The 72,089-nt window shown below is 42.6% G+C and overlaps 1 protein-coding gene across 1 annotated transcript; it reads right to left on the bottom strand.

Moving 5' to 3' along the window:
• Positions 1-17,909: 17,909 nt before the first annotated feature.
• On the bottom strand, positions 17,910-71,624 carry LOC127657715 (forkhead box protein O1-like). Its single transcript, XM_052146559.1, has 2 exons — positions 70,713-71,624; positions 17,910-21,112 (listed from the first exon to the last, which is right to left on the bottom strand). The coding sequence occupies exons 1-2, from the start codon at positions 71,124-71,126 to the stop codon at positions 19,682-19,684; spliced, it is 1,845 nt and encodes a 614-aa protein (XP_052002519.1). The 5' UTR covers positions 71,127-71,624; the 3' UTR covers positions 17,910-19,681.
• Positions 71,625-72,089: the final 465 nt, after the last annotated feature.

Genomic DNA, 72,089 nt, shown 5'->3' with positions numbered 1-72,089 from the left:
GGCGCAAATACGGGAGTTCATTCAGGATTTTTCTGAGGAGCCGGAAATGATCCGGCCACAACAGGGGCTCGGCTCAGCGACGTGGCAAGGGGGACACAACGTCTCGTTCCCTCCATCGGGGAACTGAGGTTACATACGTAACCTAGACGTTCCCCTTCTGTCGCTCTCTTACGTTGTGTCAGAGAACGACACTAGGGGTCCGCTTAAAAAGCGCCATGCGCTGAGCCGTGTACGTGATCCGCTGATACAGGAGCGAGCAGGTATTCCTACGTGCAGAACGACCAACTGTATCAGGCCGCACGTACCCTTCCCCAATGCCCCATTTAAGCCATCAGGATTCCTTATCGTTACCCTGGAGGGGGGAACAAGGTGACGGCCGCCAACATGGGAACGGGCCAGCCTGGCTGGGCCTCTTTTCTCTCTATGTTTCTCGCATAGAGCAACTACGGCCGGGGCCCTTACACGCATTGAGGGAAGGGGGTCTTAGCCCTTATTAGGGCGGAGAAGACCCTGCGGAGGCCACACCTACCCGGAGGGGAGGCAAATTTGAGTGGCAAATACATCGCATGGCCTATACTTAGGTCTTATGCGGAACAGTAGTGCAGTGGTAGATCCAGCCTCGCAGAGGGGGGAAGCATACAGCACGGCACCCGAGGCAGCTGTAACTGCCTAAGGGAAACACGGAGTCAACTCTCGTGAGGGGACAGAACCGTGGTTTTACATACAGGGGAGTCCGAACAGGAGGCCTTACCTGTGGGGCCCCTATACCAGTACAGGGTAGCTAGTGGTACCCGCAGTGGTTTGGGTCGGCGAAGTTCCTCCAGCAGAACTGCGACCCGCGAGGGCTAGGGAGGAGCCAACCAGTGTCCCAAGCCTGGGATCTCCTGGGAAGAAGGCGCACTGTTTCCCCTGGTTAGGGGAAGGGCGCTGGGTGCAAGCGATCCACCCGGTCAGATCGTCGGCGTGCCACCGAGTTCTACGGGCTCGGTACCTGAGAGAACACGGGACGAAACTGACTCAACTCGGAGATTGTAGAATCTCGCGAAAGTGTTAGGTGTTGCCCAGCCGGCAGCTCTACAAATGTCTGCTAGGGCAGTGCCCCTAGCCAGTACCCATGAGGACGCGACACTCCTTGTGGAGTGGGCTCGGACCCGCAAAGGGGGGGGCACGGCCTGGGTGTGATAAGCCAGGGAAATGGCGTTGACAACCCAGTGGGCGAGTCTCTGCTTGGAGACAGCATTCCCTTTCTGCTGTCCCCCAAAGCAGACGAAGAGCTGCTCAGAGCGTCTGGCTTGCTCTGTGTGCGGTCCAGGTAAATACGTAAGGCACGTACTGGACACAGCAGTGAAAGGGCTGGGTCTGCCTCCTCCCGGGGCAGCGCTTGCAGGTTCACCACCTGAACCCTGAAGGGTGTGGTAGGAACCTTGGGCACGTAGCCCGGTCGCGGTCTTAGGATCACGAAGTGTCTGCCGGACCGAACTCCAGGCAGGCGTCGCTAACAGAGAACGCATGCAGGTCCCCGACCCTCTTGATGGAAGTGAGCGCGATCAGCAGGGCGGTCTTGAGAGAGAGGGCCCTGAGTCCAACTGAGTCAAGCGGCTCGAAGGGGGGTCTCCGGAGTCCCATCAGGACGACCGAGAGATCCCAGGAGGGAAATAGGTTAGGCCGGGAGGGAATCATCCTCCGGGCACCTTTTAGGAACCTGACGATTAAGTCGTGCTTGCCAAGAGACTTGCCGTCTACCGTGTCATGGTGGGCCGCGATAGCAGCTGACATACACCTTGAGGGTGGAGGGGACAGCCTCCTCTCCAGCCTCTCCTGAAGAAACACGAGCACTGACCTAACTGCGCACTTCTGCGGGTCTTCGGCTCGGGAAGAACACCAGTTCGCGAACAGACGCCACTTCAGGGCGTAAAGATGCCTGGTCGAAGGGGCTCTGGCTTGGTTAATAGTGTCTATGACGGCTAAAGGTAGGCCGGCTAGACCCTCCGCGTCCCGTCCAGGGACCAGACGTGGAGTTTCCAGAGGTCTGGGCGCGGGTGCCAGAGCGTGCCCCGTCCCTGAGAAAGAAGGTCCTTCCTCAGGGGAATTCGCCAGGGAGGGGCTGTCATAAGGAGCGTGAGATCCGAAAACCACGTCCGGTTGGGCCAGTAGGGGGCCACCAGAGTGACTTGCTCCTTGTCCTCCCTGACCTTGCATAGCACCTGTGCAAGAAGGCTCACTGGGGGAAAAGCGTACTTGCGCAGCCCCACGGGCCAGCTGTGTGCCAGAGCATCTGTCCCCAGGGGAGCCTCTATGAGGGCATACCAGAGTGGACAGTGGGAGGTTTCCTGGGAGGCGAACAGGTCTACCTGGGCCTTGCCGAACCTGTCCCAAATCAGCTGGACCAATTGGGGGTGGAGCCTCCACTCTCCGCCAGGCAAGGTTTGTCTTGACAGCGCGTCCGCTATCACATTGAGGTTGCCGGGGATGTGAGTGGCGCGCAGCGACTCCAGTCTGCAGACTCCAGACTCCAATGCTGAAGTGGTCTCATATGCATCAACCCCAGTGGCGCGACCGCCGCGGAGGATGCCATATGCCCCAGGAGCTGTTGGAAATGTTTCAATGGGACCACGGTGCCTGGCTTGAAGGAAGCGAGGCATTTCAGCACTGACTGAGCACGCTCGTTGGAGAGACGTGCTGTCATTGAGACTGAGTCTAACTCCAAACCGAGAAAAGAGATGCTCTGGACTGGGGTGAGCTTGCTCTTCTCCCAGTTGACCTGAAGCCCCAAGCGGCCGTGGTGCTCGAGCACCTGGTCTCTGTGTGCGCATAGTAATTCCTGCGAGGGGCCAGAATGAGCCAATCGTCGAGGTAATTGAGTATGCGTATGCCCGCTCCTCGTAGCGGGGCAAGAGCCGCCTCAGCGACCTTCGTGAAGACGCGAGGGGACAGAGACAGGCCGAAGGGGAGGACCTTGTACTGATACGCCTGGCCGTCGAACGCGAACCGTAGAAAGGGTCGGTGCCGAGGGCGAATTGAGACGTGAAAGTACGCGTCCTTCAGGTCTACCGCTGCGAACCAATCTAGATGCCGAACGCCAGATAGGATTTGTTTCTGGGTGAGCATTTTGAACGGGAGTTTGGACAGGGTCCGATTGAAAACTCGCAGGTCCAAGATCGGTCGTATGCCGCCGCCTTTCTTGGGTACAACGAAGTAAGGGCTGTAGAAACCCTTCTTCGTTTCGGTTGGAGGGACAGGCTCTATCGCGTCCTTGATTAGAAGGGAGGCGATTTCCTCGCGCAGGGAGAGGGCATGTTCGCCGTGCACTGCGGAGGAACGAACGCCCAGGAAGGGGGGCGGAGACCTGGCAAACTGAATTGCGTAACTGAGTCGAATGGTCCGGTGCAGCCAGCGTGACGAGCTGGGCAGTGAAAGCCATGCCTCTAAGCTCCGTGCTAGGGGCACCAAAGGGACGAGTATTTTAGACGTACCCGGCGGGGCTTCGCAGCGGTGCGGAACAGGTAACGCGGCGTCGTGAGGCGCTGTGGCGTCCCGAGGCTCTGGTGCTGAGAATAAACTCAAAGCACTTACCTTGTTCCGCGCACCCGGCAGGGGGCGGGTTCGTGACTGAGGAGGAGGTCTGCTGGCGTCCTCTGGACTCGTCTGAACCGGCCGTCCGGGGAACAGTCGTGGGCTGAGGGCGGGGACACCGCGTCCAGGAAGCCAGGACTGTCGAGGCCTGAAAGCAGAGTGCCGTGAGAACGGCATTTTGCGGGCCAGGTGACCCAGAGACAACAAGGAAATAGCTCTATAGTGTGTAAAGAATTTAACAAAAAATAAATTCTCCTTCCGGCCCTCCACCGGGGGACGGAGTGGTCTTACCAGCTCCGGAGCTGTTGTCTCGGTCTCTGGGTCGGTCATCTCAGGGGTGCCTGGGAGCCTTCTGGGTCCACAAGGGGGCCCGTGAGACGATGGGCGTCCAACTTCTGCGGGGAGCTCGACGCTGGGGCTGAGAGCTGGGCCCACTCACTTGTTAGTTGAGGCGGAGCACCACTTTCTTTCTTCCTTGAAAGCCGCAGGAGGGCGCCCTTGGCGAGCAGACAGGGCATGGCCCCTGGCGGCAGATTTGCGTCAGGGCAGGATGTGTGAAAAATAGCCCTCGTCTGTTTCTTCACCACTGAGGACTGCCTTTTTGGGCGAAGTCGTCACGCGGCGTCGCCGAATGGACGGAACTGGAAGACGGGGGCGTTTGAGAAAGCGTGCTTCGTCTGCCTCCTGTACTGCCTGTCCATCGTTGTGTTTCTGGACCACGGAGTGTGCATCGCCTGTTTGAGTGTAGTTCCTGCCGCACGTCAAAAACAGGACTACCCAAGTGCAAATTTTGAAGTGCCCTGGCCCGGTGGACTTGCAGGAGGGGGCCATGGCGTGCAGGGGGGAGCGGTCAGGGACCGTTCTACCACCGAGGGTAGCGAGAGCGGAGGAGCGAGGAAGCTGGGCTTGCTCAGCTCGTCATGCACATCCGGGAAGGGTCCCAGGGGGGCGCGGCTGTGAGCGGCGCACATGCCCGCGGAACCAATTACCCGGGGAAGCATAGCGGACCTTCGTGCGTCAGGCTCAGACTGGGCGGGGACCCGAAGGTGGCGGCCCAGGCGAGTTATCCGCCTCCGGCGCCGCTGTTACGCTCTCCGATGCAGCGGTGATGTCATCATCCAATGCCAGGGAGCTCGAGGGACCGGACGGCAGGCCGTTAAGCCGGCCGCACTAATCCAGAGCTCGCGGGAAGCCGGCAAGCGTGCCGGGGAGGCGGGAGGTTTCGAGGGGATTTACCCGGCGAAAGCGTCCCGTTATTCTCCCCAGATCGTTCTTCATCGCCCGCGGCGCCTGCCTCAATCCCGTAGGAAGGAGGCGAGGCGCGGAGGGCGGCTGAAGTGGCTCTCTCTCACTACAAGAGAAAGCAGGGATCGCAACGCTGCCGCGGTTATGTTCTCGCACTGAAAACATAACCCATTGGAGAGAATGCTCATCCCGAGCTCGGACGGAAACAAGCAAGCGTGCGGGGGAGGCGGGGGGTTTCGAGGGGGTTCACCCGACGAAAACGGAGCCCGTCATTGCCCCCAGATCGTTTTCATCGCCCGCGGCGCCTGCCTCAATCCCGTAGGAAGGAGGCGAGGCGCGGCTGAAGCGGTTTTTTCTCACTACAAGAAAAAGCCTACGACCGCAATGCTGTCATGGTTATGCACTCGCACTGAGAACATAGACCATTCATAAAAACGCTGCCTGCGTGTAATCGCAACCCAGGAATGCAAGGCAGTTTTTATGACCGTCAGAGGTGGGGAGAATCACCGCATCCAGAAACTACACAGAGGCGGAAAACCGTCTTTAAAAAGACGCGTCCTGAGAAGGACGTTCAACGCCGCTGTGTTTTGCTCTTTTAGAGGAAATTACTCTTTTAAATAAAATCACTCTTTTATGAATGAAAGACTCGTGAGAGATCTTTCTTATCTGCAACTGTCGATGCGCTCAGGGGCAGGAAGTGCACAGCCGTGCAAACAGGAGAAAGCCGCTGTTGTGCGCCGTAGAATCCAACAGCATGCAGCAGAGGATAGCAGGAACTCGGTGTGTAATACGCAGCAGTCTGCAAACACGACCATCGGCTCCGAAGAAATTTTTCTGAATGAACTCCCGTATTTGCGCCGCTTAAATACCCGTATGTCCGGGGGCGGGACATGCAAATACTGGCTGCCAACTCTCATTGGCCTTTTTTCATAGTACAGAGGTGAATATCGGCGCTCAAGAGAGACCCCTAGTGTCGTTCTCTGACACAACGTAAGAGAGCGACAGAAGGGGAAAGTATATTACTTTAAATCAATATCAAGCGATTAAACAGCTTCTTTTACTCATCTTATTTGGATTTTACTCATAGAAAGTGGTATGTAGTCATTCATAAATCATTTGAATGTTGCATTAGTTATTGTTTTATATGTAGTCTGTTGACAGGACAGTGTGCGTCCTTATATTTAAATGCTCTCCCCCAGTGGTGTGGCTGGTGTTTGAATGTACACAAACAGATTCTGTTTGCTTAGCACTTTCAAACTTTCTAGCTCAGAGCGAAGAATAAAGAAGAGTTTCGCTGTGAGTGTATTGAGGTCTTAAAGGGGAATTGTCACGTGTATGTGTTTATGTTCACATTTTGGATTGTCTTTTATTTTGAAGTTTACTTACTAGTTCCTGTCTTATGTCATGTGATTAAGCCGATTGTGCCTTGTGATCTTGTTTAATGTGTTTCCTTAGTCTTGTCTTGTTATTGGTTCTTGTTTATTAATCTTGTCAACTTGTGATCAGTTCTGTATTTTCATTGGTTGTCTTGATATGATGTTCTCCCTAGTCTGATTATTTATAGCCCTCATGTTTGCCTCTGTCAAGTATTGTGATTGTTAATCTGTTAAAGTTGTGGTCATGATCTGTTTTCTCTTAGTCAAGCCTAGTAAACAAATTTCCTCCCTTGCCAGTAGGTGGCGATATGCCCGAAGAATGGAAGTCGCAAAAGAAGAAGAAAGTGGAGATTTAGAGTAAAAAAAGACTTGAATATTGATCTGTTTCTCACCCACACCTATCATATAACTTCTGAAGATATGAAATTAACCACTGGAGTCTTATGGATTACTTAAAGGATGCCAGTATATGCTTTTTGGAGCTTCAGAGTTCTGGCTACCATTAACTTGCATTGTATGGACCTCCAGAAAAAAGAAAGTCATGCACATCTGTGATGGCCTGAGGGTGAGTAAATGATGAGAGAATTTAAATTTTTTGGATGAACTATCCCTTTAATTACCTCCACTGTTTTTAATACGTCCACTGTGGATAACAAGATGTTTCAGCACCAGGGAAAGCAGCACTCCAGTCACATGTTTGGTGGTGTTTGGTGTTAGCCACAGAATGAGCAAAATAATTTCTCTCAGACAGAGACTACACTGGACCAACTGACATCCCACAACAGCCATGTTTGAGTTCCTGTATGTGTCAATGCCTCCACAGCTGCACTCAACCACTACTGCACCCAACCACTACTGCACCAGGTTAAAGGTATTGACTCTGAAGTTAAGTACACTCCCTGCAGAGATCAACACTTGGATTGAGTTTTGGATTACAGTTAAATACATTTTGCGACATAATAAACATTGTAACATGCCTGTTACAATGTTTATTATGTATAGTGTCACATATACATCAGTACTAAGGCAGCAGTATGAGCGAGTGAAGCTCAAATAAATCTCTAGAGAGTGCAGGAATAGAGAGAGAGACTGAGAGAGAGCTGCTATTGATCTTTGCATTCATCTATACTCAATTAGTCACAGTGCATGTGTTCGTGTGTGATTTCTCCCATTCTGAAAAAAAACCTGTCTCATTTAGGACTGAAACCCTGGTTCCCTGAATGGAGGGAACAAGACACTGCGTCAGGAGCTAACACTATGGGAGCTCCTCCCAGGAGTGACGACCTCTGAGGCCCTTACAATCACGCCAATCTATTGCAAAATAGATGGCGATTGATGCTCCACCCCATGTCATCACAGGCATATACACCGGAGCACAACGCCATTTCATCATGATTTTTCAACTGAAGGGAGGAGAGCACATCTCTTGGTCACTTTACAGCGACAAAATCAGCAGTGCGGCGAGCAAACGCAACGTTTCATTCCCTCTTTTAAGGGTGCCATGGTTACGGTCATAACCAGACCATTCTCTTTCATCAGTTGAAGATATTATGGAAATCATAAATCACAATGCCATGCTACTGATTGTGCTTGTACACTTGCAACTGCTTTTTAGCTGTTTGGAATCGCTTGGTGAAAGCGCTCATGGTGCCACCGAAGAGGCCTGCTGCAACACCATCTCTCCTCTCTCCTCCTCTGGCTCTGGAGGGAGTGTAATGAGATGTCTGCCGCCTCAGTCTATACTGCATCTCTCAGTTCAGGCCACTGACAGCAGTGGAGCACAATCACTTCGCAGGAATTAGTCGGGCAGGGCAGGTCTCTCGCTCTCTTTCTCTGTGTGTGTGTTCTGGGCTAAAAAGTGTTGTGAAAAGAGTGTGTAAACAGTGCTTAAGGACACACTATGTCATAAAAGATGTATTTGGAAAACCCCCATAAAAGTATCCATAAAAGTATCCATACAACCACTTTTACTAGAAATACACAACATTTAGTAATGTCATAAAATGTCGATGTATCGATTAGTGAACAACATTATTTTCTCGATACTTTTTTGAGGCATCGATATATTAACATTAGCATCATTTAAATTGGAAGCCTAATTTTTGGAAGCCTAATTTTTGTGATTTCCAATTCACTGTAAGTTGGCCTTCTGTTTAATCATGGCCAACCATGTTAAAAAAAATTATACATTATAAATTGTGAATCTATGATTATCATTGTCCTATGTCTGCCAAACATGTTGAGTGATCCAAATAACATCTGCAGGCTGAAACTGAACTTTTGGTTGGATTTTAGGAGTGAATGCACTTAGCTGTTATGGCTTGTCTTGTTTTGTCATGGTATGTCTTGTCCCTGTTCTTTCGCTTTACTCTGTCGCCCTCTGCTGGTCTTCTTAGGTTACTTTTCCTTTCCCTTTTCTCTTCCTCCAGCTGTTCCTCATCTCCCCTGAATACTTCGTTAATTCTCTTCCCACCTGTTCCCGTTTCCCTCTGATTAGTTCTCTACTTCTTTCTCTGCTCTTGCTGCTTTCTTTGTCTGATTCTCACTAGAGTTTCTCACGCAAGAAGCAAGCTACTGTCTCGTTTGTCTCTGTCCGAGTACTGTCCTGTAGGCATCTGCCTGGCAACGCTATCTGTTCTCTGCTAATCTACCCATTATTTGTATTCTGTCCAGCTCGCCTGACTCTGCGAGAAGAGCTGGAAACCACTAGTGTTCCCCTCGACCCTAGTCTACCCTTGGGAGACCAGCAGCCTGTCGCCGCTCACTACTACCCCTGACTGCTGCATAAAGACGCCCTCTGAAACATTCTGTGAAGTTTCTGTTTGTCATCGCCCTCCCTGCGGGTTGTTTATGTTATCCGTTTCCTCTCAAGGAGAAGATTTGTGTTTTTCATTATTGCTTCCCTGAACTGTCATTAAAGACTTGATTTATGTTATATCGCTTTTGGGTCCTCACTTACCTGCACAACATTAGCTGCATAGAAAGTTATAAGATGCTCTCTTGCTCCCTATTTAGTGAATGACTTAACCTCCAGTGTGCTGTCTGTCTTCACTGGTCTCAAAACAGTTTGAAATGCACCTTACCAAACTCCATATAAAGCCTCTGAAAGCGAAAATTTTCAGCTTTTGAATGCACCCATTGATTCTTAATGTGAACTAGCCCTATAGTCCACATCCGTTGTCATTGTGTTTAATAACGTACTGTTTTGTGTTAAATAAATTACATTTTCCAAATTACATATAGGAATAAACTCTAGTCAGACTCTAGTCTTTTGACTAAAAAAAGTTTCAATGTAAAAACTTAATGAGGTTTCTTCCCAGATGTAGTTTTTTGTTGTTTGTGAAAGACAAACTCTGCTGAGATCGGCGCCATGTTGTTTTGTCACATGAATCAGTGCGTTGACAGTTTAACCCTTTACTGACAGCCAAGACAGTGTTCTGAACTGTGATCAGTCAGTTGAAGACAAAGTGAAGACAAAACACACAGTCCATGCGTGAAGATGCGGGGTCAGATGATGTTAAGTTGCATTTTTTTGTCCTATTTGGAGCTCAACAGTGGGAATCACTACCATCTTTCTTTGAATGGGGTCAGTAAACCTCTGAGATTCTGCGAAACATCCTCATTTGTGTTTCCGCAGGAGATAGTACTATGGGTTTCGAACAACATGAGGGTTAGTAAATGATGAGAACATTTACATTTTTGGTAAAGAGTTCAGAAACTCTGCTTGTGAACAGCACTGTGATTTTCCTTGTAACTGTCTGCTCGCTGCTCATCAGTTAAACCAAACCGTGTGTGCGTGACAGTCAATACTCATCTATAGGCTGTTGAGTAAGCCTGCAGTTCAACTGCTTGAAAGTGGACAGTGTCTGATTTAAAGCTTATTATCTTCTTTTTTATCAGAATCAGTCTTTCAGGGGCTTCTCTTCTAGTCTACCAGCACTGATCGTAAACACTCAAATGTGATTAAGGGAAATTGCCATTCTAGATGATTAAAGAATAAGAGAAACATGAGAGGAGAAACCACGACGGGTTGAGAAAGAGAGAATGAGAAGAAGTACCACAAAGTACTATGGTATTACCCATACCATTATCCAACATTATCCATCCCAGACTCATTGAACCATTTCTTTATGGACCTTTCTTTGTGCTCAGAGCCTGGAACAGAAAATATTTTATTTTATGCACCTGTTAGTAATGGGTACAGTAGCTGAAATTGGCAAATCTGTTACTATTAAAAGGGAGTTTCCGAGAGTTCGGGGACAGTCGGATGGAGTAGACGTGTTTGTGTCTTTCCCCCGCACTTTGTAATTTTCTTGACCATTTGAGCCCCCTTATGCGTTTATTTAAATTTTAATTTGATTGTACTGAGGAAACTTGTATAACTTAGTTTCAATATGACCACCAAATCGACCAAGCAAAACAGGAAAGACCCTAAATAAGACCTCGCTGACGATGCTACCAACGAGCTTAGTATGGCGGCGATAGCTAAGCTTTTAGATCAACACCGGCAAGCTCTATCAGCGGAATTCAAGTCGAGTATTTCTTTACTCGAGTCAAAGATAGACAGTGTTCAAACTTCGGTTTCTGACCATACCCACAAGATTGATGCACTGGAGGCTAACGCTAACGTCTTGGATGAACGCATGCTTGCGCTGGAAGCATCATGTGCCGCTCTATCTGATAGTAATGCCAAGTTGCTAGCAAAGGTCACTGATCTTGAGTCCCGTAGCCGCCGCAACAACATTCGAATAGTTGGCTTACCAGAATCGATTGAGGGCCCTCGTCCATCGGCCTTCTTTTCACAACTCCTGTTGGTCGTCATAGGGAAGGATATTCTTTCCTCGCCGCCGGAGATAGACAGGGCCCATAGGGCTCTCATCAGTAAACCTGCAGCTGGAGGAAAGCCGAGGGCTGTCATCATTCGGCTTCACCGTTATCAGCAGAAAGAGTTGGTTGTTCGCGAGGCTTGAGCTAAAAGAGGCAAGCTCATGTTCCAGGGTAGCCCGATCGCCATATATGAGGACTACGCACCTGAAGTTATGATACAACGATCTAAATATCGGAGTGTGATGACGGACCTCTACAACCTGGGACCAACCCTGCTTTTCCCAGCGAAGCTCTCCATCAGGACCAAAGATGGGGACAGGAGGTCGTTTTCCTCGGTGGCAGAGGCTGAAGAATACGTGGCAAATATTCGGGTTGGCCCATCTGCGTAACTCCGCTGTTGTATCATTCACCCAGACTATCTGATAGCCAGCTGCTCGTAAATATGGTGTGTATATCTTTATCATATCCGCGATGCAATAAAGATGCCCTACGGACACTTACATTTATACTGTTTCCAACGCTCACGGAATGCCTCGAGTGTTTTGGTTATTAGTTTGACAGCTGGTCATTTACCGCGATGGACCTCTATTTTGGTAATACCATCGTTTATTTATATTTAGTGACTGTTCACATGTTCAGTTGATATAAAGGCTTGTTTGTTTAGCATTGCATGGTTCCTTGTAATGTTTAATATTTTTTCTATTGAAGGGATATGCCCTTTTTGCGCCTTTTTTTGCACGAGCGCCCTCCTCAGTCACTAATCAGCAAGGTATAAGACAGCCTGTTGACACATTTATGTTAAATAGGGTATAAATGAGGACATAAGGTCACTATTTATCCTTTTTTCTTTTTTTTTCTTCAGTACATTTCCTTTATTTTATCTTTTATTTTTTATTATTATAATTATTTTTTTTTTGTGTATTTGTGCATTTTAACTTTTCTGGGGCTCACCTATTGTTAACTAGGGGAGCAAGACAATGTAAGATTGAAGGGTTACTAGATGTTGAGTCTGAGTGCTCAGTCAAGTTTATTCAGTTATGGGGGGGTGGTTTATTCTTATGTATTTTTTTTATTTTTATTTCTTTCTCTCTCTCTGCATTCTTCCATCTTCTTTTGTGCTTCCTCTTTTTCCTTTCTTTGGATCCAGAGTCTATTCTATCAGATCGTTATCACAAAAAACTCTGTAAAATGGCTAATAATCCTACAATGACAGGCCACGGACTGCGACTAATCACTTGGAATGTCAAGGGAATGAATAACCGTATTAAGGCTGGTAAGGTTCTATTGAATTTACAACATCTTAAGTCCGACATAATGTTTCTGCAAGAAACACATCTGCGAACTGCTGACATGCTCCGAATCAAGAGGGCTTGGATGGGCCACTTGTATCACTCTAAATTCTCCCAAAGATCTCGTGGGGCTGCCATTATTATTCATAAGAATGTCATGTTTGAGCTGCCAATACCATATCTGACCCCAATGGCCGTTTCGTTGTGGTCACGGGTAAGCTTCGTAATGTACCAGTTGTCTTAGTTTCTATTTATGCCCCTAATTGGGATAATGATGAATTCTTTGTTAAGTTTTTTTCAAGTCTCCCAAATGTGGATGATCACCACATAATTATCAGAGGTGTCTTCAATTTGGTCCAAGTCGTTTCGCTTGATAGGTCTTCCTCTAAACAGTCTGGTTTATCTAAGTCAGCGAACGTAGTATTAAATTATGCCTCCCAGCTGGGACTCACTGACCCCTGGAGATTTAAGAATCCTCAAGACAAAGCTTTCTCATACTTTTCGCACGTGCATCACACCTTCTCTAGAATTGAATTTTTCTTTCTGTTAAACTGTATTAATGCATGTACATATCACACAGTAGTGATTTCTGACCACGCCCCCCGTTTCAATTGATATTGCTTTATTCCCCGATAGATTTTCACCCTCCTTTTGGAGATTTGACTCTTCTAGATTATCAGATGATACATTTAAGGATTTTATTGCCTCGCAGATTCATATTTATTTTGAACTCAATCAAACCCCAGATGTCAGTAGTCTTACTCTTTGGGAAGCCTTTAAGGCTTTCATCCGTGGCCAGGTTATTTCCTTCATTTCCCAATTGAGGAAGGCCGAAATGTCTAGACTATTAACTATTGTTGAAGATCTGCATAAATTGGACGTGATCCTTGCTGCCTCTCCTTCCCCCTCCTGTTATACTAAACGGCTACAGTTACATGCAGAATATGATCTTTTAATGACAAATACAATAGTGAGACAACTTAGACAAAGTAGACAACAGTTCTTTGAACATGGTGACAAAGCGGGGAAGCTCTTGGCTCACCAAGTTCGTAGGGTCAGCGCTTCAAGATGGATTTCAAGAGTTAGGTCCCCAGCAGGTGAACTCATATCAGATCAAGTTGGGATCAATTCTATCTTTTCTGAATACTATGCTACGTTGTATACCTCAGAGAACTCACCAAATGCTTCAGCAAGCTTTGATCTTCTCAATTTATTAACCTTCCCTAAAATTGATGGAAGTCTTGCTGGAAGTTTGGGTGATCCAATCTCTGAGCTAGAAATACAAGAGGCCATTAAATCTATCCAATCTGGAAAGTCCCCTGGCCCAAATCTTTTGCCTCCTTGTTAACGCCTACCTTGACAAGGCTATACAATGATTCTTTTACAACAGGCCGCCTCCCCTCAACCCTATCCGAGGCTTCTATTTCTCTGCTCCTTAAAAAAGATAAGGACCCCACTTCCTGTGGTAGTTATAGGCCAATATCACTCCTAAATGTTGATTTTAAAATTTTAGCCAAAGTTTTATGTTCTCGGCTTCAGGTGGTGCTGCCGACCTTAATCTCTCATGATCAGACAGGTTTCACTCCAGGAAGACATTCTTTTTTTAATACCAGGAAGCTTCTTAATATTCTTTTCTCCCCCTCATCTGATTCTCCGGAAATCGTCCTTTCTTTAGATGCTGAAAAAGCCTTTGATAGGGTAGAATGGGTTTATCTTTTTTTTGTTTTGAAGAAATTTGGATATGATTCCAATTTTATCTCTTGGATTCGGCTTCTTTATTCATCCCCTGTCGCCTCTGTGCTCACTAATGGCTTGCGGTCACCTCTCTTTTCTCTTCACCGTGGGACACGTCAGGGTTGCCCTCTTTCCCCTTTACTCTTTAATCTTGCTATAGAGCCTCTTGCTATCTGGCTTCGTAGCCACAACGATTTTGACGGAATTTCGCGTTATGGTCTAGTTCATAAACTTTCTCTTTATGCTGACGATCTCTTATTGTACATTTCTAATCCTGCCTCTTCCTTGCCTATTATTTTGATACATTTGGCCACATATCTGGTTACAAGATAAATTAGCAAAAAAGCGAACTTTTTTTTTGTTAATGCTCAGGCCTGCAAGCTCTCATACTCTCTTTTTTCCTTCAAGATTGCACTAGGTGGATTCCAATATCTTGGGATTTTTTTCACTACTTCTTATAATAATTTATTTGTTAAGAATTTTCAACCACTTGTGGATAAAACCAATTTAGACCTGTCTAGATGGACCTTGCTTTCTTTATCTCTTGTCGGTCGCATTAATCTTGTTAAAATGGTTATTTTGCCCAAATTCCTTTATCTTTTTCAACATATTCCAATTTGCATTAATAAGTCATTTTTTACTAAATTTGATGGCACTTTGCGTCCCTTTTTATGGGAAAACGAACCGGCACGTCTCAAAAAAATCAGTTCTTCAACTTCCTAAGTCTAAAGGAGGCCTGGCACTTCCTAACTTCCAACATTATTACTGGGCTTGTAATATCAACCAGATTCTCTACTGGAATAGCCCTGTCCACGCTGAAACCTGCCCTTCTTGGGCAAACATAGAGGTTGCATCATCAAAAGGAACGTTATATTCTGTTATTTGCTCTCAGCTTCCTTTAGCCATTACCAAAATCTCAACTAATCCAGTTGTCACAAGCTCTATCAAAATCTGGGTCCAATTCAGGAAACATTTCGGTTTGCATAGAGCTTCTATCTATACACCCATTTTAAATAGTTACCTTTTTGCCCCATCTTGCTCTGACCCTGCATTCCACACCTGGGCAGTCAATGGCCTTATTACGCTTAAGGACCTGTATGTAGATGAAGTCTTTATATCTTTCTCACTTTTGTCTACTAAATACAATCTGCCCAGTAGTCATTTGTTTCGTTTTTTTCAGGTTAGACACTTTGTTCAAAAGTTGTTTCCCTACTTCCCCAATCGCCCGCCTGAATGCCTCCTTGATCAATTTCTCACCTTAAATGCAGGCCAGAAACATTTTATTTCAGTTATTTATAACCTAATAAGTACTCTTAACGTTGACCCTACTGTTTCCCATAAAGTGTCTTGGGAGCAGGACTTAGGAGTTGTTATTACTGATGAACAATGGAGTGGCATTTTGAAACTTGTTCACTCCTCATCAATATGTTCTAGACATGGTCTATTGCAATGTAAGGTGCTCCACAGAGCTCATCTTACTAATGCCCGATTGGCCAAATTTTTTCCAGATAAGAGTGATGCCTGTAACCGCTGTAAGCGTCCTCCTGCTGACCACCTTCATATGTTTTGGAGCTGCCCCCAGCTAGCAGATTTTTGGTCCAATGTTTTTGATACGCTTAAAAATGCTCTTAACATAGACCTGGATCCCAACCCACTGACAGCCCTTTTCGGCATTTCCTTGAGACCTGACTTAACTGCTTCATCTCGCCGGGTTATTGCTTTTACTACAGTTTTAGCCAGACGAGCCATTCTTCTTAAATGGAAACATGTTGCCCCCCCAACATACGATAGGTGGATCCAAGACATTTTTTGCTGTTTAAGACTCGAGAAGTTGAGATGTTTACTTTCTGGATCCCTCAAATCTTTTCATAAGACTTGGAAACCTTTCTTAGATTATATTAAAGATTTACCCTGTTCTTCTTATGCTAATGGGGAGGCATTATAATTCAATCCTAGCAACAACTAATAGATAAGAGGAAAGATTAATATCGGAGAGAGAAATTTGTTATGAATACTATTTCTAACTTATTATTACTAATAGAATTATTATTTTTTTTTTCTTCCTTTAATTATTTTATTTAGATTAACCCCTACCTGGAATGTAGGGTGCGTGTTATTGGTTCTATTTTGATTGGAAGTTTGGATGGAGGGTTGGGAACAGGAACTTAACTTGAGACAATCAGTTTCTTTTGGGTTTTTTGTTTCTTTGTTTTTTTTTTGTTTTTTTCTTTCTGTACTTTTTCCGGTCTACTTTCTGTGTGATTTATAAAATGTACAGTTATGTTTTGTATTGTTAATTACCAATAAAAAAAGATTGGAAATAAAAGGGGGTTTCCATATACTTTTGGCAAAGTGTAGCTGCCTGTGTAGACAGTAGAGAGCACGACAGCTTGCTAGGTTTTGGAAGAGAATGCTTGTAGTATGTACTGTACAATCAAACAATGTCAAACAATATACTGTGTGCTGAACCCAGGGACTGTCCTCTCTCTCTCTCTCTCTCTCTCTCTCTCTCTCTCTCTCAATGGCTGTTGGTTCCAGATGACAGAGAGTAAGACTAAACTGCACACTGGATAATAGGACACTATCCTTCTCACTAACTCACAGCATTCCACTGCAGTGCTCATTAACCTGTTTACCTTCACCAGCCTCACTTTAGACACTTTGTTCTGAAACACAAAGGGTGATGTTTATCAGAATCTCCATGGTGCTCTTTCCATACATTAAAAGCAAATGGAGGCAGTTAAGCGTCAAAAAGGGCAAAGTGTCAGAAAAGCAATATGACTCCATACGACTAGTGAACTGAATTCCAAGTTGTCTGAATCCATACAATAGCTTTGTGTTAGGAATAGATCGAAGTTTATGTAATTAGCTTGACCTCCCCTGGTCACTGTATGCCTTCATTGGATGTAAAAGAGCAGTTCTGCTAAATTTCTTTATTGTGTGGTTTGAAACGACATGAAGGTGAATAAATTATGACAGAATTTACATTTTCGGGTGAACCAAAATATAGTACATACAGTATTATAAGATATTGCAACCTAAAAGACAGACCCAATTTGATTATCTTCCCATGCTTCTAAATGATAACATTACTTGCATGCTTCAGACTAGTACACTGTAGGATAAACAACCAGAAGTTTTTTTTTTCATATCTACAGAATGTCTCTCGGCATGCCCCATTTTCCTACAAATCCAAGTCTTTCTACCTCCTCACTAGTGAGGCACTGGCAGATTTGAGTCAATTAAAAACACACATCTCTGGCAAAAAGGGAGGGACTGAATCTCCCTAGTGAGTAGACAATATGGCTGTACAGAGAGGAGTGCTCCATCTGTGACTTGCTTAGATGGGAGTATGATAGCTGTGACTAAACTCCAGCTTCACAGGAGATAACAAGCCTTATTAGATGCCCAGCACCCCACCCCATCTCTCTCTCTGTCTCTCTCACACACACACACACACAATTGTTTTTATATCATTGTGGGGACTCTCCATAGACTTCCATGCATTTTATGGATTTTATACAGACCTAACGATAATTTCTATCCCCTAACCCTCACAGAAATATTTTTGAATTTTTACATAAAAAAATAAATGAATGATACATAGTTTAGTATGTTTAGTAAGCCATTTCCCTCATGGGGACCGCTGGCTGGGCCTCATTAGGTAGGTGATCATGTTTTACTATCCTTCTGGGGACATTTGGTCCCTTCAATGTAGTATAAACATGTACACACACACACACACACCTACCTGAGCATTTTAATGTTCCTGATGTGGGTTATTATTACATAACACAGAGTAAAAATTAAGAACAGAGTAGACCGGATATAACAATTTGTAATATATTCTTATTTATTTAGTCACCAAATGATGAGAAACATTCTCTAAACAAAATAACTAAAAAGGAATGAAATCGAGAAACTTCTCAACTTCACATTAATTCTTAAAAACTATCATACAATATTTTTAATATATAGATTTTATTTGTACAAAATAAGAGCCAGAGCACAGTAAGAAAACATGATTTAATTCCAAACACAGAAATCAATGGAAAGACAGACACAAAGACTCAAAAAGAGTCTCTCTGATACATGACTTTCATTGACTGTCTTAATTTCTCATTTTTATAGTTTATAGTAGAACTGAGCAATCTCACTTTTTCTGTATATGTAAGCATAAGTGTAGTTCTAGCAGGAATATCTCTCAGGCATCTCATCCAATCACAATGTAGCCTCTGCTTTATAAGCCTGCCAGCTGCCTCCCATTGTTCACATACTTCTGTGATTACACCCCCTATCCCACACCATCTCCACCAGTTTACATCCTGTCCTGGGCAGGGGTAAGCTCTGCTCCCCTGCCGTCATCACTCCGGAAGGATCTGACGGTTCTAGCAAGCATCGGAGTGCTGAACCGAAGACGGAGCTTACACCAAATTATATAAGTATCCTTTCGTTCACATTTATTCCAACAATCTTGAGTCTTTCTTTTACAGCATTCAGTATGAGCTATTTAGAGTGACACTTAAGTTAAAAATACAGTCAAAGAATAAACCAACAGGAGATGGTCTGTGTGTGTGGAAGTAGATATTAACTGACACAAAATGTTGCCACAACACCTTAGCAGAAGAATGGTGTCTAGAAATGGGAATATGTTTGATGGAGTGAGATGCACTTGACCTGTTGGCATAATGGCAGACCCATTACACTCCAATATGCTTTACTCAAGGAGCAAAAGAGAAGAGCATGGGGGTGGAGGGGTTGTAAGTTTAGGGTGAATTTAGCAAGTTACTGAGTCCCACTAAGAACAAAGGATATACTATACATTTCTTATGGCTCGCAGTTACTGAGAAAATTAAAACCTGATAACTTCATTAGGAATATCAAAAGGTCAGATGTCTGATGAGCTGGCAGCTGTAGGTGATCTTTTTTATAATGCATTAACAATTTCATTTGGGTGTCCCTACGTGTTATTTGCTGCCCTCTTTCCCAGCACCCCCTGCTGTGCAAGATTATAAATATGGATTTTCTCAATGCATTTAAAGTGCTCAAAGTTCAGAGTTAGATTTTGACTGAAGAACAAAATAAATGTTGAGCAACATAGCATAGATTGTCATCACAATTCAGTCAGTGAGATTAAATGGGGTTGACACAGGGAAAATTGGGACAAAGAGAAACTGTAAAAGACAGATCAGGTTTAAATGCATGGACACACAACATAGACACATAAGCAGGCAGAAACAGAACTCAAAAGGCAGTTTTTTTTACAAACTAGATTTTCATCTTGATTTGATGAGTGTCAGCACAGTGCATTCATTTTGAATATGGGTGGGGTGTCGAAACCCCACATCTGTTGAAAATTACAGCTGTGCTGGTTCCCAGCATGAGAAGCTGGTGTCCCTACCAAGCTTTTTATCTGGCCTAACCAGAAAGCCTGCCTTGGTTAACCAGTTTCAAAAGAATGTTGGTCGATCAGCATTTTTTGTTGGTACACAACATTGCTGATCCAGCAGATAGACCAGAATAAAACCAGCATAAACCTGCTAGAAACTGCCGACAATTCATACTGGTCTAAACTGGTCTTTTCAGCAGGAACTATACCTCTACTAATATTTAAGTAATATTCCAGGGAGGTGGTGTTTATCCGGGCACCCAGCTCTGTTTGTTGTGGTTCTGCTCTGTAACTCTGAATCTTAAGCCCATGCCCATTCCCTGTATCAATGAGGAGTCCAAATTGCAGTCATTATCCCCTCCTGAGTCCAGAATGTCATGGAGGAGGATGGACTCCAAGTCACAGTCTAGGCTGCTGTGGAACATGTCCAGGTCAGCTGGCAGCCACTCTTGAGGGTAGATCTGATGAGGGTGGTGGTAGTGGAACCTTTCCTCTGCCTCCTGAGGTTGGTGGTATGGTCTTTCAGGCATACTGTGCTTATGTGGATTGGTGTAAATATCAGGGTGGGGGTGTGGATACGGGGCTGTTTCAAGGTGGCAGGTGTCCTGTGGGATTCCCTGCATGCCTGCAGGGCTTGGGTGGAGTGTGGTCGATGCTGGGAAATGTGCGTGGTCTTGGGGGCTGTATTGGTAAGGAGCTTTATGCATGTATAACTGCATGTGTTCATCACTGGGTTGAGAGTGTACTACTGCATGGTGATGGTCTTCGCTCAAGCTTTGAATGATGTTGTAGATGTGAGATGTTTTAGAGGAAGGGTCATGAGCAGGAGTGTTATTGTAACCATGCTGGCTACTGCTGGATCCTACCAGATTGCCTTGAGCAACCATCATGGTGTGGACCAAATTCACCTTCCCAAGCATCATGTCCTTGACACTGAATTGGGGTCCTCTGGTCAACAGACTCTGCAAGGTGCTGGTACTTGTGTAGGCCTGCATACTACTATAAAAGCTGGTGCTCTCTTCAAAGGTCTGCATGGAGGAATGGTGGTGAATCATGCCCACACTTGTTTGGCCATAAGCTGAGTCACAGTTGGAGCCCTGTGTTTTTACATCACTGTTGTAGTGGTAGGAAAGGTGTTGATCATCTGGTGGCTGGTGCGATTGGTAGCTGTTGGTCCTGAGATCTGCATTGCAGTGGGATTCAGGTGAGTGGGCACTGGTGGGACTGGGGTAGAGGTGTGGAGATGTGGAGCAAGATAACCTTCCCTCCTCAGGCTCTCCTATTTCCCCCTCCGCTATGATGAGTGACAGGCAACCACTAAGAGTTGAAACTGAAGAGCTGGCGTGTGAATGGAGATCCGTCCAGGAGTCATAGTCCTCCCTAACCACTGGCCCACCTGTACCAGATGTTATAGTAGGACTGCAATGCTCTAGAGAGCTACAGAATCCCACCGGTGCCTCTGCACCCTGCTCAACTTTCCCAGCATCCCTCTTAAGGCTCACTCGCCTTTTGTTTTTCAAGTACTTGGTGCTGTTGTCCATGGAGACGGTTCGGCGGCGTTGGGCCTTTCCCAACTTGCCTCCCTCAGGATTCAGCATCCACCAGGAACTCTTGCCTGTTCCCTCGTTCTGAACACGAATGAAGCATGTGTGCAGGGACAGATTGTGGCGAATGGAGTTCTAGAATAAAGACAGGAAAAAGGAAAAATAACTCAATGTTAAAACAGTATTCTTTTGACAGAAAATCCATTAATTCTAAATATTCACCTTAACTCGATTGAGATACTTTGGCATGACCTCGAGAGCACTTCGCATCAGACATTCCAAGAATATTGCTGAATTTAAGTAATCTTGTCAAGAGAAATGGTGCAAAATTACTCCTGATTGTTGTGCAGGTCTGAACAGCAATTACAGGAACATTTGGTGGAGGTTATGTCTGCCAAAAGAGGGGTCAACCAGTTATTAATTCCACAGGTTCAAATGCTTTTTCTGCCCTGCACTGTTTACACTGTGAACTATTTGAATCTGAAAATGTTTCAATAAAGACATAAACAGAAGGTAAATAGTTATTTAAGTAAATTAGATTTCCCATGTGTGCATTGGATTGCAGTGGAAATCCATACACTTTGGGACAGCATTTGTCGCTGAAGGAATAATCGCCAATGTTAGGCAGTAGCATTGAAGTAGCAAAGCTTTTTGCCTAACTACAGTACTTTTCTCAGTAGCATGGTAAGTTGCTATTTTTAAAACCATGTAGCTTTTCAGTAGCTAAGCTGATTTATTGAAGTAATGCAATCAGATACTGCACTGTTACATTTTCCCTCACAATATTTTAGCACTCAAGTCATGTGGTTTTCTCTATTAGCTTTTTATAATCAGAATTAGTAATGTTCGATTTGAGAAAGAACCACTCTCGAGTAAGTTATTTTCAATATATCGGTCACACTGGTTAGCAACATGGTCTGAATCAGTTCGTGAATTGGTCTGAATCAGTTGGAGCAGTAAAACAATAACAGCTTGATCCTAGGGATGTCAATTTCGCGAAATTTTCATATTCAATTGTCATGGAAATAACAATCAATTAATCAATTCATTTTTTATGTTAATACCTCAAAAAGCACATGGAGGAGTCCAAATAATATGTGCATGTAGCTTACTTTAAATATAATTTAAATAAATATACTTAAGAAATGCGAGTATTGGTATTTTCCTCATGTATTTTCAGTTCAGTGTATTTTATACTTTTAGGCTGTGTTTAATTTGTAAATTGTTAATTTACTGTTAAGTATTACTGTTAATAATAACTTGTATATATGATTCAAGATCATTAAAACTGAACATTGTGGATCTTGGGATGCACCTGGGAGTGTACCTGCATGCTCTCCCAGGTAAGCACTGACATAATTGTACTTTAACACACTATCATAATGCTAATCATAATGCTAATTTATTGAGAAAGGCTCCCTAATTACATTGAGCCACCTCTGTCTTTACAAGAAGCTTAATCGATTAAATTATTAATGATGATTAATCGATCAGACAATGATCATTAACATCTCTACTTGATACATTTTGTAAGTAGCTTTCTCAACACTGGTAATTGCTTACAAAGACTGATTGTTAAAGCAAGACTTGTAGTAAAGTTGTAAAGCATTTTTGAAGTTTTAAAAACATTTAGCCAAAATCAAGACATTTTCCATTCTTTGTGAATATCAATTGAACAAATGACCATGCATGTCAGGTTTGACATCCTGTTTATTTTAATCATGAATACAAAACTGTGCGGTTAGCACATATGATCGGACACATTACGCTGTGGTGCATACGTGGAAAATACAAATTTGAATCTGACTTGCTTCATTTGCTTAATCAGCTACTCAAACTTCTTTCCATCACAGAGACCTGTATTATGTGGCTGCAGTCAAACAGAGTAAATTTGAGATGCCCATTTGCTAACACAGCTAGAAACTGACAATAGATGCTAATCCCATTCTCTCCTGGATATCCCAAATAATTATTTTGGGTAATCCCAAATAATACAAGAATAAACCTGATGCTAAATTGGGTAAATAACCCCCAGCCTAGGCAAAGATTGCACTGATTAGAGTCACTACCATCTGACACTGACAACCGTGATTTTGTGTTGACTAATTAATAAGGGTTAAAAGGCTGTTCAATTATGACATATGTTGTTCATTAAGACAAAATGGATACAGAGGTGAATCTCAGACATCATTCAGTGTCTCTCTCATGCATTTTATGTCTTGTACACTTTCTTACAGCCCAATATGTTCCTGTCCAGTAGCGAAGAGTCGCTTGGTAAGGTAAATGAAAGATAAGAAAAGAGAAGAAAAGCTGTGTCAAAGACTATAAATTCAACATCTCCACTTTCTGCTGCTCAACTAAAACCCTTCCAGGGACTTTTAACTGACCATGAACTGCACAACTGTATATTAACCATAACAACATCTAAAATTTAAGAGCTGAATTCTTGCATTTTGTCATCGATGAAAGGGCAGGTTACCATAGTCTCAGTGATTAAACATGTTTGGGTTGCCTTCCTTCTTACAATTAAGTAGGTTGCCATAGCTAGGTCAGTTGGATTTCCCATGGTACACTATCAGATCTCTCTTCTACAGTTCTGTTCGCTACTGATTGCTGATGCATCTTTGTTTCTGATCCTTTCTTTACTCTAAGGAATGTATCCCAAAGGTACTTACAAGCACTATGAGACCCAACAATCATGACACCATTTGCCTTTGATCTGTCTGGTCTAACCATACCCAACCTGCTTCTTTGTATATGCTGGAACTCTTTACATTGACTTGTTCACAAACCATCTACACCTATCCCAACCCACCATGCTACCCACTAACCATTTCAAACATGCACAGATAATAGACCTCATAGAAATGAATACTCATTCATTTGACTTGAAACACTATTTTAAGTACTATACTCTTACTCTGTTGAGCATTTATTTTACCAGGTTTGTCAGAAGAGGACTGATATACTCCTCAAGTCATGACTTTTATAGTTTCTTTTGCATAGTTTTTTTTTCTTGCCATTGTCGCCATATGCTCACTTACTGAGGGTTTCAATCATGCGATCTTGTAAAGCTCTGAGCTAATCTCTGCTTGTCATTATGATATTTTTTACCAATTTTCCAATAAAACATGTATGGGACAGAAGAAACATATGACAAATGTGAGCCACGGTATGGCATGGTGTGGCACAATGTTCTGGCCAGCCCCACTGATTTGCACAACATGGTATAGGAGTAAGACTCAACTATAGTACTAATATGGCTGTAAAAAGAGGGGAGGATCCCTTTAAGCTCTCATGTCAAATAAAGAAGATAATAAAGCAATGTGGTTTAGATCAAATTGTATAAATTGGGTACCAAATGCACACAATACAACCACATAAAGCCTACAAACCTTGTAAAATTCCTTGTCAGAATTGCATGGAACCATAATATCATATAATAATTCAGAGTCTGTTTAAAGTGTAATGGAAGTGCCGGATGATTCTTGGCTGACAGTTTGTTTATTGTGAGCGGATTGTGTTTCCCGCAGGAGCTGTGGCGAGTGAGGCTGTGCATGGGTATGGGTGCTAGCCAGCATGGAATAGTTAGTTATAAATAGTGTCACCAGATTTGCAGAGCATCTGAGAGGCAGATAGGAGATCGGAAAATCCAGAGCCCTGTGCCAGTTTGGCTCGACCTTATCTGCAGAACAGGCATGGGTTTGTCCTGGGATCCCCCTGTCAACAGCCCACCCATAATCTGTCTAGAACACGTTACAATCATGTCATGAGGATCTCTTAGGAAAATTATCTCCAGAAATCTCCTCTCATTCCAACCATGGATAAATCATATAGCAGGTGCACAAGTGGCACACCCGCACAAACAACAACACAACTCGTGTCACATTTTCCATGATGACTGCCATATGCTAGGGTAAAATAATTTGTATTCACAATAATTAGTATGTAAAGTTAACACAAACATTTGTTCAGTAGATACTGAAATGTTCAATATCAACATATTTACAGCATCTAAAACTTAGGATACAATCAGGCCCGCATTAATGCAAAGGCTTACAAGCTGAAAGATGTTGGGAGTTGTTGGGGGGGTGGGATATGTGAATGCGGTCAGAGGAAGAAAGTGAGATAAACAAGGAGAGGGTGTGCAACAGCGAAAGCCTGATCTTCAATGCAGGTGGAGGTGGATTTTATTATATCGCAACCCTCATCCCCTTTAAACAAATGCAATGCACTTTGCATAATCTCATTCACAGCAATAAGAATCTAATTTCCTGTTTTCTAAAGGTCACTGCACATCTCTAATCACATTATAATACATTCACACTGTACAATTCAATTCCACCAAAAAATAGCAAAAGAAAATGAGATGCATGTTCGCCATGCAAGATATACTGAATCATATTTTTAATCGTTCTTCGGAATGTGATATTGCTATATTGAAGCATGTAAACATCCATTTGTAGACATGCCAACATGGTGCTGTGTGTGCCGTACTCTGCATGTCAATGCAAAGATCACTGCATGTTTAGCACATACTGAGAACATGCAAGTGATGACACAGTCAGAGTGTTTTAAGGTCAGCTTACATTAATAAATAAAGTTAAAATGCTTTAAAGCCATATTCAGGCCTGGACACACATGTATGACATGCCCCTGTCATGCTATGGTGAGTAGTAACTAATACACACACATATGCACACTTGGCACACTGTACTAAGCGACTGGTTGCTAAGGAGACCCATGGGAAAGGGAGGGTTTTTGTTGCCATAGCAGCCATTTTTTCCTACCAACTAGTTTCCCTTCCCCATGGAAGTGACACAGGTGAGTTTAGGTTGGGGGAGGGGCTAGGATTTACTCAAGAGGAATGCAAGAGGCAAAAACAATGGAATTTGGATAGATCACTAAAAAGAAAATATTTTGAAACACACTGCTCATTAAAGTCACTCATTAATAAAAATTTAATGGAGGCAGATAGTGCTGTAATATATATTAATAAAAGATCAGTTTAGTGTTGTACAATATCAGAGTTAAATGTTCTCCTAAACAGATGAGGTTTTAAAGGTTAATTCTCTATTTAGTTTTATATCAACACAACTGACATAGGCATAATTTATGAGTGGGACATATCCCTATCACTTTTGCCTTCGCCAATTTTGTCCCCACCATTTTTTGAAATACTATTTTGTCAGGTAAGTGTCTAATGCAGAAGAAACATCTCCAGTTCTTCAGCAGGAGTTTCCATTTTGTTCGTGTGTATTATTATAAGTGGAATTCCAGTACTGGAGTATGTTTTAACGAGTGCTCTTAGCGGCTGTTATCAGTGGTGTTCAGTGACAGCAGGCAACAATGTAATTCGTGCACACGCTCCGCTGTTAAGCAGCTTGCGCTCCTTTCCAGTTCAATTGCAAAGAAAAATGCAAACAGATGTGCACCATGGGTGTAAGGTGGGGAATGCTTAGCTTACCCCTGGCTATGGGACACGGGCATGTGTATATTAATACAATAATACAATTCTGATTGCAACTCAGGGATAGGGCTGAAACGATTAGTCGACTTTATCGACAACGTCGACAATAAAAAATCTTCTTTGTCAAATAGTAATTTGATCTCATTTAATGTAACATGAGATCATATGAAACTAAAGATGGTGCACGAGAGGAGCACTGTAGATCGTGCTTGATTGAGGAAAAAGACAGGTCACAGTCCAGACACACTCCAAACTTTCCAAACATCTTCAAGTGTTCTTTTTAAGCAAAACTTGCATGCTCGCATCTTATAGGAAACACCCCGCCATTACATCTTTAATGCATACTTTATTAAAGTTAAAATAATAAAGGAAGCAGGTCATGTAAATAAGAACAAACTCTGAAACTGGTATTTCTGTGTGCTGTCAGCATCTCTTCTATGAGTCGCGTGAAGTGACATTTTGAGTGAGTTTGATTAATATATTGATATAATTTTCGTCTTGTTTAATAATATGGTGCATTAAGCACTGCTGCAGGTTATAAAAAAAATACATTCTCCCCTGCAGAATGTGCATTTTTTTTGTGTCAGATTAGTATAATATCTTTTTATCTGCTATGGTCAGTTGTGCAGTCCACCAATAACATTAGAGCGGCGGCAGCAGTAGGAACGCCCACCAGCGACCAGTGTTGGGTGTAAAGCGTTACAATGTAACATGTTATTGTAATCTGATTACATTTTATGGTAACACAGTAATGTAACATGTTACTTAACAAAATTAAGTAATCTGATTACAGTTACAGACATGAATATAAACAATAATTTTATTTAAGTACAATGCATTTTAAAATGTTTTATGTTCCTATGTTGGTAATTTTATGTGTGTTGCTGTGTCAGCTAATGAGCATGCGCTCAAACAAACCACCATGGCATTGAGGTGATAGAAGATGACTGAGCTGTGTTACTATGGACGCAGCGGAGTTCAAATTGAAAACGAAAGCATTTCAAGTTTTCATTCGCTTACAATCAATCTCAGCGACCTTTGTGTCAGCAAGCTCCCAGCACTGGCTGAAGCATGCAAGGCTGGGCCGCCGACAAATCCTCCTTAAATATCCATGCTCTGCCCCATCCTTGCGCGTCTCCCTCGGGTGTCCCTATGCAGCTGCCATGGGAGGAGTATGGATCGGTTTCAGGTGTATATGGAAAACAGCGCTCATTCCCGTTTGACAGAGGATATATACCTCACAAGGTGGGAACATTTGCAGAATGTCATCTTAAGCAAACAACTTTTTATGTTCTTTATGTGGTTTAATATACACAATAAAACTGATTATTGATCATATGTAAAGTGTTATAATAATGTGATAACTTAACATTTATGTTGGCAAGATAATATTGTGATAGATAATGAATGTGGAATGACTACACATACATCCCAGAGAATGTCATGTCTTTAATATGGAAACTGCATTATAATACAAGTTATTTGTGTATATCTAAGAGAATTAAATGTTCAATACATGGAGTTATTTTGTAGGAAACTGCTGCATTATATAGCCATAGAGAAATGTAGAAATCCTTTTGCAATTATGTAAGTATAGTAACATGATTCTATGTCACCAGCTTGCAGATTTCAGGAGTAGAGAATGGACATAGAATATTGGGTGAAGATCCCCCCTCCGAATATCAATGGATGGAAAACGAATTGCCTAAAGTCATTTCCCCGAAACAAAAAGACCCCAGTTAAGTCACTTTAATTTAGAATCTGATAGTGAACATGCACAAGGGAGAATCAGAAAGAGACAGAGAGAGAGTTGGGAGTTGGCAATGAGAATGGAAAGACTAAGTGGAGAGGCTTCAGAGATGGAGGAGAGAAAGAGATGCATTCAGCTCTGAAATCCTGGACAGGAGATACTGAAATATTAATGTGCACTCCAGCTCAGACTGCTGAGTCCAGCGTCTGGAGTAAAAGCTCTAATGAGATCCTGTATGAGTGGCTGATGGGTCAGACAACGTCTTCAAAGTGTTGGGCAAAATTCTGAATTCAAAACAAATATATTTATTAAATAAAAAATCTAAATATCAGGTCGGTAGATGAGACTTTGTAAAGTTCTGATGCCCTCCCTCTCTCTCTCTCTCTCTCTCTCTCCCTCTCTCCCTCCCTCTCTCTCTCTCTCTCTCTATCTCTCTCCCTCCGCGTCTCCGCGTAGCAGTGCAGCACACATCAGCACGTCAGACACACAGATAGGCAGACAGCAGCCCCTCCCAGCTCCTATCCCAGTTGTGTTTTCTTGGCTTGTGTGGAATTGAGTGGTGATGAACAAAAGACTAAGATACCAGTGCCTCGACTTTACAGCTAATTAGCCAAAAGACAAATATATACTTGAAATTAGTAGCATAGAAAACATGCACATTGTGGAATAGTTTCCTTTGCTGTTGCTCTTGTGATAAACTAGTGAATACTAAAGAAGACCATGTTCTCTGTGTGAAATGATTATTGTGTAGAAATATGTTGAGTATGAAACAATTGTGTGAGGGAATAAAAATAAATGGGTAAGGAAGTCAGAGTTGTGTTAATATAAATGTTTTGTATAAATAACTTTTTTTAAATAAATAATTATGAGAAGTGCCCTTTTTGTCCACTTGACCCCCTGCCCCCCAAAATGTCTGTGCACGTCCCTGTAATTCACCCTCCGTCTATTGTCTCCGCTCATTATATAATTGCATTATATAATTCTGCGGCAGATGCAATCTGTGTTATTATATAACAAACATTATAATGGGTGGATTAGAACACAAAACTTTTGGGAATTTGAATTTAAAACTCCACAGGAAAATTAATGGAATTATTATTAAATTTTTTAAGTATATTGTAATAGAAAAGCTGCATTGAGATATATTACTTATGTTCCTAAAATGTGTAAGTTGCCAAACCAATAAAATAAACAAATTAATGAATAAATAAATAAATAAATAAAAACCCTACAGTTTTAAAATAATCTACAGTTTTCCATAGTGCCATATTTTTGGAAATACCCCATATGAGTATGATAACATGTTTCATGTTATACTGTAAATTCAAATGTATTATAAATAATAATAATAATAATAATAAACACATTTATATGACATTTTGAATTTAATTCCATTTTAGGGCTCAATTACCTCCATTTCCCCTTCTGTCGCTCTCTCCACGTTGTGTCAGAGAAGCGACACTAGGGGTCTCTCTTGAGCGCCGATATTCACCTCTGAACTATGAAAAAAGGCCAATGAGAGTTGGCAACCAGTATTTGCATGTCCCGCCCCCGGACATACCGGTATTTCAGCGGCGCAAATACGGGAGTTCATTCAGAAAATTTTTTCGGAGCTAATGGTCGTGCATGCAGTCTGCTGCGAGTTACACACCCAGTTCCTGTTTAATCCTCTGACGCTCTGCATGCTGTTGGATCTGACGGCGCATAACAGCGGCTTTCTCATTCGTGCACGGCTGTGCATTCTTGCCCCTGGGCGCTTCGACAGCGCAGACAACTCGAAAGAGTTATTCTAAAAGAGTGAATTTCGCTCTAAAAGAGCAAAACACAGCGGCGTTGTACGTCCTTCTCAGGACCCGTCTTTTTAAAGACGATTTTCCGCCTCTGTGTAGTTTCTGGAAGGCTCCCAGCCGCTCCTGAGATGACAGACCCAGAGACCGAGACGTTAGCTCCGGAGCTGGTAAGACCACTCCGTTCCCCGGTGGAGGGCCGGGAGGATAATTTTTTGTTAAATTCTTTACACTCTATAGAGCTATTTCCTTGTTGTCTCTGGGGTCACCTGGCCCGCAAATGCCGTTCTCACGGCACTCTGCTTTCAGGCCTCAACAGTTCCGGCTCCATGGACGCGGTGTCCCCGCCTTCAGCCTCACGACTGTTCCCCGGCCGGCCGGTTCAAACGAGTCCAGAGGACGCCAGCATCAGACCTCCTCCTCAGTCACGAACCCGCCCCCTGCCGGGTGCGCGGAGCAAGGTAAGTGCTTTGAGTTTATTCTCAGCACCAGAGCCTCGGGATGCCACGTTGCCTCCCGACGGCGCGTTACCTGTTCCGCACCGCTGCGAAGCCCCGCCGGGTACATCCAAAAAAATCGTCCCCTTGGTGCCCCTAGCACGGAGCTTAGAGGCGTGGCTTTCACTGCCCAACCCGTCACGCTGGCTGCACCGGACCATTCGACTCGGTTACGCAATTCAGTTTGCCAGGTCTCCGCCCCCCTTAGTGGGCGTACATTTTTCCGCAGTACACGGCCAACATGCCCATTCCCTGCGCGAAGAAATCGCCTCCCTTCTATTAAAGGACGCGATAGAGCCTGTCCCTCCAACCGAAACGAAAAAGGGTTTCTACAGCCCTTACTTTGTTGTACCCAAGAAAGGTGGTGGCTTACGACCGATCTTGGACCTGCGAGTTTTCAATCGGACCTTGTCCAAACTCCCGTTCAAAATGCTCACCCAGAAAAAAATTCTATCTGGCGTCCGGCATCTAGATTGAATCGCAGCGGTAGACCTGAAGGACGCGTACTTCCACGTCTCAATTCGCCCTCGACATCAACCCTTCCAACGGTTCGCGTTCGACGGCCAGGCGTATCAGTACAAAGTCCTCTCCTTCGGCCTGTCTCTGTCCCCTTGCGTCTTCACGAAAGTCGCAGAGGCAGCCCTTGCCCCGCTCCGAGAAGCCGGCAGACGCATACACAATTACCTCGACGACTGGCTCATACTGGTCCACTCCCGAGAGTTACTATGCGCACACAGAGACCAGGTGCTCAGCCACCTCAGCTGTTTGGGGCTTCAGGTCAACTGGGAAAAGAGCAAGCTCTCCCCGGTCCAGAGCATCTCTTTTCTCTGTCTGGAGTTAGACTCAGTCTCAATGACAGCATTTCTCTCCAACGAGCGTGCTCAGTCAGTACTGAAATGCCTCGCTTCCTTCAAGCCAGGCGCCGTGGTCCCGCTAAAACGCTTCCAACAGCTCCTGGGGCATATGGCATCCTCCGCGGCGGCCGCGCCACTGGGGTTGATGCATATGAGACCACTTCAGCACTGGCTCCGGACTCGAGTCCCAAGACGAGCATGGCGCCACGGCACGCACAATGTAAAAGTTACTTCTTCCTGCCGCCAAACCTTCAAACCCTGGACAGACCTCTGCTTTCTAAGGGCAGGAGTACCCTTGCAGCAGGTGTCCCGACGCGTTCTGGTCACAACCGACACCTCCAAATTGGGTTGGGGCGCCGTGTGCAACGGGCGCGCAGCCGCAGGCCGGTGGAACCGAGGCCCGCTGCGCTGGCACATCAACTGCCTAGAGCTTCTGGCTGTTTTTCTGGCCCTGCAGTAGTTTCTCCCGTTAATTCGGAACAAACACGTCCTAGTCAGGACAGACAGCACCACGGTCGTAGCCTACATAAACCGCCAAGGCGGAGTACGCTCCCTCCACATGTCACAGCTCGCCCGTCGTCTCCTCCTTTGGAGTCAGCAGGGACTCAAGTCACTGCACGCCACTCACATCCCCAGCAACCTCAATGTGATAGCGGACGCGCTGTCAAGACAAAGCTTGCCCGGCGGAGAGTGGAGGCTCCACCCCCAGTTGGTCCAGCTGATTTGGGACCGGCTCGGCAAGGCTCAGGTAGACCTGTTTGCCTCCCAGGAAACCTCCCACTGCCCGCTCTGGTATGCCCGGACAGAGGCTCCCCTCGGGGCAGATACATTGGCACACAGCTGGCCCGCGGGGCTGCACAAGTACGCATTTCCCCCAGTGAGCCTTCTTGCACAGGTGCTATGCAAGGTCAGGGAGGACGAGGAGCATGTCATTCTGGTAGCCCCCTACTGGCCCACCCGGACTTGGTTTTCGGACCTCACGCTCCTCACGACAGCCCCTCCCTGGCGAATTCCCCTGAGGAAGGACCTTCTTCCTCAGGGACGGGTCACGCTCTGGCACCCGCACCCAGACCTCTGGAACCTCCACGTCTGGCCCTTGGACGGGATGCGGAAGATCTAGCCGGCCTACCATCGACCGTCATAGATACAATCAATAAAGCCAGAGCCCCGTCTACCAGGCATCTTTACGCTTTAAAGTGGCGTTTGTTCGCTGACTGGTGTTCTTCCCGAGCCGAAGACCCGCAGAAGTGCGCAGTTAGGTCAGTGCTCGTGTTTCTTCAGGAGAGGCTGGAGAGGGGGCTGTCCCCCTCCATCCTCAAGGTGTATGTCGCCGCTATCGCGGCCCACCACGACACGGTAGACGGCAAGTCTCTTGGTAAGCACGACTTAATCGTCAGGTTCCTAAAAGGTGCCCGGAGGATAACTCCCTCCCGGCCTAACCTGTTCCCCTCCTGGGATCTCTCGGTCGTCCTTACGGGACTCCAGAGACCCCCCTTCGTGCCGCTTGACTCAGTTGGACTCAGGGCCCTCTCTCTCAAGACCGCCCTGCTGATCGCGCTTACTTCCATCAAGAGGGTCGGGGACCTGCATGCGTTCTCTGTTAGCGACGCTTGCCTGGAGTTCGGTCCGGCAGACACTTTCGTGATCCTAAGACCGCGACCGGGCTACGTGCCCAAGGTTCCTACCACACCCTTCAGGGATCAGGTGGTGAACCTGCAAGCGCTGCCCCGGGAGGAGGCAGACCCAGCCCTTTCACTGCTGTGTCCAGTACACGCTTTGCGTATTTATCTGGACCGCACACAGAGCACCAGACGCTCTGAGCAGTTCTTCGTCTGCTTTGGGGGACAGCAGAAAGGGAACGCTGTCTCCAAGCAGAGACTCGCCCACTGGGTTGTCGACGCCATTTCCCTGGCTTATCACACCTAGGCCGTGCCCCCCCACCCTTGCGGGTCCGAGCCCACTCCACCGGGAGTGTTGCGTCCTCTTGGGCACTGGCTAGGGGCACTGTCCTAGCAGACATTTGTAGAGCAGCGGGCTGGGCAACACCTAACACTTTTGCGAGATTCTACAATCTCTGAGTTGAGTCAGTATCGTCCCGTGTTTTCTCAGGTACCAAGCCCGTAGAACTCGGTAGCACGCCCACGATCTGACCGGGTGAATCGCTTGCTCCTAGCGCCCTTCCCCCTAACCAGGGGAAACAGTGCGCCTTCATTCCCAGGAGATCCCAGGTTTGGGACACTGGTTGATTCCTCCCTAGCCCTCGTGGGTCGCAGTTCAGCGGAGGAACTTGCCGACCCAAGCCACTGCGGGTACCGCAAGATACCCTGTACTGGTATAGGTGCTCCACAGGTAAGGCCTCCTTCGGACTCCCCCTGTGTGTAACACCACGGTTCTGTCCCCTCTGGCGAGGGGACTCCCGTGTTTCCCTTAGGCAGTCACGGCTGCCTCGGTTGAGAAACATAGAAAGAAAAGAGGCCCGGCCAGGCTTGCCCGTTCCCAGGTTGGCGGCCAGCACCTTGTTCCCCCGTCCAGGGTAACGATAAGGAATCCTGATGGCTTAAATGGGGCATTGGGGAAGGGTACGTGCAGCCTGATACAGTTGGTCGTCCTGCACGTAAGAATACCTGCTCGCTCCTGTATCAGCAGTTCACGTACACGGCTCAGCGCATGGCACTTTTATAAGTGGACCCCTAGTGTCGCTTCTCTGACACAACGTGGAGAGAGCGACAGAAGGGGAACGTCTAGGTTATGTATGTAACCTCCGTTCCCCGATAGAGGGAACGAGACGTTGTGTCTCCCCTGCCACGTCGCTGAGCCAAGCCACTGTTGTGGCCGGACCATTTCCGGCTCCTCAGAAAAATCCTGAATGAACTCCCGTATTTGCGCCGCTTAAATACCCGTATGTCTGGGGGTGGGACATGCAAATACTGGGTGCCAACTCTCACTGGCCTTTTTTCATAGTTCAGAGGTGAATATCGGCGCTCAAGAGAGACCCCTAGTGTCGCTTCTCTGACACAACGTCTCGTTCCCTCCATCGGGGAACGGAGGTTACATATGTAACCTAGACGTTAGATTTAATTAAATAACATGCCAATTAATGAATCACAATTAATCAGATACATAATTATTTGCTGAGAAAGGCCCCCAAAAAAGATAATTCATATAGAAAATACATAATAATTAAACTATTTATAAATGCTGTGTATTATGTAGGGCCTATAATAAATACATATTATACAGATTAAAATTAATTTAGAAATAAATTGCATTATTGTAGCAGATGAATAAACCATTGATAAGAAAATACAAAAAGTAGTTTAAGAACTCAATATATTGTTTGTTTTATTCTCATATCATTGAACAAGCCTACAGATGACAGCAATCTGTTTTGCATTGTGTTCGTCAGTGTGTACAGTTCTCACAGGACACGTTCTCTATGTACATGTGCCTCAGACAGATGCATTTGGAGCGTCTCACTGGTATTAAGTGTCATAAATGCCGCATTTTTAGGATGCTGTGTCAAGTTATATGTAGTGGAAACTTTAAAATCTTGTGTCAAGTTTCCTGTATTCTGTTGTGCTTCTTCAGTGAGCGGTTCTCATTCTGTGGCAACTCTGCCACAGGCACGGCTCGAGAAAACATATTTTCTTATATGGTGGGAAAAATCGTACTTTTATTATGGAAGTTACGTACACGTCATGGGGCATTATTAATTGCATAGTTTTTTTATTAAATAAATTAGCATAAACAGCCCTGTTCCATTTTAATTCTACTTCCTTAAATTCAAATTTTAATTGAAATTTTACATTATGTTTGCTACCTTAAAGTCCTGTGTGGATTCTTATTTCAGTGTAGTTACAGTTTTAGTGTTGTAAGTATTTAGATCATTAGTTCTGTACAGCAGTACCGCCGCTCTCTAAATGCAGAGTACGCAGCCTACGTAGGGCACCAAATCCGGTTGCGGAACACTCGCTGTGTCTGAAACCGTGCACTATTTCGAGTGTACGCTATTTTGTAGGAGAGGAAGGGGAAGATGTACGAGTTGGGGGTTTACTGTTTCCTTCACTCCTACAATTTTATTTCATGCTGAATGTAGTAAATTACTTTTTCACAAATCATTATTTGATTAAAATAACATAATAACATACAGAGACAAAACATACAGATACATTTTCAAATGTACTCTTTATTTGATAAAATGTGTTTACTCTTAATATTAACACACAGTATATATTAAAAATGACAAACAGAATGAAGATTTCTTGTATTAATATATTATTTAATAAGAATAACAAGTAAGGCCCAAGTATTTTAAAATTTTATGTGACGTTGTTTCTGCAACAGGCCCAGAGCTCCGACACTCACGTCCGAATTCACTCATTTCGCTCACTTACTGCTGAGATATAGTGCACTAACTCTCATTCACTCTATAGGAAATAGTGAATGAGTGAACGATTGCGGACACAGCCACTCTCTTCGCCATATGATTGCCTCGTGCATGCACATATCACCCCGCGCACCTCGCGGTGTACGTGCAGAAATGCTGTCTGTTCATGCTCAAGTTGTCAACCACATGAATAGCAGTGATTTACACTTAACTTGGATGTTTACATGGATTTATAGAGTTAATCTGCCTGAAGTAGCTGCAATAGTTTCCAGTACCCCCATGAGGGTGCGGAGTAAATGCATAAATACTGCTTATGACATTCGGGACAAAGTACACTGATACGTATATTGCTGCACTGATTTAAAAATGTACTCATAAAAACTGATGTCATAAGAGCCCAGTTACAGAATCACCTTGAAAATGACCATCACATTACACAAAAAAGCCTGTGTTAGATTTAGAGCCAAAATGTACCTCAGCGTGCTGCCTTAAGTTGGAGCTGTGATTTTAATCTTGAAATATCAGCTTGTCTTGGTGTTAAATGAAGGCATTGCATAACAAAACTATAATTTTTTTCACTGTGCAGAGGAAAGGAAGTGTTTCAGTTTGTTTGAAGAGCTTGATGCTGCTGCACTGATTGAGTGACAGTCTGTGATATCGGCTCAGCACGCGCAGCTGTGTGAAATTCCGCTCTCGTAAAAGTCCCATTCAGTAATCTCTCAATAAATGAAACATTAATTAAAATTAAACCCATTAATGTAACGACAGTAACGACACACATTGTAAAGAATTAGAAAATTATACATTTACTTGAGTGAGAGTAAAATGTACCCACTTTTAAACCTACTCTAAAAGTAATTTTTCCCCCAAAACGTTACTCAAGTAAATGTAACAGAGTAAATATAGTGCGTTACTACCCACCACTGGAAATGTGGATAAATGTAATATCTTTATTAACTATGAATTTATGCTTTCTTAATGTTCTCCTAAACACTTCTTTACCACTGATTTGAATCAACTAACATACATCAATTATGTATAGTTAAAAAGTTGTTTACTAAGGATAAAAAAACATGATCAAACTGCCTATATATGAACTTATTAAAAAATAATAAATCATTTGCTAAAGTGAATAGAACAAATTAATAGTGTAGGAACAATAATTTATAAATGATTAATTAACTATAAATGAATGCTTTACAATTACTTCATACCGTGCAGTTATTATAAGTATTACCAAAATAAATAATTTAATATTTAAATAATAATTGTATAACCCCAGTGAGCAAGCCAAAGGTAACTGTGGCAAGGAACACAAAACTCCACAAGATGTTGGTTAATGGAGAAAAATAACCTTGGGAGAAACCATGTTCACTGTGGGGGCCAGTTCCCCTCTGGCTAGTACCCTAGTGTACTACCTGCAGACCGTGGAGTGGTTTAATCAGACCACGAAGAGGATGCTCTGGGAACTGGGCGACTGAGACCTCATGATCCTGTATATAATCGGAATTAGAGAGGTTCCTTAGGCCTATTTTCAGAATACCCTGTGATCCAACATGACTTCACCTGGCATCGTAGTCGGTTAATGGCCCTTTCGAGTACCAGAAGCTCAATGACAGGCTATTGAAGATGAGACCCGGAAGATGCTGGATTTAGGGGTGATAGAGGAGCCTCACAGCCCATGGTCCAGCCCCATTCTGATGGTCCCCTAGCCGTCCGGCACTTTCTGGTTCTGCAATGACTTCCAAAAAGTCAATGAAGTTTCCACCTTTGACAGCTACCCGATGCCCTGCGTGGAGGAACTAGCTGAACGACTATGGAGGGCTCAGTTCATCTCAACACTTTACCTCAACAAAGAGTACTGGCAAGTACCTCTCACGCCTGGGGCCAAAGAAAAAACTGCATTCTTGGTCCTGATGTGGGCAGTCCTGGAGCTAAGGTACCATCTCTTGGGTCAATCCTTTACCCTGGTTATGGACCACGGCCGGTTACAGTGGATGGTATAAACCAAGGATACCAACGCCCCTGTGACCAGATTTTTCCTAGAGCTTCAGGATTACCACTTTATGGTTAAACACAGCTCGAGGACAGCCCATGGCAATATAGAAAGCCTATCCAGGATGTCAGGGGTTAGGTCAAGTAAGTAAACTCCCACCCTCCCCCACCCATAATCTCTCACCAGAGGCCAAGAAAGATGCTTGGGGGGCTCAACTCCAGCAAAGTTACTAGCATTCTCTGCTTTCCCCTTTTCAGACACAGAAGACTGAAAGTGCAAACATTTCTCCCAGAAACCCTCACGCTATTCCCTACACAAAGACCTCACCAACCCCACTCCCTAAGCCGACACGAACGCTCTCATCTCCAAGACTGCCAGGCGATCACCCATATCCTGCACTCTTGGAACTGCTCTCCACACCCATCCGGGCAACCCTGCACCTCAACTCAATCTCTTCAGTTTCCTTAAAAACTTAATAAAATCATCTGCATGGTAATATTGGAGAGAAAATAAATTAATTGCACTTTAAATCTATGCCTCATCGTTCCACTCTTAAATCTTAAGATGTAATTTCAGTATCTCACAAAATGACGAAACCACATTTGAATGCACACAGCCCATCACCAATGGTAAATAGATTTTAAATTATTGTTGCAATTATTAGAATTTTTTGTCTCATTTGCGACAATTTCTGTCGCAGCTTGTACCCCATGAATGTGCTTTTAGAAAATTCACTTGACATTGTCTTAGAAAATGATCCATAAAACTCAAAGAAGTGAACAGATGTGAACTAGAACATGGAAAGGCCTGTGACTTTGCACAAATGTAAAAGGTAACAAAGAAAAATTTTAAATATATGGTGTCAGTGTACATATGTGTGTTCATTTTGTTTCAGAATTATTTTAATGTTTAATTTTTGTGGGAAAACACTATACTAATCTGTTTAATGGCAGGTTTTTCTGTGACAATTTACCCCATTTAGTGTCAACGTGTGTCCAAATTATAATTTATTTCCCTTGGCAAAAACTGTCAAAATGGCTAATTCTATTGCAGTGCAATATATACAACCGGCATATAAATTGGAATTGAATTAGCACTCTGAATTAAATTCTGAATTGTCCACAACCCTGTACAGTGGTACTGTAAGAGGTGTAACGGGTAAAAGAAATTTGTAATGAATTATGCCAAAATGTTTGTTCATGTTGTAGAATAGTCTTAAAATATTCGTTAAAAAATAATGTATTAAGTGCATCTAAAAGAAAGGGATATGGGGACACCTACAGGTGACTAGGTAGAGTCGGCCATTTTCTCTTCAGTTTTACACAAGCTGTTGAGGAGAATGGTAGGTGGGAAATCTCTCTCCGGTCAAACAGAAATAAAATGCTGTTAGGGATGTATTTATTTATCTTTAAGGTCAGAAGTGTTCTTTTAAAAGTGTTTTATTTCATATTTGAGTCATAAGGAACATAGAGTTGATAATTTATTTTATTTCGAAATTCATTGTCGAGCACATTTGAAGCACATGGTATCCGTTGTATTTCTCGTTGTTCATTTTCGCCTGGTTTGTACTGTAATTTACTTTATATTTATTTCTTGACAGTTGTATGACCGGATGAGCTGTATGTCATGTCTGTTTGGTGTCATTTCACATATCCTCAGGTATGATGCATTAATGTTTGTATGATGTTACATTTTCTGTGTTCAAAGAAAAAAAAAAAAGAAACTGAGCTTTTGATTATGAAAAAATTTGATTTATTGTTTATTGAATATGTAAAAGAGTTTTACACAAGCTGTTGAGGAGAATGGTGTATGACCGGATGAGCTGTATGTCATGTCTGTTTGGTGTCATTTCACATACTGTATCCTCAGATATTTCCAGTAAATGTGATGATTGAGCTCAGCATACGTCTTCGTGTGATCCTTTCTGGATTGGTCGAGAAGAATGAACCAATAGGGGGTTACAGAGGCAACCCCTATTTCAGCTTCCCCTTGAATGTGAACAAATTTCTGAGCATTGAAATAATTTCCACTCTACATTAAGGTTCTTTAATTCTTTTGCTTGAGTCATGAGTTACATAAGGAAGACTGAAGAGGATGAAAAGACACTTGAAAAGATGGCGAGTGACTGTAAAAACACTGAGCTTGTAAAACACAGGAGGGCATGTGGTCGCCTAATACTTGGAATAGAACCAAGAGTTTCATTTTTGGGGGAAATGTTCAAGCCACATACACTTTGGTGATATTGAGACAAGGGTTAGGAATGACTCAGGGGTTTCAAAAAACAGTGGTCTGAATGTAGAACAAGTATGGTAAAAAAAAAACATAGACGGAAAGGGAGAGCAAAGAGAAAAGAAGTATGCGGAAACAAAGCAGTGAATAGTAGCATAGATAAAAGCGTGGGTTTAACTGGGGCTATCTGGCAGCTCCGTTCTCAGCATTTACATGAATGGTCTAGCAAACATCCACACTTTAGTCTTGACCTACTTTCAAACCAACATAAAGAACCACTTATGACAGCCACATCACAACCATGTGTACCTCCCTCAGATCCTCCACTGCATCTTCTGCTTGTTATTATTGCTGCAGTTCTAAGCAAGTCTGGTCTCAGAACAGTTTGAAAGGCACCTTATTTTCATCCTATCTCCATATACTGTTTCCGAAGGCACTTAATTATTCAATTAATGAATTACTGGGGTGCATGCATTTGAGGGCATTTAAGTATACATATAACAGATAATAAGAATTAATTAGATAGTCTATTAGCACCTAAAACAATGACAAAGTGCCTTGATTTTCTGAACCATCAGGTTAGGTAGCACAGAGATATGGAATTTCTTACATTCCTGTCTGTTATAGCGCTACCTATTGTCCGATCTCCACAAAATTTTTCACACTTCCTTAGAATCACATGTTGCATATCTGTTCTAAACTTGTAGAAAATCGGATTTACCATTTATAAGTTATAGGCTTTATGGCAAACTAGGCCATGCCCATATTTTTAAATTACACTGTTGCAGCCATGCTAAATAAAACAAAATCAACATTGTTGTGTCCAGACATTGTTGGTACAGGTTTTGTTGATGTCAAATGAAAAACCTAGGACTAGTTTGCTAGGTAGATTTTATAAATAATTTAAAATATTTAATGAACAATTGAATTAACATCAATTGTTCTTGAGGCAAAGTTGTTCAGAATGAGGAGATCTATCATATAATATGATTAACGTGTGTCTGTGTGAAATGCTGCAGAATATACAACTATTATTATTATATAAACGCACGCTAAACATGATAGCGCCTCCTGGTCGCCTATTTAATTCAAATTTTGTACAGACCTCTTGGTCCAAGAAACAAATAGGCCTACCACATTTTGTTCCAATCAACCTTTTTTAACCTTATCTAATAGGTTTGCTAATGAAAGTTGATTGGTTGATGCCGGCCATGTTTTTCAAGATATGCAACTGTCCTCATAGACCTTCATGGCACCTTGTACAAAGACACTGCATGCACAATTTCATGTTGAGTGGACCAATGGTTCCATAGTTAGAGATATTTTTAGGTTTGTCATTTTTATAGTGCAACCAAGGGGAAAAGGTGTGAGCAGACTGACCTCCTACATAAGTGTCCCAAATTTGGTGTATGTGGCATGGGGGGGCGTGGTCATGTGTCGGTCTGCGGGAGAGAGCGGTAAGGCTTGTCACCTGGTTTGTAATTACCTCTAACACCTGTGTCTTGTTATAGTGATACGGAGAGAGACATTTAAGGGACGCCAAATGTCGAGAGCGGGAGAGAGAGTGTGTCCGTCAAGCACGACAGCCAGAGTGGCAACCTGTGCCCTGTACTGAGATCACCCATAATTGTAACGACGGTTACCGTCGTGTGTAAAAAGAAGTGCTAATAAACAGTACTAACCTTGAACCTGCCTCATTGTCTCCTGACTCCTCCATCACCCCAACCAAACCAGTTTACAGTGTATATATCTCATTCTGTTCAAGAGTGTAAGTAAACCATTTAAGTAAAATAGGCCACAACCACTTCGTACCGTTACAACAATTAATCAAAAGTTAAAGCTTTTTCTATTAATTACTGATATTGGGACTCCAGAGAATCTTTCTGCACTGGTTTGGCTCTGATCAGGCGAACGACCAAGGACTAACAAAAAAATTCTATATGTCAGGAAAAGTTTAATGACGAAAATTAGATTGGAGATAGCCATTTTGTTCCAATGATATAAGGCACTTGAATCTGTGACACACGGTTCTGGCGATATGGTCCAAAACGCATTTGCCTTTATTATAGCGCCCCCCATTTGCCAATGCCCATGTGTTGCCAGCTGGATTACTGCCACTTCCCAAAATGTCATCTCTCTAGGACTTACAGTTTGGTCTGCACAATCACTTTTAGGATAGAAAAATTATAATGAAAAACCTGAAAATTACAAAAGAGTTTCAGAACTCCGTGCTTCACCACTTTGTAAACTGGACACTCTACAGTCAGACAAACTTTACAGACACTCACAAGACCGCAAATCTGCATTAATTACACAAGGGACAGAGCCATTGTAACATCAAGTGTCTTTGAACAGCATAAATGGGGCAACACAGAAACCAGTACAGCACTGCTTCTCCAGGAATCATAATGTGGCTGGACCTTAGATATCCCCCACCAGTCTGAACAGCGTGTCAGCCAGTGGTGTAGTAGTGTCTGAAGAGATGGGCATACTTTGAAAAAATAAAATAAAAGCCTGTTGTTATTGTAGTATATATACACTCACTGGTCAGCCACAACATTGAAACCACCTGCCTAATATCATGTAGGTCCCCCTCGTGCCGCTAAAACAGCTCTGACCCATCAAGGCATGGACTCCACAAGACCTCTGAAGGTGTCCTGTGGTATCTGGCACCAAGACGTTAGCAGCAGATACTTCAAGTCCTGTAAGTTGTGAAGTGGGGCCTCCATGGATCGGACTTGTTGGTCCAGCACATCCCATAGATTCTCAATCGGATTGAGTTCTGGGGAATTTGGAGGCCAAGGCAACACCTTGAACTCTATGTCATGTTCCTCAAACCATTCCTGAACAATTTTTGCAGTGTGGCAGTGCGCATTATCCTGCTGAAAGAGGCCACTGCCATCAGGGAATACCGTTGCCATGAAGGGATGTACATGGTCTGCAACAATCTTTAGGTAGGTGGTACGTGTCAAAGTAAAATCCACATGAGTGCCTGGACCCAAGATTTCCCAGCAGCACATTGCCCAGAGCATCACAGTGCCTCCACCGGCCTGCCTTCTTCCCATAGTGCATCCTGCTGCCATCTCTTTCCCAGGTAAATGACGCACACGTGATTCATCAGACCGAGACACCTTCTTCCATTGCTCCATGGTCCAGTTCTGATGCTCACGTGCCCATTATAGGCGCTTTCGGAGGTGGACAGGGGTCAGCATGGGCACTCTGTGACTGATCTGTGGCTACACAGCCCCATACATAGCAAGCTGTAATGCACTGTGTGTTCTGACACCTTTCGATCATGACCAGCATTACGTTTTTCAGCAGTTTGTGCTACAGTAGCTCTTCTGTGGGGTCGGACCAGATGGGTTAGCCTTCGCTCTCCACGCACATCAATGAGCCTTGGGTTGCCCATGACCCTAACGCCGGTTCACCAGTTGTCCTTACTTGGACCACTTTTGGTAGGTACTAACCAATGCATACCGGGAATACCCCACAAGACCTGCCGTTTTGGAGATGCTCTGACCCAGTCGTCTAGCCATCACAATTTGGCCATTGTCAAAGTCACTCAGATCCATACACTTGCCCATTTTACCTACTTCCAACACATGAAATTCAAGAACTGAATGTTCACTTGCTGCCTAATATATCCAATACCCCTTGAAAGGTGCCATTGTAACAAGATAATCGATTTTATTCACTTCACCAGTGAATGTTGTGGCTGATTAGTGTATGTATATGTATATATATATATATACTTTTTATATATATATAAAGTATATATATACTTTTATTAGATGGATTAAGTTACTTTATAGACGAACAAACAAATTGATTAATTTCAGATTATTTTACTCTGGATAGGGGCACCCGGCACTGTTGCCCTCTTTCCCCATTACTGTTTTGTCTTGCCCTGGAACCATTAGGGAAGCTGATTTTCCAGGGGCAATGTTGGGAGATATGGCGCATAAGCTTTTGCTTTACGCTGATGATATTTTATTATTTGTCTCCAACCCCATTAGATTTATGCCTTGCCTCCTTATAATTATTAATTCCTTTTGTAAATCCTCAGGATACAGATTTAATTGGTCTAAATCCGAAGCTTTGGCTCTGACAGCGTACTGTCCGGTAACGGCTTTTTAGCCGGGCACCTTTTAGAGGCCCAAACAGGGCATTAAGTATTTGCCCATTTTATTCCCATTTTATTTTATTAATTTTGACCCTTTATTAAAATGGTTTTCGAGTGATGTGGGCAGGTGGGCTTCATTACATTTATCTATGATTGGGAAGGTAAAAATTGTATTTCAAAATTTAATTACCTGCTACAATCTCTTTCTCTCTTAAATCAAGCAATTTGATTGATAGCAATTTGATAGCATAGCGAAGTCCTTCATTTGGAATGGTAAACATCCCAGATTACATTTCAGTAAACTGCATAGGCCAATTGACATAGGTGGGCTAGGCCTACCCAAGATTTTGTTTTATTATAATGCATTCAGTCTCAGACATTTGGTTCATTGGTCGCTTCCTCCCTGGTTTTGTCTTGAACAGGAATTCTTGCTCCTGTTTTGACATTGCAAAGTCTTTCTATCAAACTAACCATAGAAGTTAAATGAAATTATCTCGCATTTGCATGCGGTATGGACAAAAGTGTCCAGAGTGTTTAATTTGGACATTTATTTAAATGTTGCATCGACTATATGGCTGAACCCCAAATTATGTATTAATAAGTCTCCTTTCTGTTGGATTGTTGAGGGGTTACTACATTCAGTGATCTATACTACTTCAACTCACAAATTTATACACATAAAGGTTCTGCGAGTATCAACTGACAAATTAATACAGTAATCAGACCCACAGTAGATGAGCACCACAGTGTGTTGTGGGTTTGATGAAGTGACTGGAAGTCTGGTTTGTGAAATTGGGATGCTGTTTGTGTTTGGTGGATGCAGTGCTTGTGGCAGAGAAATATCATACCAGAAATACCAATTTAAAGACAAATAATTCAAGATGAAGTGTGTAATATTTTGAATGTTAAAAATATGTTAAATCCCATCTCAGTTCAATGTCAGAGACAACTATAAGTAAAGGGGCCATCACACTGACAGCGGGGAAATTGCTGGAGGTCAATAAGTTGCTGTACATTTGCTTGCTAGCAGGCATTCCTACTTACCAACAGTACCAGTTGTATCAGGCAGCAGATCAAGTGTTTTTTACTGTCTGTGCTGTAGAGGTCTGTATGGGCCTTAAAATAAAACCTGTACCTAAGACCGTGTTGCATGACCCTACCTATAATTTCTGCAGGGCAAAATACATTAGCTTCTAATGTACAAACCTTTGCTTGGTGCAGAACAATTTGGAATAATGTAAAAACAAAGTAACAGTCACATGAAGACCTTTTTGCAGACAGACCTTGTTAAGAACGTTGAATCTTTGTGACTCTGCAACGAATGAAACAGAACACAGGTGTCTTGATATGTGTTTTGAAGCTTGAAGTTCTTTTCTACTTGACATGGCATCTAAAATATGTCCCAGATCCTACACAAGACGCTGAAAAAACAGTGAGACCCAGTGCAACATCAAAGATGTTCGTCCAACATGTTTACATAGGAAAAACAGAGCAGATGCATTCAAAAACACATTTGTGTTAGGCCCCTAACTCCTCCATTCACACACGTCTGTGAGTGAGAATGCGTGCATGAAACAAGTTAGGTAGACCTGTTTATTTTTTCATTAATTACAAACCCGAACCTGACCCAAACCCAAAGTAATACATGAAAAATTAGCCAAACCGGGTTCTCAGGTACCGTCGGGTCTGGGTCTTGTTAATTTCTGCAAACCAGTTCTTTTGAACAGTTCATTTCTATGAACAGTTGAAAAAAAATTATTATTTGGATTACCCTGTAATGACATCACTAGTACTGTATGTAATTCCAGCATCCCTGCGTCGAATATACGAGCTCAAACACAGCAATTTTTTCATGGAAAGTTATGCAAACAATTTTCCTACTCCATTAAAGATATTACTGAAATAAGTGTCCTGAGATATCTCAACGGTCTCTGTGACAGCTGTAGACTTTGTAAACAGCAAAAATGTGTCCGGGAACCAAGGACATTAACGCTTTTCACCTGTCAGTCAATTTGCTCGGTCTCATTTGAAGCGGATCATTGAGGCTATGATTCATAATGTTTGTTAGTTGAGGGCACTGTTGTGCCATTGTTGAATTTGACTGACATAGGAACAAACAATCCCGCTCTTTTGCTTGGATTTGGTCTCAAAATTATCTTTGTAGGGTAGGGTTTTGAAATGAGGTGGTGTGGCTAATTCAACGGTTCAGTCTCTTGAAAGCTTCAGAACACTAAAATCACTTACAGCACATTTAAGTCTAAAGGAGGGACTGTTTTCTTTTATCAAACTGCCTCTGACTCGTACATTCATTTTTGGAATTTTCATGTGTGTGTGGAGCTTACATATGCACATGAGGGGGAGTTAGTGTGCTGTCAGACTGCCAGCAATTAATATGAGACCGCACCTGAATTATTAACAGGAGCTGTTCCCTCAGGACGTAGTCTCCCACTGAACTGATCAGCACAAACACACACACACACACACACACACACACACACACACACACACACACACACACACACACACACACACACACACACTTGATTTTATATCACTGTGGGGACTTTCCATAGATTTGGGGATTTAGTAACGGAGGGTGCAAATACTTTTTCACACAGGCCCATATTAGACTTCAATGCATTTTATGGATTTTATACAGATCTAATGATAATTTCTATCCCCTAAACCTAAATCTAACACTCACAAGAAACCCTTTTGCATTTTTACATGTTCAAAAAAAAAAAACAACAACAACAACAAAAAAACATAATTTTGTATGTTTAATGAGCCATTTCCCTTGTGGGGACCACTGGCTGGGCCTCACAAGGTAGATGATCTCAGGCTTAACTATCCTTGTGGGGACATTTGGTCCCTACAATGTAGTATAAACATACACACACACACACACACACACACACACACACACACACACACACACACACACACACACACACACACACACTCAAGTGTACACGAATACATACATGTGGCTGGACACAAAGTATAAAGAACCACAATATACAAGACAAGAAAACATTAAGACCTGCATACATTTATACATTAAATGAAACATGAAATGTTGTCTTGTTTTTCAGGGAAATCTTACAAAATTTGGTGGGGTTTATGCTTAAAACAAGAAAAAAATGTAATTAAATTTGCCAATTGGGTAAAAAAAAAAATAAGCTTGTCTTCCCTTTGAAAATTCTTCTTATTATTATTTGGCAGAAATATAAGGTTCTGCTGACCCGTGATAACTGTAACATTCAAAATGGACATTCAGTGAAAAGCACACTAGTGTGTCACGTACTGTTTCTTTCTGACGCTCTCTCCAATCACGTATGATTAATTAAATCACTGTGACTCATAAGCAGGTCTCTGTAAACCTATTCACACTGGTCTGATCCTAGGATATTGCCGGGGTCAATGCCGGGGAGCCTTCTGTGTGAACGCAAATTTGGACCCTAATAACATTGCTGGGATCAATCCTGGAACATTTCTGTAACATGTCTGTGTGTGAACAAAAGGCAGATCTGATCCCGAGAATGGTGTGTCATAGTGATGACTTATTTATAATGAGAAAAAGTGTGTATGCAGAATAGAGATTTAACAGTTTACCGTGTACTTCAGTTAAAAAACTAAAACAATCAAACATTAAAATGACTGTCATACATTGCCATTCTCTCATTTGCGTCATTGTGTGAATATAAAGTCAGTGATTTTTAAAATCAGTCAGTTTTTTTCTCTATCCCCCACCCAATGTTGGATTCGTAAAGTGCGGTTGAAGTTTGCAATGTATGAACATTTTGGATATGTAAAATGTTGATGATGATAATCATCCAAATTATGTTGAAAAAAGTGCCGTCTTATGCAGGAAACTCCAAACCTGAAGTACAATCTCCATGAGAATTTGTGAAGATGAATATAATAGTAAATACATTAAGTATATAGGCTAATCATTTATAGACCACCTTAAATAAGATAACAGCGTTAACTTTCTGCAGCGCTTGCAAAAATAAACTTTTTTACCTTAAAAGGTCAAGAATTTTTTTTTTTTCAACTTTACAGCTAGTAGAACAAAAAAGAATACCTTGACATTTGCCATGAGGTTTCTAAATGCAAGTGTACCACAAGATTTAGCCTACGTTTTATTATTAAAATAGCCTACTTTTTGAAAAATAGTTTAAAAAGTGCTTTAGGCACACAGTAAAAAAATTTGAAAGTGCCAGTGCACAATAAAAAAACACCAACAAAGAAACTCCAACTGAATAATAATTTATTGTAAGAAAGTTTGAAGGAAAAAAAAGTTCCCCTTCTCCACGTTGTGTCGGAGAAGCGACACTAGGGGTCTCTCTTGAGCACCGAATATACCTCTGATCTATGAAAAAAGGCCAAGGAGAAGTTGGCAGCTAGTATTTGCATACTTCGCCACCGGACATACGGGTACAAAGGCGAGGCTAATACTAGAGTTCATTCAGAAATTTTCTTCGGAGCCGATGGTTGTGTATGCTGTTCGCGTGAGATCACACCAGTTCCAGTATTCCTCTGACGCTCTGCATGCTGTTGGATTGATGGCGCAATACAGCGGCGATTTCTCCTTCTTGCACGGCAGTGCAATTGCCCCTGGGCGCTTCGACAGTGCAGACACCCAAACTCTAAGAGAGTTGTTTAAAAGAATGATTTTCTCTAAAAGAGCAATACACAGCGCCATTGAACGTCCTTTTCAGGACGCGTCTTTTTAAAGACGTGTTTCCGCCCCTGTGTAGTTTCTGGATGCGGTTGATTTCTCCCCACCTCCGACGGTCATAAAAGCTGCCTGGCGTACCTGGGCTGCGATTACATGCAGGCAGCATTTTTATGAATGGTCTATGTTTTCAGGGCGAGAACATAGCCATAACAGCATTGCGGTCGTAGGTTTTCTTTTGTCATGAGAGTAAGCCACTTCAGCCGCCCCCTGCGCCTCGCCTCCTTCCCACGGGATTGAGGCAGGCGCCGCGGGCGATGGAGGCGATTTGGGGACAATGACGGGCTGTGTTCGCCGGGTAAATCCCCGCGAACCACTCGCCTCCCCGGCACGCTTGCTGGCTTCCGTCCGAGCTCGGGATGAGCGATTTTCTCTCCAATGGGTTATGTTCTCAGTGCGAGAACATAGCCGAGGCAGCATTGCGGTCGTAGGCTTTCTTTTGTCATGAGCACGCTTGCTTGCTCCCATCTGAACTCGGGATGAGCGCGGCCTGCTTCGTGGCCGGCCTTCCGGTCCCTTGAGCTCCCGGAATTGGATGACGATAATCATCACTGCATCGGACAGCGTTACAGCGGCGTCTTATGTTGATGGCTCGTCTGTGCCGCCACCTTCGGGTCTGCGCGCCCAGTCTGAGCCTGATGCACAGAGGTCCGATATGCTTCCCCGGGTACCGCGAGCACGAGGTTGGACCAGAAAATCCTGTCCCCCTCCCCCTCACAGCTATTTGATTGGTTCCACGGGCATGTGCGCCGCTCACAGCCATGCACACCCTCCCGGTTCCTTTCTTCCCGGACGTGCATGACGAGCTGAGCAAGCCAAGCTTCCTCGCTCCTCCGCTCTCACTACCCTCGGCGGTAGAGTGGTCCCAGACCACTCCCCCCCCTGCACGCCATGGCCCCCTCCTGCAAGTCCACCAGGCCAAGGCACTCCAAAATTTGCACTTGGGTAGTCCTGTTCTTGACGTGCCGCAGGAACTGCACTCGAACAGGCGATGGCCACCCTCGTGGTCCGGAAACGCAACACATGGACTGAACCTGGTCGCAGTAGAGGAGGTAGACAAAGCACGCTTTCTCAAATGCTCCCGTCTCCCAGCTCCATCCATTCGGCGACACCACATGACGACTCCACCCAGCAGTCCTCAGTGGTGAAGAAACAGACGGAGGCTATTTCACACATCCTGCCCTGCAGCAAACCTGCCGCCAGGGGCCATGCCCTGTCTGCTTGCCGAGGGCGTCCTCCTGCGGCTTTCAAGAAAGAAAGAAAAGCGGTGCTCCACCTCAACAAGCATGGGCCCAGCTCTCAGCCCCGGCGTCGAGCTCCCCGCAGAAGATGGACGCCCCCTCATCTCACGAGCAAGGTAAGTGCTTTGAGTTTGTTCTCAGCACCAAAGCCTCTGGACGCACCCTTGCCTTCCGACGCCACACTACCTGCTTCGCCCCGTCGTCTAAAATACTCGTCCCCTTGGTACCCCCAGCACGGAGTTTGAAGGCTTTCACTACCCAACCCGTCACGCTGGCTGTACTGGACCATTCGACTCGGTTACGCAATTCAGTTTGCCAGGCCCCGCCCCCCCTTCGTGGAAGTCCATTTCCGCAGTAGACGGCAAACATGCCAAATCCCTGCGCAAAGACATGATAGGGCCTGTACCCCAACCGAAATGGAGAAGGGTCTCTACAGCCCTTACTTCATTGTACCCAAGAAAGGCGGCGGCTTACGACCAATCTTGGACTTGCGAGTTTTTCAACCGGGCACTGCTCAAACTCCCGTTCAAAATGCTCACGCAAAAGTGTATCTTTTTTTTTTTTATTATTGGCTTTTGTTTGAACATAAAAAACAACAAAATAAACAAAAAAATGAGTAATAAACAAATAAACAATTACAATTGAAGATAATGAGCAACACATTACAGAACATCCAAAACAACACTAAACCATAAAATAAAATAAATCAAATATACATTTTGATATATCACAATACACAGCCTGACATTTTGTAGTTTAATTCTGCTATTTTACCAGAGCTATTATTTATTTTGCTGGATTACAAGAACTGAGTCAAATATTGGACATGTCTAATACAGAAGAGTTGGGTAGTTCAATCATCCCATATTGTCTGGTCAACTTGGTTACAATAATGTAAGAAGGGAGCCCAAATTTTATTAAAGTCTTTTAGTTTCCCTTTAACTACATAAGTAAGTTTTTCCAAGGCAAGGTTGCTGGTCATTTCTTTAAACCACTGACTTGGGTTAGGTCCTTGGGTTTCCTTCCATTTTAAAGCAATAGCACGCTTGGCCTGAAGTAAACTAAAATCAATTAATTTGCGCTTTCTTGCATTCACCTCAAGATTTATTGGGTATATATGAAACAGACCAAATTTGGGTGCAAGAGGGATATTTACTTCAGTCAGTTTACCAATCATAAAAACAATCTCCTTCCAAAATCCTTGAATCTCATTACACTCCCATATACAATGATAAAAGGTACCAATTCCTTGTTTGCATTTTGAACAACTATCTGGAATATTTGGATTAAATTTATGTAGTTTGACTGGGGTGATGTATGTCCGCAAAAGCCATTTATATTGGGGCAATTTACTCCTAGTATTGATGCTGTGATTTTGGGCAAATAAACAAGATTCCATCCACTCTTCTTTAGAAATGTCTTCCTGAAGATCATTCTTCCATGTCGTTAAATAAGACAGCGAACTATCTTTTGACCCCCCTAGAAGTATATTATAAAATAATGACAGATTGCCCTTGTCCCTTGAGTGTTTTAAAGTGTGCTTTTTTTATAGTTGACAAAGGGGGTTCTGAATAATTTTTAATTTCAGAATGTATAAAACTTTTTATTTGTAAATATTTAAAAAAATGTTTCTGAGGGATATTATATTTTCTCATCAGTTGTTGGAATGACAACATTATACCTTCCTCGTATAAATCTTTTACTTGACTTATTCCCTTATACATCCAGTTTTCAAATCCCCTATCACTTCTACCCGGTGCAAACTTTGTATTACTACCCCAAATTGGTGACAAACCTGACACTGTAATTGCTTCATCTAGAAACTTGTGAGCTTCATACCATAATGAAATGGTATTCCTAAGGAAAGGATTATGCATAGTTTTTTTGAGCATTTTAATTGAAGAAGAGTAAAGACACATCTGTAATGGAATCATTATTCCATTTTTTTCTATATCTATCCATGCTGGAAAGTCTGTGTCTATGAAGTAGTACCTAGCAGAACTAAGTTGAGCTGCCCAATAATAAAGTTTTACATTTGGTACTTTAAGCCCTCCCCGTTCGTATGGTAGGTACAGTAAGGAGAGACGTAACCGAGGACGTTTATTATTCCATATAAATCTTGCGAATGTTTATACTTATACGTCCAATAATAGAAATTGGCAATGCATTCCACCTCTCGAGTGAGTCCATAACTTTCTTTACTAATGGGTCGTAATTCATTGGAATGATTTCTTTATTAGTGCTGATCTTAATGATGGGGGTAGCATTTCCTTTTCAAATGCTTCGTTGAACATTTCAAGCAAGTGTGGTAAAGGTTTCCCTGCAAATTTTTTATAAATTTCCATTGGGATGCCATCAGGCCCAGGGGCTTTTCCACTACTCATGCCCTGTAGTGCCTCTGATAGCTCTTCTATGCTCAGATTCCTCTCTAGGTCACTTCTTGTCCCCTCTGATAATTTAGGAAAATTAAGTTTATCAAGAAAGCTGTCTTGCCCTTCGGAATTGTTAGTGTATTCAGATTTGTACAGATTTTCATAATACAGTTTAATATTATTATTTATTTCCAATGGATCTACAATATTCACCCCCTCCTCTAAAGTTAATGAATTGATGGCTCTATCTGTTTGTATTTTTTTAATTCTCCATGCAAGCAACTTTCCGGTTTTTTCTCCCTGATCGTAATAGGATTGTTTTAGCCACATCAAGCTCTTAGCTATTTTAGTACTGGTTAATTCATTGTATTGGGCTTTTAGCACCAGAAGTTATTTTCGCTTTACAGGGTCATAGTTGCTAAAGAGGTGTTCCTCTGATACCTTCATTTTTTTTCTCCAGATTTTCTAATTGTGTCTGATATTTTTTTGATCTATATCTTGTATAGCTTAATATCTCCCCCCTGATATAGGCTTTGAAGGCCTCCCATTTGATTGAAGCACTTGTCTGATTTGTATTAACTAGAAAGTATAGGTCTACTTTGTCTTCCAGGAATTTAACAAAGTCAGGGTCCAGGAGCCAACTTGCTTGAAATCGAAATCTGGGAGGGGAAGATACAAGATTGTCCATTTGGAGTGTAAAAGTAACCGGGTCATTGTCAGATAATAATATACTGTCGTACCAGCATTTTCCTACTTTTGAAACTAAGCTGTTAGAAATTAAAAAATAATCTATTCTCAAGTATGTTTTGTGTGTGTTTGAGAAGCACGAATATTATTTTTTACTTGGGTTAAGATACCTCCATATCTCCACTAAATTCAGATCAGTTATATACTTTATGATAATTTTTTTAGATTGTTGATGAGTATTATCTATTCCTGAAGAATGATCATATACTGGGTTTAACACACAATTAAAATCTCCTCCAATTACATAATGTCCGGGATATGATGATATTGTGAGAAAGAAGTTCTGATAAAAGGAAGGGTCATCTATATTAGGAGCGTATATACTTATTAGATTAATTTGTGTTGACAAAATCGTACCATTAAGAACTATGTACCTCCCTAACGGATCTATATGTTGCTGTTTTAATTGAAATGGAACAGATTTGTGTATGAGGATCATGACTCCTCTAACTCGAGAGGTGAAAGAGGCATTAAAAACCTGACCTGGCCATCTCTTCGTGACCCTACTGATATCTTCTTTTATTAAATGTGTTTCCTGTAAAAAAAATAATATTTGATCCCATTTGTTTCAGTCGACATAATACTTTTAAGTTTTACTAAGTTATTTAGCCCTCTTGTATTCCAGCTACAGACCCTTATCTCTGACTTACTGATCGTTTACTATCTCGTTTGACCATGTAGACATAGCTGTGTCCAAGCAAACCATAGTAAAACAAGAATAAAAAAAATAAATTTGATTCCTCTACAACCCCCTGCTCCCACCCCCGCCCCCCACGCATTCCCCCAAACGGAAAGCATGGAAATACCCCCCAGTAACCAACTTTGGATATGAAACATGCTTGATCCATATAACATGGAGCAACCTTTTGCAGGCTCACTATCGTTATTCACCCCTCTGGGCTCGCAACCAAATGCTGAACAAAACTAGACCACTAACATAATTAAAATTAAAATCACTCTTCCACCCTCATAGAACATAGGCACAACTTAACTTTTGTCAAATTATTCGTAAACTTATGTAGGCTACTTACATAGCCTATATAATGAAATGAACAATGTATTAAACTACACTTAAACAGACACTGTAATTTGCAGAGGTATCCCAGTTCTAATCAAATATTAACATAATGTCACATAAATTGGACCACTCAAAACTTTACCTTCGTTTAATAAACACCGGAATTAAGTCCTGTTAACAAGTTTCCACTTGCCTTTGGCGTTTAAGTTGTGGTACGCAATGTCCGAATAAAGTCCTCTACCTCCAAGACCGTTTTAAAAAAGTGGCGCTGATTGGAGTGCGTAACTATCAGATGCGCTGGGTAGAGCATACCGTAGTGGATTTTCATGTCTCTAAGTTGGGCCTTCACTCCATCAAACTGGCGCTGCCGTTGACGAGTCTCGGCTGACAGATCCGGGAACAGGCTGATCCGTTGTCCTTCATATCGTAACTCCTTCATTTTTCTAGCTGCTCTCAAAGCTTTCTCCTTATAATGGTAGTTCAGGAACTTCATCACTATCGCTCTTGAAGTCGCCGGACGATTTGGGTTAACCTGTCCTACCCGATGAGCTCGTTCAATGACAGGTGCGGAACTGAACGTGTCGTTCAGAACCCTTGGGAGCAGGTTTTCAATGAAAGCGCACATATTAGATCCTTCTGCCCTCTCGGGCAGGCCGACAAATCTCAGGTTAGAACGCCTTCCGCGGTCCTCCAGATCTTGCACTTTGTTTCGTAGAAATTCTGTTGTTTCTTCAAGTTTTTTAACTTTGTGTTGAAGGGTTGAGACGTCCTCTTCGGTTTGTGCGATTCTCTCTTCTGCCTCACCTATTCTTTGCGACTGTGACAGTAAGTCTGATTTTATGCCATTTATAGCATCGAGCATGTCAGAAAATTGTTTTGTAAAGTCAGCTTTCAAAGACTGGATTGCGCTGAGGATGTCATCGTTTGTAGCCGTATTAAGTACAACCTGTGCCTCAGTTAGCTTTTTGCTTGCTAGCTCCACGTTTTCCTCCTCCAACTGAACAGACGGCTTCGAATGGTGTCCAGATTTGATGGTTTTTGGTGGCATTTCGTCCCGTCAAAATTATAAGTGATTTCCAAATACTTTTATACGAGATATGGTGATCTTTCTAATAATCTTTGTAAGTATTTAGTTGCGAGCCCAACTCGTGCGACTGTTCAGCTGCACGTCATAACCGGAAGTCCGCAAAAGTGTATCTTAACATGCGTCCGGCACCTAGATTGGTTCGCAGCGGTAGACCATGTCTCAATTCTGCCGCAACACCAACCCTTCCTACGGTTCGCGTTCGATGGCCAGGCGTTTCAGTACAAAGTCCTCCCCTGCAGCATGTCTCTGTCCCCTCGCGTCTTCACATAAGTCACAGAGGCAGCCCTTGCCCTGCTCCGAGAAGCCGGCATCCGCATACTCAACTACCTCGACGACTGCCTCATACTGGCCCACTCCAGTAATATGCGCTCACAGAGACCAGGTGCTTAAACACCTCAGCCGCATGGGGCTTCAGGTCAACCGAGAAAAGAGCAAGCTCACTCCGGTTCAGAGCATCTCCTTTCTCGGCATGGAGTTAGACTCAGTCTCAATGTCTGCACGTCTCACCAACGAGCGTGCACAGTCGGTGCTGAAATGCCTTGCAAAGTTCAAGCCAGGCACAACGGCCCCTCTAAAACACTTCCAGAGGCTCCTGGGGCATATAGCATCCTCCGCCGCAGTCACGCCGCTGGGGTTGATGCATATGAGACCGCTTCAGCACTGGCTTCAGACTCGAGTCCCGAGACGATCATGGCGCCACGGCACGCACCGTGTGATAATCACCCCCGCATGCCGCCAAACACTCAAACCCTGGACAGACCTCTGCTTTCTACGGGCAGGAGTGCCCTGCAGCAGGTGTCCCGACACGTCCTGGTTACTACCGACGCCTCCAAATCGGGTTGGGGCGCCGTTTGTAATGGGCACGCAGCTGCGGGCCTTTGGAGAGGGGCCCCGCTGAGCTGGAATATAAATTGCCTAGAGTTGTTGACTGTTTTCTTTGCCCTGCGACAGTTCCTCCCGTTAATTCGAGACAAACATGTCCTAATCAGGTCAGACAGCACCACTGCCGTAGTGTACATAAATCGCCAAGGCAGCGTATGCTCCCGCCACATGTCACGACTCGCCCGTTGTCTCCTCCTCTGCAGCCATCAGCGACTCAGGTCGCTGCGTGCCACTCACATCCCTGGCAAACTCAATGTGGTAGCGGACGCGCTGTCACGACAATGCTTGCCCAGTGGAGAGTGGAGGCTTCACCCCCAGTCGGTCCAGCTGATTTGGGAACGATTCGGCAAGGCCCAGGTAGACCTGCTTGCCTCCCGAGAGACCTCCCACTGCCCGCTCTGGTATGGCCGAACAGAGGCTCCCCTCGGGGCAGACGCGCTGGCACACGGGGCTGCGCAAGTACACATTTCCCCCAGTGAGCCTTCTTGCACAGGTGCTGTGCAAGGTCTGGGAGGACGAGGAGCAAGTCACACTAGTGGCTCCATACGGGCCCACCCGGGCCTGGTTCTCGGACCTCGTACTCCTCGCTACAGCCCATCCCTGGCGAATTCCCCTGAGGAAGGACCTTCTTTCTCAGGGGCAGGGCACGCTCTGGCATCCGCATCCAGACCTCTGGAAACTCCATGTCTGGTCCCTGGATGGGACGCGGAAGATCTAGCTGGCCTACCACCTACTGTCGTAGACACGATCAGCCAAGCCAGAGCCCCTTCCACCAGGCAGCTCTATGCCCTGAAGTGGCGCTTGTTTGCAGATTGGTGTTCTTCCTGGGCTGAAGACCCACAGAGGTGCGCAGTTAGGTCAGTGCTCCTATTCCTGCAGGAGAGGTTGGAGGGCAAGTCCCTTGGTAAGCACGACTTAATCATCATGTTCCTAAGAGGCGCCCGGAGGTTAAATCCCTCCCGGCCAAGCCTGTTCCCATCCTGGGACCTCTCAGTAGTCCTCACGGGCCTCCAGAGACCTCCCTTTGAGCCGCTAGAATCAGTTGGACTCAGGGCCCTCTCTCTTAAGACTGCCCTGCTGATCGTGCTCACCTCCATCAAGAGGGTCGGGGACCTGCAAGCGTTCTCTGTCAGCGACACTTGCCTGGAGTTCGGTCCGGCAGACACTCATGTGATCCTAAGGCCGTGACCGGGCTACATGCCCAAGGTTCCTACCACGCCCTTCAGAGACCAGGTAGTGAACCTGCAAGCGTTGCCCCGGGAGGAGGCAGACCCAGCCCCGACGTTGCTGTGTCCGGTACGTGCTTTGGCATACCTATCTGGACCGCACACAGAGTTTTAGACACTCTGAGCAGCTCTTTGTATGCTTTGGGGGACAGCGGAAAGGAAACGCTGTCTCCAAACAGAGGCTTCCCCACTGGGTAGTAGATGCCATTTCATTGGCTTATCACACTCAGGCCGTGCCCCCCCCCCCCCTTTTCCGACACAACGTCTCGTTCCCTCTATCGGGGAACGGAGGTTACATTCGTAACCTAGACGTTTACCTTGTCTGTGAGTTAGTTTTCTTTTAGGAAGGTTGGACGGTTAATAATTTAAACTAAATTAAAAAAGCAATTACTGAATCAAATACTCATCATAACTGTTGCAGCACAGTATGACAATTGTTCAATTTTCTATCATTTAATATTAATAATATGCAGCGTCTCACGTTGATATACTGTAAAAGTATTGCTTTTGGCTAATAAAGGACAATAAAGATCGAAAGTGAATGTGAAACCCGTCAATATATACTGTATATATATATATATATATATATATATATATATATACATACACAGTGCTGTGGAAAATATTTGCCCCCCTCCTGATTTCTTTGGTTTTTGTGTTTATCTCATAATAAATTGTTTTATGAATTCAAATAAAATCTCAAAAAAGCAATCTGAGTAAACACAAAATAGTTTTTAAATGATAATATTATTTATTGAAGCAAAAAAGTTATCCAATACCAATATGGTCATGTGTGAAAATAGTTTATGTAGCAAATGATGTAGTTCCTAAATCCCCAAATCTATGAAACTGCATTCATAATGGGGGCAGAAGTGGCCGACCTTCCAAAATGTATCCAAGAGCACAGCGACTCATCCAGCAAGTCATAAAAAAGCCAAGGACAACATCCAAGGAACTGCAGGCCTCTCTTTAATAAATGTATTTAATAAAGTTCACTGTTCATGACTCCACTATCAGAAAGACACTGGGCAAAAATGCCATCCATGCAAGTGTGGTGAGGCTAAAATCACTGCTAACCCAGAAGAACATTAAGGCTCATCTGAATTTTGCCAAAACACACCTTGATGATCCTCAAACCTTTTGGTAGAATGTTCTGTGGACTGATGATTTGAAAGTGGAACCTGTTTGGAAGATCCATTCCACAAAAAGAACAACAAACCTCCGGTCAAGCATGGTGGTGGGAGTGTGATGGTGTGGGGATGCTTTGCTGCTTCAGGGTGACTTGCAATAACTGAGGGAAACATGAATTCTGCTCTCTACCAGAAAATCCTAAAGGAGAACGTCCAGTCATCAGTCCGTGAGTTGAAGATCAAACACAGCTGGATTATGCAGCGAGACAATGATCCAAAGCATAGGGGTAAGTCCACCTCTGAATGCCTCAAAACACAATTAAGCCACTGAAGATGGTCCAGAACACAGCAGCGTGTCTGGTTTTCAATCAGCCAAAAAGACCTCATGTCACCCCCTCCTTAATTCACTCCACTGGCTACCTGTAGCAGCCTGTATGAAATTCAAGGCTTTGACTTTGGCCTTTGGGACAGCCATTGGAACAGCACCCTAATAAATCATTTCACTCTGCCAGGTCTATGTCCCCATTCGTCCCCATTCATGCTGTCAAAGAATCACAAACACAAAAAGGCTCAAAGTTCATTTCACGATCATTCACTTTCTCTGTTCCTTTGCGGTGAATGAACCTCCACAACATCTACTGATACCATCTCAACATTCAAGAACCAGCTGAAAAAAACATCTGTTCTGCGAGCGCTTAACCAATCCACACTAATTGCACTAACAGTACTATTACACTTAACTTGCACTTACTGTCTTTCTTCTGCACTAGCTCCTATACAACTCAAGCCACCTTGAGAACTTGGCAATACAACACTGCAGATATCGCTGAACTTTGTATGACAAATTGCTTGCAATGTTCCTCATTTGTAAGTCACTTTGGATAAAATTATCTGCTAAATGTAAATGTAACCATTCAAACCTATCAGCTTTCAGTACCAGATTGATGTGTTATCATGACCACACAGGAAGTCGGCATGCTGTTTTCGAAGGTTCCGGTTCCCAAGGATACCTTTCTGACATGTGCCACTTCCCACCAGACATTTTTGCATCGGTTTTAGTGTGTTAACTTACCACATTTCTCGACCAGCCTGAGACCCAGGTACGTTTCCACGTTGAAACCAGAAAGTAATTTAATTTGTTTAATCAGTGATGATCGTGATTAGGAGGTTGTACTTTTCCCTCTATCATTTCATTTTTACCCGATTAATGGTTAGGTTCAGGTTTGGGTTTGGGTTGGTGGGTAGAATCCATAAAATATGAATTCCTCTTCACTATATGTGTATGTGTTTCACCTGTACAGCTGAAAGGAAATCACTTCACAACTAGCTTTTGGCGACCTCTCCTGGACATAAATCTATCTCACCTATAAGGCCTACAACACTACCTGCATAGGGCACTGGGGGCAGTGTTTTAAATTTTGATAATTTTGAAACCCGAGTGCCCAAGACGTCACATACAAAATTCTGAACCCTCAAGCAAAACCCTTGGATCTTAATGCACCCCCCAAAACATGGGTTGTATCTCCATCCTCCGATTGGCATTGCCAGCAGGTAGGTGTGTCTTTAATACCAAGCCTATACAGTCTAGAGGGGGTCCAATAGAATCTATATAAAATCTTGAACTGCATAAGGCAAACACTAGCATCTCTAGATACAGACTTGACTTTTTTTTCTCCTTCCTCCAATACCAAGTAATCTCTTCAGAGAAGTTGAAGCTCCGTCCCCCAGACTCTGAATTAACAGGGAGTAATACACTGATGACTCATGACCTTTTCCAAAAACAGCAGTCACCTCTCCCAAAGCATCTGCCACTTTATGGGTGTGTGTGCTACTCCCCAAAACAGTACACAGCATGTAGCACAGCTGTAAATACCTATAAGATCTGGGAATCCCAAAATGATGACCAAAATTCTCTAAAGATCTCAACACTCCACTCTCATACAGGTCACCGAGTGTAGTAACCCCCTCACAATCCACTCTGACCAACAGAAAGGTGACTTGTTGATACATAATTTGGGGTTCAGCCATATGCTTGAGGTAACATATAAATAAATGTCAGAATTAAATACTCTGGCCACTCTTGTCCAAATCACGTGCAATTGTAATATAACGGGATGTGACTTAACTTCTCCGGTTAGTTTGATAGAAAGGCTTTGCAATGGCAAAATAGGGGCAATGACTTCCTGTTCAATAGAAAACCAGGGAGGGGCTCTTTCAGGTGGAAGTGACCAATGAGCCAAATGCCTAATAATAAAACAAGTCTGGGATGTTTACCAATCCAAATGTAAGACTTCACTATGCTATGAAATTGCTTGAAATAAGAGTGGGGGAAATCTATAGGGATAGACTGTAGCAGGTAGATGAATTTTAGAATAGAGTTAATTTGAATAACATACATTTTCCCAATCATTGTTAAATGTAATGATCCCACCTGTCCACATCGCTCGAAATGTACTTACTGGAAGGTGCCCAGCTGGAAGGCTGTTACTGTACGCTGTCAGAGCCAAAGCTTCAGATTTAGACAAATTGACTTTGTATCCTGAGAACTTGGAAAAGGAATTAATAATTCTGTGGAGGCAAGGCTTAGATCTAGTAGGGTCAAAGACAAATAATAAAATATTATCTGCGTAAAGCAGAAGCTTATGCGCCAATACTCCTGCCTCCACCCCTGGAATTTAATCTTCCTTTCTTATCACGGCTGCTAATGTTTCCAGGGCAAGATAGAACAATAATGTGGAAAGGGGCAACCCTGCTGAGTGCCCCTATTCAGAGTAAAATAATCTGAAATTAATCCATTTGTTTGTACCGCTGCAACAGGGTGTCTATAAAGTAACTTAATCCAACCAATAAATGTACACCCGAACCCATACATTTCCAAAATCTTAAAAAGATAATCCCATTCTACCATATGAAATGCCTTTTGACAATCAAGTTAGACTTTGTTTGGGACATGTAAATACTTTGCGGCCATCCTTTGTATCTATTCTCAGTTTGGCTGGAAACTTCATTGCAAAAGTGATCTTCCGTTGAGGCATTCCTTGCATCAATCGCATTTCTCTCTTGTCGAATTAAAAAATCCGGGAACAAGAAACTATTGTGATTCTTCCAAGAAAGCTTTCCTTTGCTCCTCACCTCGTGCAACACGAGATCTTTATCGGATGATCTAAAAACAATTGCCAGAATTGATCAGGCCTGTTTCCCTCAGCCGATCTGTGAGCCAGGATTCTGTGAGCTCACTCGATTTCCAGCTTATGGCCTGTTATGTCCAGCAGACTCGGGAAGAGCTCATCTAGGAATTTCACCATACCTCTGCCTTCTTCATGCTCAGGAATTCCAACAATCCGTATATTATTCCTTCGGCTCCTATTTTTGAGCTTGTAATTAACGTGACAGGTGAAGAGAAACTTTCAAAATTTGCCAAAGTTTAGATGAAATAAACATGATTGGAGGAAAAAACATGGAAGACAAAATGACTGGATCATATATAAATTTGACTCAATGCAGAAGAGGATGAATTACTGTAGATGTTACTGTATATGGAATGATGCCCTCCATTCATTGGACCCCTAGTGTCGCTTCTCCAACACAACGTGGAGAGAGCGACAGAAGGGGAACATCTAGGTTACGAATGTAACCTCCGTTCCCCGATGGAGGGAACGAGACGTTGTGTCCTTCCCGGCCACATCGCTGAGCCGAGCTGCTGTAGTGGCCGGACCATTTCCAGCTCCTCAGAAAAATCCTGAATGAACTCTAGCATTTGCCTCGCCTTTGTACCCGTATGTCCGGGGGCGGGGTATGCAATATACTGTATAGACTGCAGCGACCGGAGACTTATCATTCGCTACTGACCACATGCCTAAATGCCTAATATTATCAGAAGAGCTACGGCCCCGAATAAACCCCACCAGATCTATATATAAATAAGAGATGTCAAAACTTTACTTAATCGGTTAACCAATATTTTGAACACAATTTATACATCTAGCTGGATCAGGGAAATTGGACAGTAATTTTTACACTTGCTTGGATCTTTGTCCTTTATAAGAATCAGACTGATCCAGGCTTGTGTAATAGTTGGGGGAAGCTTTCCATTCCTTAATGATTCTGTATAAACTTATAACAAAAGTGGAGCCAGTTCTGTAGCATAAGATCTAAATAATTCAGTGGCAATGTCATCTGGCCCTTGCCAGTAGGCAGGGCCTTAATTACCTTGTCAAGCTGTTTTATATATCTAGCCAAAAGTTTTCCTGCTTTGTCCCCCGACTCAAAGTATGACTGTCTTGCTCTGAATAAACAAAACTCCACCTTCCGTGACAAAATTGTATTACATCTGTATTTCAATCGGGTCAATTCTCTGAGGCCATCAGACAACATATTCCCTTCCAACTCCACGAGCTCTTGTCCTTTGGATTTGTTGATGAATGAGGCACTCTGTATGATCCGACCCCTAAGAACTGCCTTAAGTGCCTCCCAAGCCACACACAGAGGATACTGAGGACCAGTTGGTCTCCATATTGATTTCAGTCTTTAACATTTTCTGGAATTCAGGATTTTGCAAAAGGTATACTTTAAAGTGCCAACTATATCATAAATTTTTCTAAATATATGGCAACACCTCTAAACTCACCAGGGCGTGATCTGAGACTAAAATGTTTCCAATTGAGCAATCAACAACAGATGAAATGAGGGATTTAGATATATAAAAATCTATTCTAGAATAAATCTTATGGACTGGTGAAAAGAATGTATATTCCCTACCAGATGGGTTCAAAAGTCTCCAAATATCTGTAAGACTAATATTTTTACACATCCTGTGAAGCGTCAATGTTGCTCTAGGGGGCTTACACACTTTCGCTTCAGATCAAGCATTGAGTCCATCAATAGATTAAAGTCTCCTGCCAATATTATATCATGAGGGGTGCCAACGGTTTGCAACATCCCTTCAAGATCTACAGCAGGGGTGTCCAAACTACGGCCCGCGGTCCAGTTTTAATTGGCCCGCGGCAAATTCTGAAAATGTAATTGAATATGGCCCACACAAGAAGCTTGAGCTCAACTCTGTTGCACTTCTCAGTTTCAACACTAGATGGAGCCAGGCAGCCAGCCACAGAAACGGTGCTTCTCAACCGTTACCGCTAGAAAAACTTTTACCGCGAGTCACCAGAAATGGCAGCACCCAAGAAACGAAAAATAGCAAGTGAGTGTAGAAGATTTCAAACAGGGTGGGAAAATGAATATTTTTTCAAAGAAATCAACGGAAAGTGTGTCTGTTTGATTTGCAATGAAGATGTTGCTGTGATGAAAGACTATAATGTCCGTCGGCACTATGAAACCAAAGAGCTACACATCGTACACCGGTGCCGAACGAACACAGAAAGTCAAGCAAATGGCAGCTAGTCTGCAAGCTCAACAACAGTTTTTTTTTCGTGCTAACAAAATACAGGAAAACGCCACAACAGCAAGGTATGAAGTCGCTAAACTTATTGCCCAGCACGGCAAACTGTTCTCAGACGGTGGTTTCATAAAGCAGTGCCTCATCAAAGTCACAGAAATAATGTGCCCGGAGAAAGTGCAGGATTTCAACAACGTGAGCTTATCCAGAAATACAGTGGTGCGGAGAATCGAGGACTTGTCAGCTAACGTGAAACTTCAGCTGAGAGACAAAGCTGGTGCTTTTGATTTTTACTCGATAGCATGCGATGAGAGTACAGATGCTACAGACACTGCGCAGCTGTTAATTTTTTTGCGGGGAGTAGATGATCATTTTTGCTGTACGGAGGAGCTGCTTGATATGATGAGCCTAAAAGGCACAACGACGGGTAGAGATATTTTTGAAGCTGTGTCAGAGGCAGTTGAAAAGATGGGGCTTAAATGGGACAAGCTCTGTGGAGTAACAACGGATGGAGTTCCGGCCATGACGGGTGATCGCAAAGGAATGGCATCGATGGTGTGCGCCAAGGTAAAAGAGAGCGGAGGTGAGGCTTTTAGGATGCACTGTATAATCCACCTAACCTTAAAATAAAACATGTTTTTTACTATACATTGATATGTACACTGAGTGCAATGTTCTTCACATTATAGGTGAGTTACAATGTTACGACCACCTGTGCCACCCGTGCACTGTCGTTCCAGTGCACGGGCAATGCAGTTCCAGTTATTAACCTGACTCTTTGCAAACACACACAACTGACATTGTATTTAATTCATACCACACTTTTTACTTTAATAATAAACAGTTCTTTATTCATTTTAAATGTTAAAACATAAACTGTTTGTTCCTGTTCCTTTTTATGTTGAGACCTTGAGTAACAAGCCAGGTCGTAAAAACGCAGTATTCATGTGTCAATATAGTGTGTGGCCCGGCCTTTGTTTATTTTTCTGTATTTGGCCCTCACAAAAAAAAGTTTGGACACCCCTGATCTACAGTATAAAAAAGCCCTGATCATCAGCATTAGGTGAGTAAATATTAGCCAAAATCAACCTTTGCCCATTAATTTCAGCTAAAACAATAATGACCCTTCCTAATTTATCATTAATCTGTAGAAATTTTTATTTTAGATGTTGATTTATCAATATAATGACCCTGCTCTTACTTGAACCAGCACTAAAGAAAACATGTCCACCCCATATCTTCCCAAAATGTTCAGCTTCCTGCAGGGAAAGATAAATTACATGAAGAAACACTATATCGTATTTCTTACATTTAAATGAAATAACCTTCCATCTTTTTATGGGGTGCCCCAATCCATTCACATGTGGAAAAAGACAATCCACTCATATTTACATTTGACATTTTGATACCCCCCCAAAATGTGAGCCAGGATTGAACCCCCGGACATGGCTTGTTGAGCACGTTACCAGTGTCAGTTCAATATTTTTTAACAATTTTAAATAAAGAATAGGTATTGTTTACATTGCAGTTCTGCAATGATGGGTCTCTGAGGATTAAACTGTTATTTTATCAGGCAAAGATAATAAACTGTTTAAGGTTTATAAAGGGGTTCATTAATGATATTTATAAATCATTGATATGCAACATCCTAGAACCAAGATCAGATCAGCCCATTTTATCATCGCTACATTGGCTACATGTTACATTTTGTATCAATTTTCAAATTCTGATAATTACTTACAAAACTTAGAATGTTCTAGCTTCTCAGTACTGTCCACTTCCTGCAGTTCAATCGATTTCCTATAGATATTAACATTGCCCGCCAAAAATCTACTCAGTTTATTAAATTAAGAAATGACATTGCCCACCAAATATCTACTCAGTTTATTAAATTAACACATGGCTTGTATTGGCATTATGGTGTACACTCAGATGGGAACTGGCTCCCCTAGCTGACCTTGGCTGATCTTGTTTTCTCCCAATGTTTTTTTTTTATCTCTTTCTCTCCTCAAACCAGTAACTTATTTTATGGAACTTACTTTTCCACCAAATTAACATCTTTTAGAGTGCTTCATTCATTGCCTTACCCAGTCTTGCTAACTGGGGTCTTAAAGACAAACAATGATTAAGGCATGACTTTCAATGACATTTTTTCAAAGAAACTACTCATTATGGACATTACAATATTTCTGTAAAGCTGCTTTGAAATGATTTGTACTGTCAAATGCGTTATGCAAAACATAAAAAAACATGCATAAAAATTGAGATTTTCATGTTATACCTGCCAAATATTAAGCCACTTTTTCACAGTTATAAATGCTTAATAACATTTCTACAACATTGGTAACCTATGAAAATGTAGCTAAACGTAAAGTGGAAACCTGTGAAACATCTATTAAATTACAAACCTATGAACTTAAATTCAGAGACTATTTAGCACTTCTGTTTAAATGAGTGGGAGTAATTGAACTGGCCAATAGTCAAAGGATGTAGAGAAGGAAGTTCCGCCTCACAGATAAAGCTTTTAGTTAGAAATATCTCCTGTAAATCAACTCGAGTATGCGCATGTGTATTAGCTGAACCAGCCAGAAAACTAGTGTTTTTTGGTGTGATCCAAATAAAAGAACCACAATTAATGGTACCAGTGTTGTCAGAATTTTACTGCTGATTTGAAATATTTCTTTGATCAGAATCTTAACTAACCGTCTTGGAGATTTCGGTCTTTCCCCATTCAAGTAGATAGGAGCTGTACTTTCATGCTGCTTGATTACCGAGAGTTTTCCAAAGATGGCCGCCGTTTGACTGACTTCCCTTGAAAAAGGGACTTTGATAGAGTTCAGTCTGGTTAAAAAGTAATCAGTTTTTATTATATGAGATCTGCTGTGAATGAGCATGAAGAGCTGAAAAGTGTTTTTACAGAGGAAATAAAGTAACTAAGACTACTGTAGTTATGTTAGGACAGCATATGGAGTAGCACCATTCTTTTGACATCAACATGACAAGGAAAATGACAACACAAGTGTTTGCAGTGTTTACATTACAGTCATGAATAGAAAGAAAAATTGCATAATCCCACCTTTGAATCTACTATAATAATCAATAATAATAATAATAATAATAATAATAATAATAATAATAACTAATGCTGTCAGAGTTCAATATTTAACGCATGCGATAAATTAAAAAAGTTTAACACGTTCATTTTTCTTAATCACAATTAAAACATTTACCATTAATACAGCATTAACCAGTATAAACACTTGATGGGAGGGATGCCCAGAGTCAGTACACTGACGGACACACACAACAGCGCATCCCTGTCAGTGATAAATGATGGAGAAATGATCTTTTAACACTATTTGATGTACAAAGCCCAGATGGGACCTATGTAAGGCGCATTTTAATTACCACAGAAACACGTTAAGTCTTAACTCTCACCAAAACACAGAATGAGACGTTTTTGTCTGCAAACGTGGAGAGTGGACTTCAAAGTGGCGTTGGACACGTGCATTGCTGCCCTGATGAGAATCATTAATGCAGATTGCTGTAGGAAACTGAATAGCCACAGTCTACCGGATGATTAATATTGTGGAGGATGAGAGTTTATGACAATTTAATTCCCATTGCCATGAAAATGCAGCCTATGTGGGGACTTGTTCTTTTAATTAGTCAAAATCCAATTTAGATGTTGGAAACGTTTAATGTTTCTTGAATTGGTGCTACTTTACAGCATTTTTTTCTTCATACTGTGGAAGGTTTTGTTTGGAAAATGTTTACAAAGCATTATATTGTTGCATATTGTTTTGTTTACTTTCCTAATATGGAAATAAATGCATTTTGACAGGAAAAGAAGTATATATAGTCAAATTTCAATATTTTTAAAATCTGCGATTCATCGTAATTAACTACAAAAAAATTACGAGATGAATCATGATTAAAAACGTTAATCTACTGACAGCACTAATAATAACATAAAATAATATTTTTGCTGCATTGTGACATAAATCAGGAAGTAGGGCAATTTATGGATTTGAAGTATGATAAATGTGTTTATTAATAACATTTTAGTTATAATGACTCACTATTAAGCAAGGCTTGGATGAAATTTGTCAATTATACATGTTGCTTTAATTGCATATAAAGAATTTATAATTCTTTTAAACTGACTTATTAGTAATTTATGAACCTTTTAATAAACCCTAAAAAAGGGAACATAATTTAAAATATTACCCAAACTTTTGACAAGCCTTAACCCTTAACTTATTTATTTAATGTTAAAGGGGGAAAACCATACTACAATCAAACGTCCGCCTTTGCTTCTTGTCCTCTTTAAAGACTCCTATTGTTTTCCATTCTTCCTGTAATTGTATCAGATGGTGTGTATTTTCCGCAGCAGGGCATTATTTCATGTGTCTTTCAGGATTAAGGTTAGAAGTATGACAGAGTGAAAGATCACCATCTTTAGGTTTAGGACACGTCTGAACAGGCTCTATACCATCTCAGCAGGATAGTTACGGTTTAAGAATGATGTTGTTGTGTTACTAAAATAATACACCTAATACCCCTTCAGACGCACCCACGCACTGCTCATGACACATGCTTACAGAAGCCCTAAACTATTAGGAATTAACAGACTGAGAGTCAATTGTTGGGCTAGAAACTCATTCCACCTTTATTCTTTAGCAGTTCAAGTGGCAAACCACAAAACTGACACTTCAGTGTGCCCTTTGTATACAATCAAACTGTTAATTTATTCAAATGTAGGATTTGTGGTTGTTGTCATCCTGTTTCATTTGTATCAACACCTACTATATATATATGTCCTATCAGTCTCTATAACTGGAAAATACATTTTTCAGCACTCAATGATACAATGAGATAGAAAAACAACTCTGTTTGCTTGACTGAGCAACAAACAGAGAATATGATTGCATTTAATGTACATGTACTTGGTCTACAATGCAGATCACACATAAAATGTAATCCAATCAGAATTGAAACTAAAGTACAAGTGAACAGATGTTAAAATCAAGAAACTTTGAGAAAACAGAAGGATAGTTCCAATCTAATTTATACAATATAGTGAACTATAGAGACCGTGGACTGTGGCATTCTAGTCGATCATGTTTGTAAGGACACATGATTTTAACGCTTCTGGTTATGGAACAAGTGAAGGTAAACACACTGGAGCTGATGCAAAAATACTGTATAGGATATGCCTCATGTTGGTGAGTCTGCACAATGTGGCCAAACCAAGCGTACCGGAACTCTTGGAAATAACATTTTGCTTTGGATAATTGCATTAATGTAAATGTTGTTCTCACCAAGATTAATAAAAACTGTAACACTTTACATTAATGTTCCCTTTTTCAAGGGTTCATAAAGGGGTTCATTAATGACTAATGCATTATAAATCACTGATATGCAGTAATAACTGCCTGAATAAAAATAGAGACTGTCATGCAATACTTTCCAATAAGGGAGCCATTTATCCCTCATATTTTATAAATGTTTAATAGCAATTATTCAACATTAGTAACCAACATTAGTAACCATTAGTAGTTCAAATGTACACATATGACGCATTTATTAAGGAGTTTTTAACATTAGAATCATATGTACATAAAGTTGAGTATGGTTTAATGCTCACCAGGCTTTATTATGGTACGTATATATGCTGTGAATGAACATGAAGATCTGAAAAGTGTTTTTGCAGAGGATTTTATGTAACTAGGACTAGTTCAATTCGGACATCACTTGAGTAACACCATTCTTTTCAAATCAACATGACAAGAAAAGTGACAACACAAGTGAGTCAAGACATTACAATCATGAATAGAAACACAAAGCGGAGTGTAGCAACGTGACATAATGCCTCCATTCAATAGACTACAATAATCATTTTTGCCACATTTTGACATAAATCATGAATTAGGCCATTTTAAGTTTTTGATTAATATAAGTATGAATATGTCTATTGATTAAGCATTTATAGCATTAAAATTCTCACCATTTGGCAAGTATTTCAAGAAACTTGCCCTTTTTATTCATGTTGTTATAACCATGTGATTTATAATGCATTTGTTAATTACTTGTTAAACTTTAATAATCACCTTTATAAACCCTTAACAAGTGGAACATTACTGTAAAGTGTTATTATAAAATTATGTGTTGTAGAATTACTGTGAATGATTATTGTTGTTGAGGTTATTATATAAAGATGTTCAAGCCGTTAACAAAAGATGTCATTTCAAACAAAGCACACAACTGTTTAGAGTTAAGTTCAACAAGTGTGATGTTGAGATGTGAAAAGAAGGAACTAAGTAGGGTGCATCCTACATGAATCAAGAGCACATTTTGATGAATGAATGGTAGCCAAAAGGAGGCAGTTGGATATAGAGTATGATGATGCATTGTTGTATTATGAGCTTAGTTTCTTTCCTATAATACATGTTGCAGATGGGGTGTGACATCAACCACTTTCAGTAAAAATACACCAATCAATTCATGTGTACTGCAAAAATTAATTATTAACTATTCCTTTCTTATCCTTTCATTCTCACCTTATTTATCTGTACTTAAAATAGGTCACCTGAACTCCCCTATCAGCTCTAAAATAAGATTGAATCATAAAAGAGTGTAAATTAATTGCACTCTCCGCCCATAGCCTACATTATATGTGCACTGTTAGTGGAAATATGTCAATTAACGTGAATGAAACTACTCCAGATAGATGTTACCACGAGCATTTTTGGTTACCCGACGAAATATTTTTGATTCCCCAATAAACGTGAAAGATGCATTACCTTCCAGCCGGCAGAGCTGTTGCTGTCTCCTTTATCTTTGAAATAGGGCACATGTCGGACCATCCAGTCGTAGATCTGTGACAGGGTGAGTCTTTTGTCGGGTGTGCTCTCGATGGCGCGGGTGATGAGCTCCGCGTAAGACTGGTTTCCCCACGCGTTCCGCCGGGACGAGCTCTTGGTTTTACGCAGCGCAGCTCCGGTGAAGCCTTGAAATCCTTCGGCATCCAACATCATCATCCTCCTCATGCACGATGATGAAGAAACATGATCCGACTCCACTTTACAGATGCTCAGATCGAGCGACAGATCCGCACTCAGCTCACACGAGGAGTCATGCCAGCTGCACGAGCGAGGTCTGCTCTCCATATCCACCTGATGAGCCTCCGCTTCATCCTCCTCCATCATCATCATCATCCTCTTAAACTGATGGCAGGTATATGTCGTCAGGTGACGTCGTGTTGTCAGAGGGAAGGGAGCGGATGTAGCAGTCGAGCGCGCGTCATGTTGAAGTGTGATTGCAGTAATGGACGCATGTGTTCATCTTGAAATCAGTGTGTGTGACCGTGAAGCGCATGGCGGCTGCAGCATCAGTGGCGTGATGACAGACCTCATTGCAGTCAGAGCGCCGGAAAAGTTCACACTGTCTGCACGAGACATGCCCTGATACGTGTTTGAATATGTACCCCCCTCCAAACGCGATACGTACCATGAAGTGGGACAACACTATTCTATTCTATTCTATTCTATTCTATTCTATTCTATTCTATTGAAAGGTTCTGATGTTATTCTTTAGGGTACTGTGTGGCTAAAGGATCCACAGGATAAAAGTCTTTGAATTTATTTTCTTCCCAAACACTAAATAGCAACAAAATCTACCACAGCACTTTCCTAAACACATGTGTACACTGCATACACTGCAAAATAAAATGTGATCCATGAGATCTTTGCATGTAAAGGTATATTTTGAGACAATTTGAGCTCATTTTTAATAATTTTTATTAAATGTAGCAAATGTATTTAATGAAAATCCCTGACATTAGCATTTCTTTTGAGACAAAATACTAATTTGTAATTTTCTGTTCTGTTTAAGGTCATTAAAACAAAAATGTTTCTCCTGTTGCAGGGGCTAAAGGGCCTTATACACATTGTTTTTTTTTAAAGTGGGGCAAATATATTTGTTATGTAAATGTTCAATGTGGGCTCAGTGACTCATTCAATCATAACAGAGATTATTTTGTTTATAGAATACTTAAGATGTAATAAAATGTAAAATGTGTTTGAAATGACAGGAAATGGTTGCCTTTTTTCTGAAGTGGTTATTTTGAGTAAGCATCATCTTAATTTGTTACTCAAAAAAGCATCTTGCTGTCTCAAAAT

The sequence above is a fragment of the Xyrauchen texanus genome, chromosome 17 (genome assembly GCF_025860055.1).
Source record: "Xyrauchen texanus isolate HMW12.3.18 chromosome 17, RBS_HiC_50CHRs, whole genome shotgun sequence".
Taxonomy (NCBI): domain Eukaryota; kingdom Metazoa; phylum Chordata; class Actinopteri; order Cypriniformes; family Catostomidae; genus Xyrauchen; species Xyrauchen texanus.
This window is presented reverse-complemented; position numbering and strand designations above follow the sequence as displayed.

Coding starts and splice junctions, on each gene's coding strand:
- LOC127657715 (XM_052146559.1), bottom strand. CDS start 71,126: ATGATGATGATGATGGAGGAGGATGAAGCGGAGGCTCATCAGGTGGAT. Junction 21,113..70,712: donor ACAGCTCTGCCGGCTGGAAG/GTAATGCATCTT, acceptor TCTTTATTCTAG/AACTCCATTCGCCACAATCT.